Here is a 72,089-nt window from a genome sequence, read left to right on the forward strand (position 1 = left end):
ACGAAACTCATGGCTAAGGTATTCTCCACCTCAATCTGATCGAAGTATCTTAATACTCTTGTCAAGCTGGTTTTGTACTTCATTCTTGAATTCTTTGAACTTTTCAAAGGATTCAGACTTATGTGTCATCAAGTACACATAACCATATCTACTGAAGTCATCAGTAAATGTAATGAAATACCTATAATCGCCTCTAGCAGCGACATTGAAAGGGCCACATACATCACTATGTATAAGTCCTAACAAATCAGTGGCTCTTTCGCTGTGCCCACTAAAGGGAGTCTTGGTCATCTTGCCTAGTAGGCATGACTCGCACGTCTCATAAGATTCAAAATCAAATGAGTCCAGCAAACCATCCTTATGGAGTTGGGATAAGCGCTTGTCATTTATATGACCTAAGCGACAGTTCCAGAGATAGGTTTGGTTCATGTCATTTGACTTGAACCTCTTGGTATTTATGTTATAGATAGGGCTTTTAAGGTCTAGAATGTAGAGTCCGTTCATCAGAGGTGCACTACAATAGAACATATCTTTTAAATAAACAGAACAACATTTGTCCTTTATTATAAAAGAGAAACCTTTCTTGTCCAAACAAGAAATTGAAATTATGTTCTTAGTTAAAGCAGGCACATAATAACATTCATCTAATTCTAATACAAGTCCAGAGGGCAGAGATAGATGATAAGTTCCTACAGCAACAACAACAACCCGTGCTCCATTGTCTACTCGTAGGTCCACCTCGCCCTTCGTCAATGCCATGCTATTTCTCAGTGCCTGCACATTAGTACAAATGTGAGAAGCACATCCGGTATCTAATACCCATGATGAAGAAATAGATAGATTGACTTCTATAACATATATACCTGAAGTGGAAGTCTCACTTCACTTCTTCTTAAGATCTTCCAGGTACACTTTGAAGTTCCTCTTCTAGTGCCCGGTCTGACCGCAGTGGAAACATGTAGCATCCTTGGCGACCCCTCCTTTAGGCTTCAGTGCCTTGCCTTTTCCCTTGGCTTGGGACTTTTCCTTGCCTTTGGGCTTGCCCTTGCCCTTATGTTTCTGAACCATCAGAACAGAGTTGGGCTTAACCTTCTTAAGGTTGAGCTCAGCAGTTCTTAACATGCTAAGCAACTCGGGCAGTGGCTTGTCAATTTCGTTCATGTTATAATTTAGAACGAATTGACTATAGCTACCTGACAAGGACTGCAAGATCAGGTCAGTGGCCAGCTCTTGGCCAAGTGGGAACCCCAACCTCTGTAGGTTTTCTATGTACCCAATCATCTTGAGTACATATGGACCTACGGGAGCCCCATCTGACATCTTGCACTGAAATAGTGCCCTTGAGATCTCAAATCTCTCGTGTCGCGCTTGTCCTTGATATAGTTGACGAAGATGTTCAACCATATCATAAGCACCCATTAACTCATGTTGCTTCTGAAGCTCAAAGTTCATGGTCGCGAGCATTAGACATGATACATCTAATGCGTCATCTTGATGCTTCTTGTAAGCATCTTTGTCTGCTCGCGTGGCATTGGCAGGAGGAGCCTCCGGAATGGGCTGCTCCAGAACGTACAATTTACGTTCCTGGGTGAGAACTATTCTCAGATTCCTGTACCAGTCCAGGAAATTTGCTCCGTTGAGTTTGTCCTTATCAAGGACAGAACGCAGAGAGAAAGTGTTAGTGTTTGACGTCATGGTTATCTACAACAGAAAAATGCAGAAAATAAATAAACATCATATTCTAGTAATCATTTAATTAGGCCTTTAATTAAATGATGCTCCCACTGAATTCTATAATTCATGTGGGACAATATTCACATCATACTAACCCTTGAGTTAGCTTTGGCTAATACGCCCAAGATTTAGTATGATCGGTAGGTAACGATTTACCAATTACATCTCTATGCAACTCTTGTTTATAGGATCATTATCCGTAGTTATATTAAAACTTCAGTTAGCCTTGGCTAATACACCCAAGAATTAATATAAATGTGATTTATGCCCTATCTTTCCAACCGTTGGAAGAATGCCTACAATTAAACTCGATTTAACTAGTTGTACTCAATCAAATTGAGTCTCTACTCACCCATGTGTTGATAGGTGGGACCAAGATTGTCCCTTCGTACCCTACCAAGATAATATGTGTTGCTCTGCTTTGGCAGATTCAACAACACATGTGATCGAGGTAGTGATAGGTATCACGACATGGTAGACATTTTAGAGTTGACGCGATTGAGATCTAATCTAATCGTAAGGTGCATCTTGTATACGATTTAGATCTAATCTAATCGTTAAGGCGCTAATTAACTACTTTACTAGCATGCATCAAATACACACACAAGCAATTAATTATATTATTTGTGATTAGTCATGACCCTACTACGATATTCTCAAGCCAATGAGAAGATCGGATGGTCAACCTAGGGTCAACAACTTCTCAAGCTCCTCCCTTTGACCACCTTGTGTTGCTCGCGCCCTCCTCGTAACTCCGTCTCGAGTGGACCTTCCACGGATCCAATTTTGTACATTACAATTTTGAAACTCGAGTTACATTTGAGTCTAAACTAATTTACAACAAGAATAAAAGAGAGGCATGACGTGCAGGTCGCGTATCAAGTATACAGCACACACAACACAAATGACGGCGCGCAGGCCGTAATATGAATTACAACACAAATATACCAATCAAATTGAGTCCTTTTGGGCCATGACCATAATAAATTATACATAATTCTAAATTATGTAATTTTCATAATTTTATGTAATTTTAATACTATTTTTACAATTTTTATGAGTAAAAATTCCCGGCGGTCCCGATTAGCGGTTTTCGGGCACAATCGCGGAACGAATCCCCTTGCGAGGTCAGGGGCAGTTGCCCTACCCGCGATATAACCATCGCGAATGTTCCTAAGAGATCCTACAGCGCCTTAGTCCACTGTCCCAAAAGGATTTGGGGCGAAACCTTGTCGTTTCAGAAAAATCTTCTCGGTAGTCGAAGCCTACAAGTGTCTAAACACTTGTGCTTCGCTTCTACGAGAAAAATACCCATAAAAATCATAAAAAACCTAAATTTACAGAAAATTACAGAACCTACATTTTTCATAAAAATGCAAACTAAACTCGTACAAGACTTCGCACGTGGCTTTGATACCACTATTGGGAATTTCGGGCCGCAAAAACCGCTATTTTGCGTTGCAGAAACCTCGAATCTCCCATGCCACTGGATCCGTGCGAAGTTTATAAAACAAAATTTCATGTACAAGTTTACTAAAGCCTAGATCTACACTAGGAGAAGGAATTTACCCTCGATGCGATGCCCTTCGCAATCCCGCTCGCCGGATCTCGAAATCGTCAAGCGTACGATCCTCTAGAAGTATCCACACGAACACACTAGGTGGAGAAGACCAAACAAAGGTGTGCTAGAACCTTATGTGGTTCGGCCAAGGAGGAGGAGAGGGAGAGGAGAATGAGAGCAAGGAAGAAGATGGAATGAATTGGCTTGAATGAAAAAAATCAATTTTCATTCTTAAGTGGCCGGCCACATTATGGCTTGTAACTCCCATGGAATATCAAGAGTCACAACTCTTGGTAACTCCCATGAGGTGGCATTTGGTCAAGTCAAACTTGACCAAATGAAGAAGCCTTGATGATGTGGCATTGGTCAAGTCAAAGTCAAGTCAAAACTTGACTCTTCATCTTCCTACTTAAGTCAAGTCAAACTTGACCACTTCTCTCCCTTGGTTGATCTAATCTAACCATTTGATTAAAGCCAATTTAATATAATGAATCTAATTCATTTAATTAAATTGATTTAATGAGTCATAATCTAAATTAGACTTATTGAACACATGAATCAAATTGAGTCCAACTCAATTAGTTCAATTAGGATTACTCTTAATCTAATTTAATTCATCACATGAATCTAATCCTCTTGGTTCATCATATGAACCTAATCTCCATCTAATTGTCCTTTGTGTGTGACCCTATAGGTTCTTATAACGTTGGCAATGCTCCTAAACCCATTTAGAAGCATAAGTAATGAGCGGTATCTAGCAACACATCATTACTACCCAAGTTATAAGAATGTTGAGATCCAACATCACCTTGTGACTACTAATTGTGACTCCTCACAATATATGACAAGTACCCTTCTATCCTAGACATCTAGATTGATCAATATGAGGCATAGACCGTGTCATCCTCTAATCAACCTAAATCTTGAACTCCAAGTAGACTCACTCGATCAAATGAGCTCAATATCTCATATTGATTCATTTGGGCATGGCCATGCACTTAGTGGTCTCACTCTATCAAGAATATCGATGTCACTCCCGTCATATAGGAGGGATAGATCCCATCTACATCACTCACATCCCTCTGCATAATTCGTTACATACCCAATAATCGCCTTTATAGTCCATCCAGTTACGGGTGACGTTTGACGAAACCAAAGTACGTAACTCCTTATGTAGGGATCCATGGTGACTTCAGGTCCAAGGACTAGTAGTCATACTAATAGCCACATGAGAAAGTATATGACACTCATATAACGATCCATGATACTTTCTCATGGCGGGTCATTCAGTATACATTCTCCAATGCATACCCATGTGTCAACTTGATATCTCCATATCCATGACTTGTGAGATCAAGTCATCGAGTTGACCTACATGCTAGTCTCATCGGATTAACATTGTCCTTGAATGTTAATACTCGACTAGGAATGATTAAGAGTAGTGTTCCCTATATCATTTCACTATCGGTTCAACTAACCGATTGATATAGGTAAGAACCCTCTACTCAAGGACGCTATTATACTTAGTTATTTTGCACCAATACAAGTAAGTATAATAACCAAAACAAATGCCTTTATTTATATGTACAAGAATATGATACAATGAGTCCATACAACAATCATCAAATGATTGGCTCTAGGGCTCCAACTAACACTGAGAGCACTGTACAAATGTTAGAGGATATGTTGATAGTTTGTGTTATGGATTTCGGAGGTAGTTGTGAACACCATTTATGTCTAGTGGATTTTACCCACAATTTTATAAAGGAACTTTAATCCCTCACAGTTAGAGATTTATTCATGATACTAGGAAGGAGTAGTATATGGGTATGTCGTTTAGTTGTTACTCTTAGATGATGATCCTTGAGTTTAAACAGTAAATTTCGGGAACCAAATCTTCATTAGTGGGGGAAAAAATATAAGATACGACAATTAAATAAGTGTTATTTGAGAAATAACACTAAAGAATTTACTGAGATTTTTTAGAAATTTTTTGGGATATAAACCAAGTCTGTATATCATGGTTACAGAATAAACAAGATTAAAAGGAATTTAAACGACGAAATGTTTAATTTCCTAAATATGTTTAATCATATAAATAAGGAAAAGCTAGGTTTATAATCATCAAATCCCAAGTATATAACCTATGGTACAATACCTAAAGTTCCCTCGGGATGGTATAGTGGTTAGTGCATGTGGTTTTGTCAACTAGAGGTGTGGGGTTTGAATCTCGGTGAAGCCAAGGTACATACCTCCCTCATGCGATAGTCACTATTCCAAGGCTAGTAGCCACCCGTGATTTACCTCCTCCGTGTTGGTCTTGGGATGAGTTAGCAGGAGCACTAAGGGCGAGCGCAGTCGCCTTTTGCCAACTATGGTACAATAGCTAAGCTTAAAAATGATGTTTCCACCTTCTCACAGTCTCGATTCTGTAGCGCACCTAACACTTCCTCCTCTCTCGTGACGTCGACCACTCGACGTCGAACCTTGTCGATCCCCTGGACTAGCCTCTCCTCCCTGGATGACGACCTCGACCAGGAGTTGACCCATGCGACGGTAACTCGCAAGCCCCATTGAGTCGTGCCCTAACTCCTTCTCTTCTTCCGATTTACCACGAGCCACTACTGGTGTCACCTCTTCTTCCCTTTACTGACTGAGAAGTGGCCAGCCTATGCCATAACTTGATCCATCCAAACTCCACTCCCCCCTCCACGGGATGCCACAACCCCACATCATCGACACCGGTGATCACAGGCACCGACAATACCCGACGGTCGCCACTCTTCTAGCCATTAGAAGGTATAGTGTGCCACTTCATTTCCCTACCTGACTGCTAGCCACTGTGTTGATCCGATTGGCACGCTGGTTGCAGATCTAGGCCTAGAATGACCATCTTCTTGACAGAATCCTGGCCACCATAGTAGGTCGGTGATCCCTGAGTTGTCGTGTGCTGCTGTAATCAGATTCGCAACTGCTAGAGCCAAGTTACGTGTTGTTGAGATAACAGATTAATCCTAGCTATTGATTTGGGTGTTTGAATGTTGGATTACTGATTTGGAGTATTTGATTTAGTGGTCAGCAGCCTCACTTAGCTCCGACCACCAATTTTCGACAGCAACCTTCTTCGTCCGTGAGTTTACAGTGGCACAATCAGATTTAGGTGAGTTTTTGGGTTAATTCGTGTAATAACTTAAATCCAAATTGGGTGTGGAATGTTTAGGGATTAGCTAATCCAATTTAATTGATAAGTGATTAGGGTTAATTGAGGATTAAACCTAATCTAATGAGAAGAATGAGATTAGAGGGACCTAAACATTTATTCGGGGCATAAGCAAAGATCGTTTTGTCGATTAGGGCTACCCTAATTAGTTTAGAGAATTTGATTCAACTATTTAATTCATATAAAGGTAGCTAAATTGTATATGTTGATATAGAACCCTGATTGAGATGAGTATCGTGACGTGGGAGTTATCTTGCATGGATTACACACATTAGAGGCGGGCACTTCTTGACTTATTTCTTTAGTACTTTGACCTTAGTGCATGAGCTATATTCGGATAGTTGTTGTATTTACCTTGACTCTACTCATATTTTACCTGAGCTTGATACTTTCCTTGCTTGATCTTTGAGATGATTGACTCCATATCTATATAGTATCTTGTTGCCATCTATGACATTTAGTAGATACTAGATATCTTAATTATTTGCATTGATTGCTATATATACATGTACTCTATTGGGCATGCTGGATTTTTTGTGGTATAGTTGTTTACTATATCTGTAGTGATGATTATTCGCATCTTGCTCATCATAGCATTGCATGCATGCAGTGACTATGCCTCCTTGTAGTTGAGAGAGTCGTTGGCCCTTGTTGCTCACTCCGCCACTCGGGGTAGTATGCGTGGAGTGAGTGCAACTTATCCTATCGCGCTCAACTCGCTTTACTCAGGGGTAGTGGTAGCTGAAGTTGCGAGCAGCAAGGACCCCGTTGCTATGTAGCTAGATAGCTCTTATGCAAATTGTCCACTCGCACCACTCAGGAATAGTGGCTGTTGGTAGTGTGTACAGTTGTCATTGTCCCGACCTCTAGATCATATAGGAGTCGTGGTGCTGAGGGGTGGGCGGGAGTGACCATGCTGTGCATATGCATATGATATTGTGTTTGCATATGCTTGTGATTGATTATATCCATATGTCTATGATATCTATGATATGTTTACATATGGTTGAGATATGTCTGCTGCATATATTTGACATTAGCCTGCATATTAGTAGCTGGATAGACCATATATGATGTTTTAGTAGATACAAGTAGTTATGTTGTATATTCACTTTTGCACTTGTAGTTATTAAGTGCTCAATACACCGTTCAGGTATGGACACTTATTATTGCATTACTGTTATGCTTGTTGATTATTCCCTATGTGACTGTATACTTTTGAATCTTTAGATATTTATTATGTTCATGCATTATCTGTTTTATACCTGTCCTGTTTTCTGCTTTACTTGTATTTTGAATTTATGGATTTGACATTATAATAATTCGACTTGATTTTGGAGTTTAGCTCTGTGATTTCTTGTATTTGCTTTGTTGTCATTGTGTAAGCCAAGCTGGCTCGCAAGTCAGTTGTTTTGTGTTTTACGTTGTGTTATCGCATTGCCTTCCACTGTATTCCTGTTCCAGCTGTGTGGGCTGCATATACAACTGTGTGGTTGTGATTATTTCCAGCAGTGTGAGCTGTTAATATTATTCTTGTATTTCCTTGTGACATTGTATCTAGGTTCCATATATTGTCATAGGGGGGGGGGGAGAGATGTTGTCCGTTTGTCGGGCAGGGACTCCCTCGGGGCATGACACTATCCTTAGCCAGCCTAAGAGCTGGTCAGGTCCCAAGGGCTCAGTCTCCACTCTCCTGGGCACAACTCCCAGTCTACTGTGGGTCGGCTTCATAGCCGATCGGTACCCAGAGATTAGTCCCCTCACTTATCTTGGGCATAGCTCCCAGTCTATTCCCGGTTTACTTTTTACCCGATCACCCCCTATGGCTCAGTCCCCTCACTTATCCTAGGCATAGTTCCTAGTCTATTTCTGATCGATTTCTTAGCCGGTCGGCCCCCTAGGGCTCAGTCCCCTCACTTATTCTGGGCATAACTCCCAATCTACTTCTGATCAGCTTCTTAGCCGGTTGGACCCCAGGGCTCAGCCCCCTTATCCTGGGCACAGTTCCCAGTCTACTCCTGGTCAGCTTCTTAGCTGGTCAGCCCCCCTGGGCTCAGTCCCCTCACTTATCTTGGGCACAACTCCTAGTCTACTCCTAGTTGGCTTCTTAGCCTGTCGGACCCCCAGGGCTCAGTCCCCCACCTCCCCTAGGCACAACTCCCAATCTACTCCTGGTCAGCTCCAACGCCGGTTGGATTATCACTAGGAGACAATATTGTCAAGGAATTGCAACAATTTGTTCAAGAATAACGGTCATTCGTCAGGAAATATTCTCATACTTTACCATAGGCATTTCGCGGAACCTTCCTTCATCCAATGGAGGCCCACCGTACATCCTTCATCAGCTGACATACTCTAACACCCGACATTCTCAGACATCTTATAATTACGGAGGTTATGCAAGGCAGTATAAAAAGAGAGTGTTGGTGCAGTTTGCATTAACGATCAAACTCAGGTTTTGATGAATGACAAGTAAGTTAAGTTATATTTTATTGTGATCTAACCACTTGATCTTGAGTGGAACTCCATTTTTCACACATGTTTTTGAGAACCAAATACTGATATTATCTTGTGAGGCTCTTTTCATACTTAGTCTATAAGTAGTTTGAAATCACTATGTTGTTGACTAGTGTAAGGTTTGGATTCATGAATGTTTTGATCCTTGTAAATTTGATGGTCATAGGTATACTTTTATTATCTTCGAGTATTGCTAGGGAAGTTGTTAGGAAGATGTTTTTTAGTTTGTTTCTTAGTTTTATTTGCTTGCCCGAGACATAGAAGAATAAGTGTGGAGGATTTTAATAAACATCATTTAGATATGAGATTTTGGCATGTATACTTGTGTTTTGATCTATTCGTATTCATACTACATTTTGCGGGTTGGATTCATTTGTGGATTTAAATACAATTTATCTCACATTTGTGGTATTTTGTGCTAATATTTGAATGTGATCTTTGTAGTCAATCAAGAGATCATGGGCTCAAGTCAAATCGATTCAAATTGAGCGCATAGTTAGGTCTTAAAGAGGGGTCTAATTTGGAGTAATCTGAATTGTTCATCTAAGAACATAGTGATCTGCACCATCCATCAAAGATCTGAACCATCCAAGTCAAGAGAGCATATATAACTACCATTGATCTAGATCTGGAGCCTTTGATCTAGATTTGAATCGATCTGGCTATTGATCAAGATTTGAAACATTATGGACCGTCTGTTGTGAGGACGTAAATTAAGAAGCTGTAGTTAGTGCAGTTAATGCGGGAGAGGTATTTTTTTTCCTCGCGATCACACATCTTCTTCCTGAAGCTCCTTACTGCCAACCTCCTCATCACACATGAACCCACTAGTAGAGGTGAAGTGGTTCCCTTCCTCCAGCAATCATCCATCCACCAAGGTAAGGGGATTCCCTACCTAATTCCCTCATCTCCACCATTGAAGCTGACGATGCTATCTTCTTCTTCCCCACGCCCAAAGCCGCATCGCCTCCCATCTCCATTGACAGCACACCGATCATCGCCCATCACCTCATCCACCAAGGTAAGGGGTTTCCCTACCTAGCCAACCTCTTTACTTCACCCGCTACCTCTCCAAGCTTACGCCCGATCACTTCATTAGCCGACAACGCATCATCACCATTCCACCCTTAGATCTAGACATCTCACTTTCACCAAGACCTCAAGCAGGAAAGGGGATTCCCTGCCTCATTTAGGAGAGCACACCGACAACAGCATCTTCATCTTTCCCATCGTCGAACAACAACATATTTAAGCTTCTCCGATCAGCCCTTCTTCCACAGATCTGGACAACATACTTCTTCTATTCAGAGTCGCCATTTCTTAGCTTGATGAGTGTTTCGATCATTTGATTGTGTGTATGAGTTCATGTTGGTTGATTGTAATTGATTTGATATCCCATGATTAGGATTTCATAAATGATGTATGTATAACATGACATATGATATTTTTTATATGAATATGAATGCAAAATATAATATCATGACATATGATAGGGCACACAATCATGGTAACTTTAGCACAAAGAAAATACCTAGATTCTCTATCTAAATATCACTAACTTATCGCTAAGTCCAAAGATAACCTAAGTTGCCCTTATCTCCCTAAGAAATTGTCAAAATTCAAACTTGACACTCTTTGACTTCTATCTGAATTGTGCCAATTTAATCAACAATTACTCAAATTTATTGGCACACTTTTACTCTTTAAGAGTAAAAATAAACTCTTCATTTTCAAGGTTGGCAACTACCTTGAAATTTACTTAAAGTGTCAACTTTATCACTGTTGGGTTAACCATTATTCCAATTAGAATTGACACTCTCTAAACCCATTTAGGGTGTAGAGAACACACTATTAGGAACCCAAAACCTATTATTGCTCCTTGGGTGTTCTATGTAATTCTAGTTTCCTCAAGGTCAACTCTAAGGATAACTTCCCTGTAATCTTGGCTTGACTCCTAGACATAGGGTTAGTTCCATAACCATATGGAACTCTATGGTACGTGGGCACATTTTCCTTGGCTTTTGGTTTGTATCCCAAACCCCTCTTGCCATTTAATGCTTCTTGTCTCCCTAAACCTAGATTTTATTCTTTTGACCCCTTAAACAAATTTTTCATTCTTTTAAAGGACTTTTCTAATTTCTCAAGTCTTGATCTCAAAACTTGATTTTCTGTCTTCAAATTCTTAGATTTGGATTTTTTTTCTTATTGCCTTGGATATTCTTATTTTTAGACACATATTTAATTTCCTTAGATTTCTTGCCTAAATTATTATCTACCTTCCCACCCTTAGGTAAAATAATTCTAGCATGAAATGACTTGTAATTTTTATTATATTTTTCATGCTTCCTATTTTCATGATAAATAACATTAAAATGATAGAAATTATTTCTAGCATATTTTTTGCCATTATTTAAAGAAATACCATTAACTAATGGTACCTTAGTTTTGTTCTTGGAAGCTGCCCCTTGATTTGTGTAAAATATGACACTTTGATAACGGAGGAATAATTTTAAGGGAATTTTAAAAAAATTTTAGAAATTTTCTAGGAATTTTTCGGAGCTCGTATAACGAGTTTAAGGAGATTAAATATGGGACTATGGAAAAACTTGTTTGAGCTACCCCATTTAAACAAGGAAAAGTTTGATTTTTCTTTTTCTTTTTCTTTATTTCCTCCTCCTTTTCTTTCTCCTAGACGTCGTCCCCCATTTCTCTTCTTCCTCCCGGTTCTTTCTCTCTCCCCAAATCGATCGTCTTCCTTCTTCTGCTCCTCACCCAATTCCCTTTCTCTTCCCGATCTAATCGCGCCTTCTCCTCCTCTTTGTCGCGTCGTCCTCGGGTCGCCACAGCCAACAGCGGCGTTGCCAGCCGAGCCCTAGATCGAGGGAGATCAGGAACGCGCTGATGCCCCTCTTCGACACCGAGCTCCTCTTCCTCGCCAGCACAAACTCATTGATCGACCACCAGATCCGACCGAGTGTGCTTCCCATGCCCTAGGTCCCCGACTTTGCCACTTCAGCACTCGATCGCGTTGGAGCTGTCTATCCCGGCGTCGACCGAGCATCCCATCTCTTTTCCCAATTGTTGCGAGCCACAGTGCCGAGCCACTCCGCGCAACAGGTACGAGTCAACGATCCTCCTCTTATTTCCGGATCTCTGGTGTCTACCCTTTTCCCCTTGCAGATTTGTCAACCCTTTTTCCCTGGCGAATCTAGGTAGAGTATCAGTTGCGTCTCTTCTTTGCCTCGGTGCGACACCACTGCAGCCACTTGCTAAGTGAGAGTCACCGATCGCCAGGAGTTGCTGCTGTAGCAACAAGAAGCCACTGGAGAAGAAGAGGAAACCATGGGTAATGAATTCCTTAACCTGAGCTTTGTTGATCTATGATCAGTACTGATTTAGGGTATTTGGTTTAGATGACAATAGCCCTTCCTAGTGCTGCTCACCCTTTTCGGAAGCAAGTTCTTTGGCTGTGAGCTAACAGGGAGCAACCATACTAAGGTAAGGGCTAGAGGAATTTGAAATTAAGGTTACTGTTTTGATTATGCTAAATGCAAAACCTAATTAGAAGGTGAAATGGTTAGGATTGCTTAAATGATTGATCATGGGTTAGAGATTCAATTATCAATTGACATCTCTAGTTGGATTAATTCAAGGATTTTAAATATAAAGGAAAGATAAGCTTATCCAATAGAATTGAACCATAAATCGAATTAGGATTTTGTTTAACTATTTTTGTTATATAAAACTTAGCTAAATGTTACGATTTATGACATGACTTTGATTCGAAACGGCGTCTCGACGAGGGATCTATTTCGAATACGATCTACATTTGAGGTGGGTACCTTGACTTATCTTTTTAGATATTGTCATATGATATGTATAGTAGATTTTAACAAATAGTAATAGTTATGTTTTATATCTGTATAGTATGTCATTATCTATTACCTGAGCATGTTTTGTTTTGCTACCTGTTTACATTCATTTATGTACCCTTCAAATTACTTATGATCATAGAGGTAATGACATACCATACCTTTTGATATACCGGACTAGGTTTTTATACCATATCTGACCTGTGTACCTAGATCTTCTGATTTGATTCATTTACCCTATGGTACACATTATATAGAGATGGATAGGATCATGATATTTCCATGCTTAGTGTCATGCACCATCTCGCATGATTGCATGTTGTGCGATAGTCGACTCCATTATTATTGAGCACATCGCCAGTTACATGGATCTGCACATACAACCACTCATGGGTTAATGATTTTTATTCAAGCAGGGTATGTTGCAGTAGGTTGCCCTGTTGCTGCTCCGTTGGTCCACTTATGGGTAGTGTGACACAGCGAGGTAGCAGGACAGGGATCCCTCCTCTGGATTGTCTCAGGGAGATGTGAGCATTGAGCTCCCCCACTTATGATTTGGGGTAGGAGGATAGGTGTACTCCGACAGCATCCCATCTACTCGGTCGCTCAGGAGCAGTGATGACAGAGTGCACGGTTGTCATAGCCCTACCCACTCAGTCTCACCATCGTGTGTGAGATGGCTGACTGCGTCAGGGGTGACCATGTCATTTGCATCATATGCATGATTGCATTTATTGCTTGTGTTTGCTGCACTTTATATGTTGCATATTTGGTGGATGCATATGTTTGACATGCATACAGGATTTATGATACTTCTTGGTCTGACAACCTTGTTATCCCTGTACCCAGGTCCTGGTTAGTACAGATACTCCTTTTCCTTATAGTTTTGCATTTTTCATATGATATATATATCCAGGAGACTGTACGCATATTTATTATTATTTGTTATTTTCTTACTATGCATGTCAGTAGTACTCGTTGAGTAGTTGACTCACCCCGTTGATATTACTATTTTCAGGTTGAGGCCGCCACGAGATTCCAATTGCTAGTCCCCCCTTCAGATTGCGAGGATTTTCGTTTTGGATCTTTTCCTTGATTTTCATATTTATGTTATCGACTCTTATTGTATTTCAGACTAGTATGTTTTGCCACCTTGGATATCTTATGGTCTTTTATTTGTCGATGAGATTTTATTTGGATATGTTCTGCTACATGTCTGTCTGGATGGCAGAAGAGGTGAGTTGACTTTATTGCGTCATTGAGATTTAAGTTTTATGGGTGTAGTGGAGTAGGAATAAGATTTGAGTTTTATAGGTGTAGTTGAGTAGAATATTTGAGATGTCTTCTTTATCGTTGCTTTAGTTTGTTTTTTATTATTATACAGTGTGGTTGTTGTGTTTATTTTATATATATATATATATATATATATATATATATATTGGTCGTGTATTGTGCGTTGTAGTTAAGTTTCAAATTGTCACTAGTACAGGGGTGATGCTGTCGGATTTTTGTCTGGCAGGGACTCCTCGGGGCGTAACAATTTATTTGGTATCAGAGATAGGTATACGGTGTTTGATTTTCGTGGGTTGGATTTTTGATATAATCTGATACCAATTTATTTGGTATCAGAGCGGGTTTATGATACTTGCTTTCCGTGTTTGGATTTTCGAGTTAGCCCAAGTTTGCTAGTTAACTTGGGTATTTATTTTCGGATGTGTACGTGTTTCTGTTGATTTTCTCGTTCGAAATTTTGAGGTAAAAAATGGGGACTGGATAGCAACGGAACATCTTCAGATGACAAATAGGTAAAAAGGTAATTTTATAATTTTGTTACTTATTGTAATAACTAGGTTATCACTTAACAGATATGAGGAGATCTACACGTGCACCTGTGTCGAGACGTGGTGCAGGACGGCCACGTAAGAGGACGTTGGAATCCCTGGCAGCAGAGTCGCCAAAGACGTCTATGGGAGTCGAGACTGTCATTTAGGGATAGACTCTTTATGATACTGCGGGTGCGTTGGGTTCCCAGACTCCGATGGCTACTCTAGAGGTACCTACCTCGGCCGTACCCGTCGTACCCACTGTTAGGACCTTCGGACGCGGCTAGAGAGGGGGGGTGTGAATAGCCGCCCCCAAATTCATGTTTCTTCCTACAATTTTAGTTAGCGCAGCAAAAATAAAAGATAGAAACGCAACAGGAGAATATCAAACCTCAAACGCGACGATATAACGAGGTTCGGAGATGATACTCCTACTCCTCGGCGTGTCCGTAAGGTGGACGAATCCTATCAATCCGTCGGTGGATGAGACCCCGGAAAATTAGCTAATAAAAACTCCTTCTGGGTGGAGAAACTTCGCCACAATCTCTCTTGCAACAGCAAGATCGGAGTACAAAGATAAAGCAAGAAGCCAAGAACAATATGAATGTAAAAACACTAGTTTGCTTGCCTTCTCGTCGACTGGTGATGAAGCAACCACTTCACGGATGCCAACAACAGCAGCAACTGATCAGTTGGAGTCCAGCCGAGGGAAGCTCACACGAAGCTTCAGCAGTGGAGAGCTCAGCAAAGCTCAGATCGCAGGAGCAAGAAGAAGTCAGCAACCCTGTAGAGGCCCTCCACCTCTTGATTTATATGAACCTGCGAAGAAGAAGACACAAAAATCTAGCCGTTGTGACTCAACGGCTAGGCCTGGACCGATCAGGCTATGGCCTGATCGGTCCAGGAAATCCCTGATCGGTCTGTGGACTGATCAGGCCCTAGGCTGATCGGTCCCCAGACCGATCCCAACTCTCACAGAGAGTTGGTTGCCGAGCCCTGATCGGTCTGTGGACCGATCAGGCCATAGGTGGATCGGTCCACAAACCGATCCCTCCTATTCCTTCTCCCAATCTGTTTGGTTACTGATCGGTCACCAGACCGATCAGAAGACCCACAGTGAGAATCAGTGTATCACTGGATCGGTCAGCAGACCGATCCAAATACCTATAGTATCACTGGATCGGTCAGCAGACCGATCCAATTTCCAGCCTTAAACCTAAAGCTTTTCTGATCTAGAGAACGAGCTACCGAGCCCTCTCTGACCTAGTCCGGAGAACGAGCTACCGAGCCCTCTCCGACTTCCACATCCGGTCCAGAGAACGAGCTACCGAGCCCTCTCTGACCTAGTCCAGAGAACGAGCTACCGAGCCCTCTCCGACTCCCACGTCCGGTCCAGAGAACGAGCTACCGAGCCCTCTCGGACCTAGTCCGGAGAACGAGCTACCGAGCCCTCTCTGACTCCATCCAGTCCAGAGAACGAGCTACCGAGCCCTCTCCGACCTCCCATGCCAAGCTTCCATACTTGGACTTTTCCCCGTGCCAAGCTCCCTGCTTGGACTTTTCCCGTGCCAAGCTCCCTGCTTGGACTTTTCCGTGCCAAGTCTCCATACTTGGACTTTTCCCCGTTCCAAGCTCCCTGCTTGGACTTTTCCCGTGCCAAGCTCCCTGCTTGGACTTTTCCGTGCCAAGTCTCCATACTTGGACTTTTCCCGAATCAGGTCAACTCAAGTCGGGTCAACCAGGTCAACCTTGACCAAACGTTGCACCCACAATCCCCCAAGTTTTTATTCTTGTCAAACATCAAAATATATCTCGAGTCAGGTCAACTCGAGTCGGGTCACCCAGGTCAACCTTGACCTAAGGTTGCACCAACAATCTCCCCTTTTTTGATGTTTGACAAAATCCATAATCAAGTTAGGTTAACCCGATAACCTAACTTAGGTTTTCCAATAGTTCTCCAATGTTCTTCCTTGAACATTCTTTGAACATTCTCCCCAAACTCCAATGTTCTTCCTTGAACATTCTCTGGGCATTCTCTCTCTTTTTGACATACATCAAAAAGAGTGAATCAAGATCAAGAGTTTCTTCCTAATGAAAGTCCCATACCTTTCATTGAAACCCTTAATTCCCCCCTTGATACTAAAATCAACAATCAACTTAGTGATAATCACTTATCAAAAAAAACTTGACGAGCAAAAATTCCCCCTAAAAGTCAACTCCCCCTTGACCATTAGGTAAAACTCCCCCTAAAGGTCAACTCCTCCTTGACCATTGCACCAACAATGTCTTGGAGAGTTTCAACCCTTTAGAAATCTAAAGCACCAACTTCCATAGCTGAAATTTCAGACAACAGTCGAAAATCAGCATTTTGGCACGCTCTAATCGGTCACCAGACCGATCAGGACTCCACTGGATCGGTCACCAGACCGATCCACACTGTCCTGGATCGGTCCAGTGACCGATCTAGACTTCCCTGGACCGATCAGGATCTTCTCTGATCGGTCCACAACTCTCTGATAAGGATTTCTAATTTTTCTCCCGAAATTCAGAAACCCCTAAAAAATCACAAAAAATTCCAAAAATTGTAAAATTTTGAGGATATATTCCTCATAACATATATTATCATGGAAAAATAGTTTTCTATGAAAATAATTCTCATTTTTAAATCTTGATACAAAGTTCGAAAGACTTTGAAATAGCTCAAGGTTAATCCATCTTTGTATCAATTTGCTCAATGATGAATGCTATCACTAGAAAAGCTTCATCAAGGTTTTTCAAATCAATTTTGAAATGATCTTAAACCATTCAATTTAGGACCACAATCTTAGGGCTAAATGTACATGACTTGTACACAAGTTTTCCCTATGATCCTCAAATTCGAATTAGGCTCATCTAGGTACAAGAACTATGCACCTTGATCCTAACTCATAATCCTAATATCTCACACACATCTAAGGTGTATCAAATACATCCAAGTCAATTTTGATGTGAGATATGGGTTTAGGTCATCTTAAGCTAAGTTCTCATTCATTTTCTAAACAATAATTTGATCTCTATATCAAATTGTGTTTCTATCCTTAAATCAAATTAATTGATCATAAATGCAAGAGATGATGACATGACATAAAATAATATCATAAGTGGAAACATGTGCCAATGTCATGATGTCATGTCATCAAGTATGAAACTTAAATAAGGCATGACATATAACTAACCTAAGCATTATCATGACATTTCAAATGATAATAAAATAAATATGATGTCATGACATGGCATATGACAAACAATGTATGGCAAATAACATATAAAGGTATAGAAAATACCTAATTCTAGCCTTAGTTATCATTTTTGATAATTTTGATCATTTTACCATAAATTCTATATTCCTAAGTGTAATAGACCTAAAATCATATACTAAAGATTTTTAGATCACTATGTGCCAACTAGATTGACCCTAGAAAACTCCTCAAATGTGGTTGGCACATCCTAATCACCTTAGGAATAATTTTTAATTTCATTTTCAAGGCTTGATTACACCTTGAAAATTCCTAAAATGCCACCTTTTGCCATGAGTAGGTTAACTACCTATCCAATTAAGGTTGGCACACCCTAAACCATCTAGCGTGAAGGAATCACGCTCCTAGGAACCCAATACCTATTTGAGCTCATTGGGTTCACTAAATATTTACTAGGGATGACTTCCCTAGCAACCCTCCTAATGCCCCTCCTAGGCTTTAAAGCCTTGGTCATTTGGGACTCATCAAGATCAACTCTAGGGGTGACTCCCCTTGTGACCTTGGTGATAGTATTCCTAGCCCTAGGTCTTGTTCCATAATCGAATGGAACATTATGATAAGCGGACTTGACCACGCGAGACTTAGGTTTGTGACCCAAATCTCTCATGTCCTTGGGCTTTGATTTTTGACCCTTAGACCCTAGAGTTGACTTCTCCAAATTCTTAAGAGCCTTTTCTAAGTTGTCAAGTCTTGACCTCAAGACTTGATTTTCCTTCTTTAATACCTCAAGCTTTAATTTTCCATTTTTCTTTGAGGTGTTCCTAGGCATATGTCTAGTTGTTTTGGGATTCCTATCTAGGTTTTCCTTAACCTTAGATGAGTTAACTCTAGGGTTGACATTTCTAGCATTGTCCTTATCTAGGATAACATGTTTGACACCTAAGCACATGTATCGGTTTCTATGGTTATCATGCTTATCATTATTGATAATTGCAATAAAACTACTAGCATGTGTCTTATTAGAATTGCAAGAATGTGCCTTAAAGGATACCTTAGGGTTTGCCTTAGCTCCCCCCATAGATGTGCTTGGTCTCTTGTCCTTGTGAGGTTGCCTCCCCCTTGGACATTGACTCCTATAATGTCCCCTTTGCTTGCATTGGAAGCACACCACGTGCTCCTTGCCCTTGCGTATCGGGACTTCGGCTTCCTTGACTTTTGGTGCCGGTGGAGTCTTCCTAATCCTCTTTGGACATTTACTTTTGTAATGCCCATATTCCCTACACTCAAAGCACATTATATGTAATTTACTTGAAATTAAGTTGCTTGAGTTACCTAGGGTTGAGGATGGATATAAGCTCTCTCCTTCATCCCTTCCGGAGGTAGAGGCTTCTTCTTCTTGCTCCAGTCTTGAAGAAGAACTCTCCTCCTCTTCTTCCTTAGATGTTGAGTAGCCCTCAACTTCTAATTCCATACCTCCATGATGTGAGCTACTTGGCTCACTTAACTCCTCTTCATGACTTGAATTGGAGCTCTCCTCATGGAACTTAGCAAAGTTGTTCCACAACTCCTTGGCATTGGTGTATCCACCTATCTTACACAAGATATCATTAGGTAATGAAAATTCAAAGATTTTCGTTACCTCGTCGTTGATTATGGATTGGTGGATTTGTTCCTTCGTCCACTTCTTCTTCTCGAGAGGTTCTCCTTCTTTATCCACCGGAGGAATAAAACCTACTTGTACACAATTCCAATTTACTAGGTTAGTCATAAGAAAATACTTCATTCTTACCTTCCAAAACGCGAAGTCGTCGCGATCGTAGAAGGGTGGAATCGTGATGTCTTCTCCAAGTTTATCCATTCTCTAGCTCGTGCTCCCCTGGGTGTTAATCCGACGAAGAGCGACCTCGCTCTGATACCACTTGTTAGGACCTTCGGACGCGGCTAGAGAGGGGGGGTGTGAATAGCCGACCCCAAATTCACGTTTCTTCCTACAATTTTAGTTAGCGCAGCGGAAATAAAAGATAAAAACGCAACAGGAGAATATCAAACCTCAAACGCGACGATATAACGAGGTTCGGAGATGATACTCCTACTCCTCGGCGTGTCTGTAAGGTGGACGAATCCTATCAATCCGTCGGTGGATGAGACCCCGGAAAACTGGCTAATAAAAACTCCTTCTGGGTGGAGAAACCTCGCCACAATCTCTCTTGCAACAACAAGATTGGAGTACAAAGATAAAGCAAGAAGCCAAGAACAATATGAATGTAAAAACACTAGTTTGCTTGCCTTCTCGTCGACTGGTGATGAAGCAACCACTTCACGGATGCCAACAACAGCAGCAACTGATCAGTTGGAGTCTAGCCGAGGGAAGCTCACACGAAGCTTCAGCAGTGGAGAGCTCAGCAAAGCTCAGATCGCAGGAGCAAGAAGAAGTCAGCAACCCTGTAGAGGCCCTCCACCTCTTGATTTATATGAACCTGCGAATAAGAAGACACAAAAATCTAGCTGTTGTGACTCAACGGCTAGGCCTGGACCGATCAGGCTATGGCCTGATCGGTCCAGGAAATCCCTGATCGGTCCCCAGACCGATCCCAACTCTCACAGAGAGTTGGTTGCCGAGCCCTGATCGGTCTGTGGACCGATCAGGCCATAGGTGGATCGGTCCACAAACCGATCCCTCCTATTCCTTCTCCCAATCTGTTTGGTTACTGATCGGTCACCAGACCGATCAGAAGACCCACAGTGAGAATCAGTGTATCACTGGATCGGTCAGCAGACCGATCCAAATACCTATAGTATCACTGGATCGGTCAGCAGACCGATCCAATTTCCAGCCTTAAACCTAAAGCTTTTCTGATCTAGAGAACGAGCTACCGAGCCCTCTCCGACTTCCACGTTCGGTCCAGAGAACGAGCTACCGAGCCCTCTCTGACCTAGTCCAGAGAATGAGCTACCGAGCCCTCTCCGACTCCCACGTCCGGTCCAGAGAACGAGCTACCGAGTCCTCTCGGACCTAGTCCGGAGAACGAGCTACCGAGCCCTCTCTGACTCCATCCAGTCCAGAGAACGAGCTACCGAGCCCTCTCCGACCTCCCATGCCAAGCTTCCATACTTGGACTTTTCCCCGTGCCAAGCTCCTTGCTTGGACTTTTCCCATGCCAAGCTCCCTGCTTGGACTTTTCTGTACCAAGTCTCCATACTTGGACTTTTCCCCGTGCCAAGCTCCCTGCTTGGACTTTTCCTGTGCCAAGCTCCCTGCTTGGACTTTTCCGTGCCAAGTCTCCATACTTGGACTTTTCCCGAATCAGGTCAACTCAAGTCGGGTCAACCAGGTCAACCTTGACCAAAGGTTGCACCCACAATCCCCCAAGTTCCTATTCTTGTCAAACATCAAAATACAACTTCTCTATTCTTGTCAAACATCAAAATACAACTTCTCTATTCTTGTCAAACATCAAAATACAACTTCTCTATTCTTGTCAAACATCAAAATATATCTCGAGTCAGGTCAACTCGAGTCGGGTCACCCAGGTCAACCTTGACCTAAGGTTGCACCAACACCCACCCCTACCGTATTTACCGTACCACCAGCGGTACCACCAGCATACCCAACACCTATGCCTACATAGTACCTGACACCACCGCCACCAGTGCCTCCTATGTACCCGACACCAGTGCCACCAGTGCCTATTGTGTACCCCGCACCCGCACCAACAATACTGGTTGCTCCATATCTGGTACCACCACCTACTGTACCCCCAACAGCGTCCCACCTATATTAACCTGGCAGTGCCACTAGTGGTACATACCCCAGCCTTTGCAGCAGCATCGGGAGTACCTCCCCCGTCTATCCAGCGGTACCTCCTGTAGCACCAGCTCCAGTGATTCCGCTAGTTCCCGCGGCGATCCCTACCCACCTCACTAATATTGTCGCGACGCGAGCCCGGATCCTAGCCTTAGCAGAGTCGATGAAGAGTCAATTCACCCTATTCTGCAGAGAGACTAATCCGAGTGTGGCTCAGTCCTGAATTGAGATGATGGAGCGAACCTTCTTCTACATGGCTTGCTCCGAGTGGGAGAAAGCAGAGCTGGCGGCTTTCCATCAACGAGAGAAGGCCGACATCTGGTGGGATACGCAGCGCTCCATCCTAGGTGAGTAGAACATTACTTGGGCGAGATTCAGAGAGGCTTTTGAGAGTCGGTACTTTTCACGGGCATATCAGACGACTCACCGACATGATTTTCTGAGTCTTTGGCAGAACAATCGCACCGTTACAGAGTACAATGCTGAGTTTAATCGGTTAGCCATATTTTATCCAGAGTTGGTTGCTGAGGATAGGTCTCGTATGCTTCAGTTTGTCCAGGGACTGGATGGACATCTGCAAGTAAAGATTGCCGGCTTTGGGAATTCGTCTTACCTGGAGACATTGGACAGAGCTCTTATGATTGAGTTAAAACCAATTTACAAAAGTCGATTAAATATCTATTTCAAAGATTGACTTCTAGGTCATGGCGAGACATTCGGCCTTCTTGGGTATGAGAACATCCACTAATTCTAAACAAAGTCTTTCAAAGAAATTGGATATTTAAACTACTTACAGTAAATCATAGGTTTAACTACAAAAGATCATGAAAAGAAACACAAACAAAAAACACTAAAAAAACACAACAAAATCCTAAGATCGTTTTGCCTTTTATGTTGGTATTTCAGGATCTATAAAAGAACAACTAAACTAGTATGATGCGGAAAATAACAACTAGTTATACCTTCTTTTGTATGCAAAGACCTCAAGATCTTCTGTTGTATTCCTCTCCTCCTCTTGGGCGTCGTGTGGGCAACGATCTACCAAGATGAACACCACCCAAGCCTTCTTCTTCCTTTAAGAGATTCGGCCACCACCACCAAGAGAACAAAAAGAGAGCAAAGGAAAAAGAGAGAGAGAGGGTCGGCCGCCAAGGAGAACAAGCAAGAGGAAAAAAAATAGAATAGATGTACCATGAGGCATCACCTCCTCTTCTTTTATTATCCTTGCTCATGGCTAAAAAGGAAAGATTTTTATAAAAATTAAAATCTTCCTTTTAATCTCTCTCATGGTTCCCTTTCAATTCCTTATATGGTCGGCCCTTGCTTGGACACCAAGCATGTGGTGGCCGGCCACAAGCAAATAAGGAATTTTTTTTACAAATTTAAGAGCTCTCTTTTTAATTTCCTATTGTGGATGATAAAAAGAGAAATTTTTAAAAATTAAAACCAAGTTTTAAAATTTAAAACCTCTCTTTTAAATTTTCTTTTACATGGTTACAGAAAATGAAGGTTTTATAAATTTTTATAACTCTCTTTTAAAACCCATGTGGATGGTTACCAAAAAGAAAAGTTAAAAAAAAATTTATAACTCTCTTTTAAAAACCATGCGGCCTATTACAAAAAGGAAAGTTTTGAAATTTAAAATCTCTCTTTTAAAACTTATAGATGGCTACAAAGAAAGATTTTAAAAAATTTAAAACTCTTTTTAAAATCATTGTGGCCGGCCCATGCTTGGGCACCAAGCTATGGCCGGCCACCTCTTGGCTCCAAGCTAGGCTTGGCCGATCATAGCTTGGGCTCCAAGCTTGGCTTGTGGCCGACCCCTAGCTAGGCTAAGAAGCTGGGCTTTGAATGGATGGATATGAGGCTTTATTGAGGCTACAACAGGGACCTAGAGGAGAAATTGGTTTTGGCCTCCCGATGAGCTTGAGCTTCCCGTGTTCACCCCGAACACACAACTCAAGTTCATCAATAATAACTCATCCCACTAAAGAGTTATTATTGCACTGCCGCCCCAATCCCAAATTACATTATGAGCTCCTTCTTATCATGAGTGCGTTAATCTCCTTGTGTTTAAGATATCGAATGCACATTAATTAAATGAGTTACTGACAACTCACTTAATTAATATCTAGCTCCAAGAGTAGTACCACTCAATTTCATTGTCATGTCAGACTAAGTCCACATGCAGGGTTTACATGACAATCCTTATGAGCTCCTCAAGGGGACATCATCAACCTAGATCACTAGGACACAATTTCCTTTTATAATCAACAACACACCATATAAATAATATTATTTCCCAACTTATTGGGCCTATTGATTTAACGAACTAAATCTCACTCATTGATAAATCAAAGAAATAATTACTAAGTATATGTGCTTGCTATATCGGGATTAAAAGTACGCACATCCATAATAATAGAGGTTTGTTCTTTTACATAGTTAGTATAAATCAAACAATCTCAAATGGTCCTTCTCAATACACACAAAGTGTACTAGTATAATTTTATAGTCAAGATAAACTAATACCAAATTACACTACAACCATTTCAATGGTTTATCCCTTTCCATCTTAGTTGTGAGCTACTATTTATAATTTATAAGGAACCGATAACATGACCTTTTTTGTGACACCACATACCATATTATCTACAATATAAATTAAATGGACAACAACATTTAACATAAATGTAGACATTTGACCAATGTGATTCTTATTTCAAAATGTTTATACAAAAATCTAGGCTTTTAGTATACATCCCAACAATCTCCCACTTATACTAAAAGACTATGCTGCCATATATGCTACCATACATCTGATTCTCATCCCCTCAACATGCCCATCAAAAGCTCTCACTGAAAGGGCCTTAGGGAAAGGATCTGCCAGGTTATCCTTTGATGTAATTTTGGTGACAACAACTTTTCCTCGCTTTACGATGTCTCGTATCATGTGGTACTTGAGCTCTATGTGTTCACTAGCCTTATGGGCTCGTGGTTCCTTCGAGTTTGTAACTGCACCACTATTATCACAATAAATTGTGATAATTTTGGGCAAACCAGGAATCACATCTAAGTCCATTAAGAAGTTCCTGAGTCATACAATTTCTTTTGCTGCCTCAGAGGCTGCCACATACTCAGCTTCCATGGTGGAGTCCAAAATGCATTTCTGCTTAACACTCCTTCTTGCTATGGCTCCACCTCCCAAAGTAAACACATAGCCTGAGGTTGACTTCCTATTGTCCCTATCTGATTAGAAGTCAGAATCCGTGTAACCCACAGGGAGCAAATCATCTGCCTGGTAAACTAGCATATAATCTCTAGTCCTTCTCAGGTACTTTAATATCTAGGAAAATCATATGCTTTACGACAGTCCAATGTCCTTGTCCTGGGGTACTTTGATATCTGCTAACCATGTCCACGGTAAAACAGATATATGGTCTCGTACATAGCATCGCATACATAAGGCTTCCTATAGTCGATGCATAAGGAACTGCCTTCATCTCCTCTATCTCCTTGATGTCTTAGGAGACATCTCTTTAGATAAAGATACTCCATGACGAAAAGGTAGAAAACCTTTCTTGGAGTTTTGTATGTTAAAACGAGCTAGGATCGTATCGATATATGAAGCTTGGGATAAGCACAACATCCTTTTCTTGCGATCCCTTATAACTTTGATCCCAAGAATATGCCCGCATTCTCTCTAGTCCTTTATATCAAATTGCTTCGACAACCATACCCTTACGTTTGATAACACTTTGATATTGTTGCCAATGAGCAAAATGTCATCTACGTATAGTACAAGAAATACCACCACGTTTCCGTCACACTTCTTGTATACACATGACTCATCCGGACACTGAATGAATTCATAAGACTAGATTACTTCATTAAACCAGATGTTCCAAGATCTCAAAGCTTGCTTCAGTCCATAGATAGACTGATTAAGCTTACATACTAGATGCTCTTTGCCCTTCGCAATGAATCCCTCTGGTTGCTTCAAATGGATGTTTCCTTCAAGACTTCTATTAAGGAAAGCTGTCTTGACATCCATTTGCTAAATCTCGTAATCCATATGAGCGGCAATAGATAAAAGAATCCGGATAGACTTAGGCATGGCTACCGGTGAAAAAGTTTCCTCATAATCCATTTCCTCTTTCTGAGTATACCCTTTAGCAACAAGCCTTGCTTTGAAGGTTTCCACCTTCCCGTCTATTCCTCTTTTTATTTTATAGACTCATTTACATCCAATGATTTTTACACCATTTGGTGGTTCTACAAGCTCCCAGACCTGATTAGAATACATATATGTTAGGATCGATGGTCCTCGGCTAGAGAGGGGGGGGTGTGAATAGCCGCCCCAAAACGTTCGTTTCTTTCTACAAATCAAGGTTAGCGCAGCGGAAATAAACAATAGAAATGACAACGGAGAATAGCAAACCTCAAACTCGTCGATGTAACGAGGTTCGGAGATGAAACTCCTACTCCTCGGCGTGTCCGTAAGGTGGACGAAGCCTATCAATCCATCGGTGGATGAGTCCCCGGAAAACCGGCTAATAAGAACTCCTTCTGAGTGGAGAAACCTCACCACAAACTCTTGCAACAGCAAGATCAGAGTACAAGTACAAGAAGCACAGCAAGATACAAATATAAAGATGAATGTAACAACTCTTGCTTGCCTTCTCGTCGTCGACTGAAATCTGTGGATGAAGCACCAACTTCACAGAATCATAGCAGCAGTTGAAACCAGTCGAAGAAGTCGAGGAAGCTCACGCGAAGCTTCGGAAGCGAGCTTAACAAAGCTCTAGAACAGCACTTGCAGAAGCAAGAAGAAGATCAAGAAGAAGCAGAAGCTTCGGAGAAGTTGAAGAAAATTAACTGTAGCAGCCCTCGATCTCCTCTTATAACCTCTGATATCCTGAGCCAACCTGCGAACCTGCAAGCAAAAAGGCCAGAACACAGAAGCCCGAAATAACCTAGCCGTTGTCTCTCAACGGCTAGGGCCAGACCGATCAGGCATCACCCTGATCGGTCTGGGGCTGCTCTGATCGGTCGTGGGGACCGATCAGGCTCTATGCTGATCGGTCCCCAGACCGATCACAGGCTCCATCCAGATTGTCCAGGAGGCATCTGATCGGTCCCGGGACCGATCGCTTCCTGATCGTCCCCGCACCGATCAGCTTCGCTGAACACCCTAGAACTGCAACCTGACCGACGCGGCAACCGCTTCGATCGGTCTCCAGATCGATCCAGTCTTGGTTTTTGCCCAAACCAAGTCCAAACCAATATCCGGTCAACCTTGACCTCTTGGTACATCATGCTTAGCATCCGGTCACTCCCTTGACCTGCTAAGACTCCCCACCAAGTGTCCGGTCAATCCTTTTGACCCACTTGGACTTTTCTCTTCGTGTCAAGTATCCGGTCACTCCCTTGACCTACTTGACCTTCTCAATACCAGATGTCCGATCACCCTTGATCCATCTGGATTTTCCCTTACCCGACTTCACTCACCAGGACTTTCACCTAGCTTCACTCACTAGGGTTTTCACCTGGCTTCACTCACCAGGATTTCCAATCTGCCCGGCTTCACTCACCAGGACTTTCCAACTGCCTGGCTTCACTCACCAGGACTTTCCCACTGCCTGGCTTCACTCACCAGGACTTTCACCTAGCTTCACTCATAGGATTTTCACAACTGCCTGGCTTCACTCACCAGGACTTTCCCACTGCCTGGCTTCACTCACCAGGTCTTTCCCACTGCCTGGCTTCACTCACCAGGACTTATCCGTCTGCCTGGCTTCACTCACCAGGACTTTCCACATCCGGTCCAGAGAACGAGCTACCAAGCCCTCTCTAACCACAGTTCAGAGAACGAGCTACCGAGCCATCTCCGACTTCCATCCGGTCCAGAGAACGAGCTCCTGAGCCCTCTTTGACCACAGTCCGGAGAACGAGCTACCGAGCTCTCTCCGACTTCCCATGTGCCAAGCTTCCATACTTGGACTTTTGCGTGCCAAGTCTCCATACTTGGACTTTTCCCGTGCCAAGCTCCCTGCTTGGACTTTTCCCGTGCCAAGCTCCCTGCTTGGACTTCTCCGAGTCAGGTCAACTCACCTCGGGTCAACCGGGTCAACCTTGACCACGGGTTGCACCCACAATCTCCCAAGCTTGTATCCTTGTCAAACATCAAGATACAACTTTTCTGTTCACGTCAAACATTGTCAAACATAACTCGTCAAACATCAAAACACAACTCGAGTCAAGTCAACTCGAGTCTGGTCAACCAGGTCAACCTTGACCTAAGGTTGCACCAACAATCTCCCCCTTTTTGATGTTTGACAAAACCCATAATCAAACCCATAATCAAGTTAGGTTAACCCGATAACCTAACTTAGGTTTTCCAATGTTCTTCCCTGAACATTCTCTAGACATTCTCCATTCTCCTCAAACCTACACTCTCTCCCTTTTTGACACACATCAAAAAGAGTGAATCAAGGTCAAGAGTTTCTTTCTAATGAAGGTCCCATACCTTTCATTGAAACCCTTAATTTCCCCCTTGATACTAAGGTCAACAATTAACTTAGTGATAATCCCATATCACTCAAGTCTTTAGGAGTAAAAACTCCCCCTAAAAGTCAACTCCCCCTTGACTAATAGGTAAAACTCCCCCTAAAGATCAACTCCCCCTTGACCATTGCACCAACAATGTCTTGGAGAGTTTCAAACCTTTAGAACTCTAAAACACCACTTCCATAGCTGCAATTTAAGACAAACAGTCAAAATTCAGCAGGTTGGCACGCCCTGATCGGTCACCAGACCGATCAGGCTCCCTCTGGATCGGTCACAGTGACCGATCCAGGCTTCCCTAGACCGATCAGAAACCCTTCTGATCGGTCCACAAGCCTGATAAAGGTCTGATAAGTTCTGATTTCTCTCCACGAAATTCAGAAACCTCTAGAAAATTACAGAAAATTCCAAAAATTGTGAAATTTTGAGGATACAATCCTCATAACATATACTATCATGGAAAAATAGTTTTCTATGAAAATAACTTCCATTTTTCAATCTTAATACAAAGTTCAAAAGTCTTTGAAATAGCTCAAAGTTAACTTATCTTTGTATCAACTTGTTCAATGATGAATGCTATCACTAGAAAAGCTTTATCAAGGTTTTTCAAATCAATTTTGAAATGATTTTAAACCATTTAATTTAGGACCACAATCTTTGGGCTAAATGTACATGACTTGTACCTAAGCTTTCCCTATGATCCCCAATCTCGAATTAGGCTCATCTAGGTACAAGAACTATGCACCTTGATCCTAACTCATGATCCTAATATCTCACACACATCTAAGGTGTATCAAACACATCCAAGTCAATTTTGATGTGAGATAAGGGTTTAGGTTATCTTAGGCTAAGGTCTCATGCATTTTCTAAACATCAATTTGATCTCCATATCAAATTGTGTTTTTAACCTTAAATCAATTTCATTGATCCTAAATGCAAGAGAAGAGATGATGACATGGCATATAATGATATCATAAATGAAACATGTGCCAATGTCATGATGTCATGGCATAAAGTATGAAACTTAAATAAAGCATGACATTTAACTAACCTAAGCATTATCATGACATTTTAAATGATCATAAAATAAATATGATGTCATGACATGGCATATGGCAAACAATATATGGCAAATAGCACATAAAGGTATAGAAAATACCTAATTCTAGCCCTAGTTGCCATTTTTGATAATTTTGATCATTTTGCCATAAATTCTATATTCCTAAGTGTAATAGACCTAAAATCATATCCTCAAGACTTTTAGATCACTATGTGCCAACTAGATTGACTCTAGAAGATTCCTCAAATGTGGTTGGCACATTCTAATCACCTTAGGAATGATTCTTAATTTCATTTTCAAGGCTTGATTACACCTTGAAAATTCCTAAAGTGCCACCTTTTGCCATGATTAGGTTAACTACCTATTCAAGTAAGGTTGGCACACCCTAACTAATCTAGCGTGATGAAATCACGCTCCTAGGAACCCAATACCTATTGGAGCTCATTGGGTTCACTAAATATTCACTAGGGATGACTTCCCTAGCAACCCTCCTAATGACCCTCCTAGGCTTTAAAGCCTTGGTCATTTGGGACTCATCAAGATCAACTATAGGGGTGACTCCCCTTGTGACATTGGTGATGGTCTTCCTAGCCCTAGATTTTGTTCCATAATCGAATGGAACATTGTGATAAGTGGGCTTGACCACTTGGGACTTAGGTTTGTGACCCAAACCTTTCATGTCCTTGGACTTGGGTTTTTGACCCTTAGACCCTAGAGTTGACTTCTCTAAATTTTTAAGGGTCTTTTCTAAAGTGTCAAGTCTTGACCTCAAGACTTGATTCTCCTTTTCTAATACCTCAAGTTTTAACTTGTCATTGTTCTTTGAGGTACTCCTAGGCATATGTCTAGTAGTTTTGGGATTCCTATCTAGGTTTCCCTTAACCTTAGATGAGTTAATCCTAGGGTTGACATTTCTAGAGTTGTCCTTATTCAAGCTAACATGTTTAGCACCTAAGCACATATATTGATTCCTATAATTAACATGCTTATCATTATTAGCAATTGCAATAAAACTACTAGCATGTGTCTTATTAGAATTGCAATAATGAGCCTTAAAGGTTACCTTAGGGTTTGCCTTAGCTCCCCCTATCGATGTGCTTGGTTTCTTGTCCTTGTGAGATTGCCTCCCCCTCGGACATTGACTCCTATAGTGTCCCCTTTGATTGCATTGAAAGCACACCACGTGCTCTTTGCCTTTGCGTATCGGGACTCTGGCTTTCTTGACCTTTGGCGCCGGTGGAGACTTTCTAATCCTCTTTGGACACTTACTCTTGTAGTGCCCAAATTCCCTACACTCAAAGCACATTATGTGTAATTTGCTAGAAATTAAAATGCTTGAGTTACCTAGGTTTGAGGATGGATGAAAGCTCTCTTCTTCATCCCTTCCGGAGGTAGAAGCTTCTTCTCCTTGCTCCGAACTTGAAGAGGAACTCTCCTCCTCTTCTTCTTTAGATGTTGAGTAGCCCTCAACTTCTAAATCCATGCCTCCATGATGTGAGCTACTCGGCTCACTTGACTCCTCTTCATGGCTTGAATTGGAGCTCTCCTCATGGAACTTAGCCAAGTTGTTCCACAACTCCTTGGCATTGTTGTATCTATCTATCCTACACAAAATATCATTAGGTAAAGAAAATTCCAAAACTTTCGTTACCTCATCGTTGATTGTGAATTGGTGGATTTGTTCCTTGGTCCACTTCTTCTTCTCTAGGGGTTCTCCTTTCTTGTCCATCGGAGGCTTGAAACCTAATTGAACACAACTCCAATTTTCAAGGTTAGTCATAAGAAAATACTTCATTCTTACCTTCCAAAACGCGAAGTCGTCGCGATCGTAGAAGGGTGGAATCGTGATGTCCTCCCCAAGCCGATCCATCTCTAGCTTGTGCTCCCACGGGTGTGAATCCGACGAAGAGCAACCTTGCTCTGATACCACTTGTTAGGATCGATGGTCCTCGGCTAGAGAGGGGGGTGTGAATAGCCGCCCCAAAATGTTCGTTTCTTTCTACAAATCAAGGTTAGCGCAGAGGAAATAAACAATAGAAACGACAACGGAGAATAGCAAACCTCAAAGTACTCGTCGATGTAACGAGGTTCGGAGATGAAACTCCTACTCCTCGGCGTGTCCGTAAGGTGGATGAAGCCTATCAATCCGTCGGTGGATGAGTCCCCGGAAAACCGGCTAATAAGAACTCCTTCTGAGTGGAGAAACCTCACCACAAACTCTTGCAACAGCAAGATCAGAGTACAAGTACAAGAAGCACAGCAAGATACAAATATAAAGATGAATGTAACAACTCTTGCTTGCCTTCTCGTCGTCGACTGAAATCTGTAGATGAAGCACCAACTTCACAGAATCACAGCAGCAGCTGAAACCAGTCGAGGAAGCTCACGCGAAGCTTCGAAAGCGAGCTTAACAAAGCTCTAGCACAGCACTTGCAGAAGCAAGAAGAAGATCAAGAAAAAGCAGAAGCTTCGGAGAAGTTGAAGAAAATTAACTGTAGCAGCCCTCGATCTCCTCTTATAACCTCTGATATCCTGAGCCAACCTGCGAACCTGCAAGCAAAAAGGCCAGAACACAGAAGCCCGAAATAACCTAGCCGTTGTCTCTCAACGGCTAGGGCCAGACAGATCAGGCATCACCCTGATCGGTCTGGGGATGATCTGATCGGTCGTGGGGACCGATCAGGCTCTATGCTGATCGGTCCCCAGACCGATCAGAACGCTTTCACATAGAGTTGCCCAACTCTCTGTGCGTACCCTGATCGGTCCCGGGGACCGATCAGGCTTCCTGCTGATCGGTCCCCAGACCGATCAGTAAACTCACAGAGGCACACTGATCGCTTTCTGATCGGTCTCCAGACCGATCCAGGTCTTGGTTTTTGCCCAAACCAAGTCCAAACCAATATCCGGTCAACCTTGACCTCTTGGTACATCATGCTTAGTATCCGGTCACTCCGTTGACCTGCTAAGACTCCCCACCAAGTGTCCGGTCAATCCCTTTGACCCACTTGAACTTTTCTCTTCGTGTCAAGTATCCGGTCACTCCCTTGACCTACTTGACCTTCTCAACACCAGATGTCCGATCACCCTTGATCCATCTAGATTTTCCCTTGCCCGGCTTCACTCACCAGGACTTTCACCTAGCTTCACTCACTAGGGTTTTCACCTGGCTTCACTCACCAGGATTTTCAATCTGTCCGGCTTTCCAACTGCCTGGCTTCACTCACCAGGACTTTCCCACTGCCTAGCTTCACTCACCAGGACTTTCACCTAGCTTCACTCACTAGGATTTTCACAACTACCTGGCTTCACTCACCAGGACTTTCCCACTGCCTGGCTTCACTCACCAGGACTTTCCCACTGCCTGGCTTCACTCACCAGGACTTATCCTTCTGCCTGGCTTCACTCACCAGGACTTTCCACATCCGGTCTAGAGAACGAGCTACCGAGCCCTCTCTGACCACAGTTCAGAGAACGAGCTACCGAGCCCTCTCCGACTTCCATCCGGTCCAGAGAACGAGCTCCTGAGCCCTCTCTGACCACAGTCCGGAGAACGAGCTACCGAGCCCTCTCCAACTTCCCATGTGCCAAGCTTCCATACTTGGACTTCTTCGTGCCAAGTCTCCATACTTGGACTTTTCCCGTGCCAAGCTCCCTGCTTGGACTTTTCCCATGCCAAGCTCCCTGCTTGGACTTCTCCGAGTCAGGTCAACTCACCTTGGGTCAACCAGGTCAACCTTGACCACGAGTTGCACCCACAATCTCCCAAGCTTGTATCCTTGTCAAACATCAAGATACAACTTTTCTGTTCACGTCAAACATTGTCAAACATAACTCGTCAAACATCAAAACACAACTCAAGTCAAGTCAACTCGAGTCTGGTCAACCAGGTCAACCTTGACCTAAGGTTGCACCAACAATATATTCTATTTCAGAATTCATCACACTTTGCAAAGATGCTGCATCTTTATCTTGGAGTGCTTCGTCATAGGTCCAGGGATCAGGTTCATGTTCACCAGGGATCAAGTCCGAAGACTCTCCCAAAAACATGAATCAATCAGGTTACCTAACAACCCTCCCACTACGATGAGGCACGTCTTGTAATTATGCATCATTTATGAAACGTGTTGCAGTTTCTTGTGGTATCTCATCTTGTACCGATGGTATTAAAGTAGACGTGTCCTCTCTTATTTCCTCAAGAATAATTTTACTCATGGGCTTGTGGTTCATTACATAGTCCTCTTCTAAAAATCGGGCATTGGTGCTAACAATGACCTTCTGATCTTTAGGACTATAAAATAAACCACCTTTCGTTCTTTTAGGATAACCCACAAATAAGCGAACTTCTGTACGTTATTCCAACTTATCAGTGTCTCCCTTCAGCACATGTGCTGGACTACCCCAAATTCGAATGTGTCTCAGACTAGGCATACGCCCATTCCATAATTCTATGGGAGTAGAAGGTATTTACTTAGAAAGTACCATGTTCAGAATGTATATTGCCATTTCCAAAGCATATCCCCAAAACGAATTTGATAATTTTGAATAACTCATCATCGATCTAACCATTTTCATAAGAGTCCTATTCCTTCGTTCTGCCACACCATTCTGTTGGGGTGTACCAGGTACAGACAGTTGGGTTTGAATCCCGGCCTCTAATAAGTAATTCCTAAACTCTCCTGAGAGGTACTCGCCACCACGATCAGACCGTAGTGTCTTGATACTTTTACCATGACGTTTCTCCGCCTCAGCCTTGTACTCTTTGAACTTATCAAAGCACTCAGACTTGCGGCGCATCAAGTAAATGTATCCATATCTCGAATAGTTATATATAAAAGAGAAAAAATATTTGAAACCACCTCTCGCCTGGATAGTCATAGGTCCACACAAATCAGAATAAACCAATTCCAATACATCTTTGGCTCTATACCCTTTGGCCTTAAAAGGTCTCTTAGTCATTTTACCTTCTAAGCAAGATTCACAGGTTGGAAAGTTTATCACTACTAATGAACCCAAAAGTCCATCGGCTATTAACCTTTGAATCCTACTCAAGTTAATATGACCAAGCCTTAGATGTCAAAGGTATGTTTGGTTCATTTCCAAATGATGCATTCTCTTATTAGAGTTAGAAGATGTATTATTAATTTACATTTGTTGCATCGTGGGAGCTATTAGTTTTAGAGTATACAAATTGTCAACTAATGTACCAGAATAGATAATCACTCTATTTTCTCTTGACAACCACATTGCCATCAAAAGAAACAGAATATCCATCCATAAAAAGTTTAGAAACTGAAATTAAATTCTTTCTAAAACTTGGTACTAAAGACAATTTCTCAAAATCAATGTTTTATTCTTTTCAAAAGATAAATAAACATCTCCCACTACAACAGCTGCCACTTTCGTAGCATTGCCCATGTAGATGGTAATCTTCCCTTCATGTAGTCTTCGGGTTTCTGAAACCCCTGCAATGAATTGCAGACATGATCAGTGGCTCCCGTATCTACACACCAGGTACTAGTAGATAACACCACTAAACATGTTTCAACTACTAGAGAATAAGATATACCTTTATTGTTCTCCTTTTTACGAGGACAGTTCACCTTCCAATGTCCAGACTGCTTGTATATGAAGCACTTGCCCTTCGGCTTCTTCACACCTGCTTTCCATCCAGCCCCTAGAGGTTGATTCACTTTCTTTGCCGACCAGCTCGTTTCTTTTACTTCTTTCTGCCTTTCGGCTTAGAAATAGAAACATTTTCAACAACGTGAACTTGAGAACTCTGATGAAATAGCCCTTCCGCTGCTTGGAGTTCTGTCAGAAGTTTCATCAATGAATAAATCCTTTTATTCATATTGTAGTTCAAGCGGAACTGCTCAAAACTCTTAGGTAGCGATTGTAGAATGATATCGACCTGGGGTTCCCCATCGATTTCTACTCCAAGGACTTCTATCTTATTCAAATGAGCCATCATCTTGAGGATATGATCCCTCACAGGTGTCCCCTCAGTCATGGTGGTCGTCATCAAGTTCCTCATAGCTTCCTGCCTGGCAGCCCGATTCTGGTGTCCGAAGAGTTCTTTGAGATTGTGCATTATATCATAAACAGTGGACATGGCCTGATGCTGATGTTGTAATACATTTGATATAGAAGCCAAAATGTAACATCGTGCCATTTCATCTGCCCTGACCCACTTCTTATGATACTTAATGTCCTCTTCACTAGAATCGCTGTTAGGCAAGCTAGGACAAACCTCAAAAAGCACGAACTTATAGCCTTCAGCAGTCAAGATAATGTCTAGGTTTCTTTTCCAATCTATGTAATTGGGACCAGTAAGTTTATTCTCCTTCAAAATAACAACAAGAGGATTGAAGGCCATTTGAAATCCTAAGAATCACAAAATAAGTTTTGGTCAAACTTTAGAATTTAAAATAATATTGATTCCTCAAACAATATCATTTAAATTCCCAACACCTCAAAACACCATGAATTTTGTATGGCACATTAGTGTGGACGTATACAAAATTCAAACATTTGTAAGAGGAGGTTTTACCCATTAATTTTAAATTCACCGACATCTCAAAACACCGTGAATTTTGTATGCCACATTAGTGTGGACGTATACAAAATTCAAACATTTGTAAGAGGGGATTTTTAAAATTAATAGTTGGTTTGTCTTCGGTCACACAAATAATAGCAGTGACTCCGTTGGGGAGGATACTATTAAATGTGCCTAAGTGTATATCATTACTTGATACTTAGTCCATTAAATAGGATTGTGCCCCTTCAGTTTGAGAAGATCACACGCTCCTAAATAATTTCCTATAATCATCCATAAAGGAAGTTTGATCTAGTGATCCACAAACAAACTCATTCGTTATGGAGGAAGGCACTCAGAGCCGACGCGCAAGTTTGTTTGCATCACTTACAAACTAGTAATGGAGACCGTGGAATTAAATAATTTCCATGAAATTAAATAATTCCTCTCCCACTTAGTTATTTAAGATGAGGAAGTTTAACATGCAAGCACATACACACAGCACATATAAAAAGCAATAAATTTGGAAAAAATAATTTTCCAACTATTATGGCCTCTTCCATCACTGTCCTCCGTGTGTCGCCAACCCTAGCTGCCGCCATCCTTAACCGCCGTCAATAGGTCATCTCTTCACATCTATCTTGTTTTCTTTTCCGTTGTGCCTCCGGTCCTCCAAATAGCACCATGCAAAGCAAGGATACGATCCGTGACAAAAATAGAATTTTACATTTATCGATCCTATATTCCACAAAGGAATGTACATGTAATCTAGATCGAACAAAAATAAAAAAAAATTACATTTATCGATCCTATATTCCACAAAGGAATGTACATGTAATCTAAATATAACAAAATGTAAAATCCTAAATCTAAATGCAGCTCCTGTTGTATTTTATAAATACAATCATGCACACACATAAAAATGCCCACGACATGTCCAAGGGTCCAATCACACACAAACACAATAGACCATAATAGTCGGAACTAGGATGCCTGCAATCAGAGAGTTAATCTATTTACACATCCTACTATTATCATGCCTAAAATTATGTATGAACGGTGCATAATTAAACTAAAAACCAAACACACAAAGGCAAAATCTAGCTCTGATACCAATTGTTGGGTTTAGGTTCTGCTACTTGGAAGTCTGTTCTATTTCCCCTGTAAAAAAAAAAATTTGTACAAGCACAGAATTATTTCTAGCAACCCATGTGTTCTTCAAAGATTAAACTTGGATTGCAAACGAAACTTAACATTATTAATCCTAAGTTTAATCCATGTGTTCTTTATAAGTTAAAACCAATTTACAAAAGTTGATTAAATATCTATTTCAAAGATTGGCTTCCAGGCCATGACGAGGCACTCGGCCTTCTTGGGTATGAGAACATCCACCAATTCTAGACAAAGTCTTTCAAAGAAATTAGATATTTAAACTACTTGCAGTAAATCATAGGTTTAACTACAAAAGATCACGAAAAGAAACAAAAATGAAAAATAATAAAAAAAAACACAATAAAATCCTAAGATCGTTTTGCCTTTTGTGTTGGTATTTCAGGATCTATACAAAGAACAACTAAACTAGTACGATGCGGAAAATAACAATTAGTTATACTTTCCTTTGTATGCAAAGACCTCAAGATCTTTTGTTGTATTCCTCTCCTCCTCTTGGACGTCATGTGGACGATGATCTACCAAGATGAACACCACCCAAGCCTTCTTCTTCCTTCAAGAGATTCAGTCACCACCACCAAGAGAACCAAAAGAGAGCAAGGGAAAAAGAGAGAGAGGGCCGGCCACCAAGGAGAACAAGCAAGAGGAAAAAAAATAGAATAGATGTACCATGAGGCATCACCTCCTTTTCTTTTATAATCCTTGCTCATGGCTAAAAAGGGAAGATTTTTACAAAAAATTAAAATCTTCCTTTTAATCCCTCTCATGGTTCCCTTTCAATTCCTTATGTGGTCGACCCTTGCTTGGACACCAAGCATGTGATGGTCGGCCACAAGCAAATAAGGAATTTTTTTTTACAAATTTAAAAGCTCTCTTTTTAAATTCCTATTGTGGATGATAAAAAGAGAAAGTTTTAAAAATTAAAATCAAAATTTAAAACCTCTCTTTTAAATTCTCATTTACATGGTTACAAAAAGGAAAGTTTTATACATTTTTATAACTCTCTTTTAAAAACCATGTGGATGGTTACCAAAAAGGAAAGTTAAAAAAAAATTTATAACTCTCTTTTAAAAACCATGTGGCCTATTACAAAAAAAGAAAGTTTTAAAATTTAAAATCTCTCTTTTAAAACTTATAGATGGCTACAAAGAAAGATTTTAAAATTTTAAAACTCCTTTTAAAATCATTGTGGTCGGCCCATGCTTGGGCACCAAGCTATGGCCGACCACCTCTTGGCTCCAAGCTAGGCTTGGCTGGCCATAGCTAGGGCTCCAAGCTTGGCTTGTGCCCGACCCCTATCTAGGCTAAGAAGCTGGGCTTTGAATGGATGGATATGAGACTTTATTGAGGCTACAACAGGGATCTAGAGGAGAAATTAGTTTTGGCCTCTCGATGAGCTTAAGTTTTCCGTGTTCGCCCCGAACACACAACTCAAGTCCATCAATAATAATTCATTTCACTAAAGAGTTATTATTGCACTGTCGCACCAATCCCAAATTACATTATAGGCTCCTTCTTATCATGAGTGCGTTAATCTCCCTGTGTTTAAGATATCGAAAGTCTATTAATTAAATGAGTTACTAACAACTCACTTAATTAATATCTAGTTCCAAGAGTAATACCACTCAACTTCATTGTCATGTTGGACTAAGTCCACCTGCAGGCTTTACATGACAATCCTTATGAGCTCGTCAAGGGGACATCATCAACCTAGATCACTATGACACAGTTTCCTTTTATAATCAACAACACACCATATAAATAATATTATTTCCCAACTTATCGAGTCTATTGATTTAACGAACTAAATCTCACCCATTGATAAATCAAAGAAATAAATACTAATTATATGTGCTTGTTATTATATTGGGATTAAGAGTACGCACATCCATAATAACAGAGGTTTGTTCTTTTATATAGTCAGTATAAATCGAACAACCTCCAATGGTCCTTCTCAATACACACAAAGTGTACTAGGGTAATTTTATAGTCAAGATAAACTAATACCAAATTACACTACAACCGTTCCAATGGTTTGCCCCTTTCCATCTTGGTTGTGAGCTACTATTTATAATTTATAAGGAACCGATAACATGACCTTCTGTGTGACACCACACGCCATGTTATCTACAATATAAATTAAATAGACAACTATATTTAATATAAATGCAGACATTTGACCAATGTGATTCTTATTTCAAAATGTTTATACAAAAGCTAGGCTTTTAGTATACATCCCAACAGGCTTCTTGTTGCTACAGCAGTGACACCTGGCGATCGGAGACTCTCACTCAGCAAGTGGCTGCGGTGGTGTCACGTCGAGGCAAAGAAGAGCCGCAACTGATACTCTACCTAGATTCGCCAGGTAAAAAGGGTTGACAGATCTGCAAGGGGAAAAGGGTAGACACCAGAGATCCGGAAATAAGAGGAGGATCGTTGACTCGTACCTGTTGCGCAGAGTGGCTCGGCACTGTGGCTTGCAATAATCAGGAAAAGAGATGGGATGCTCGACCGACACTGGGATGGACAGGGTCAGCGCGATCGGGTACTGAAGTGGCGAAGTCGGGGACCTAGGGCACGGGAGAAGAAGAGGAAACCATGGGTAACGAATTCCTTAACCTGAGCTTTGTTGATCTATGATTAGTACTAAATTAGGGTATTTGGTTTAGATGACAATAGCCCTTCCTAGCGCTGCTCACCGTTTTCGACAGCAAGTTCTTCGGCTGTGAGCTAACAGGGAGCACCCATACTAAGGTAAGGGCTAGAGGAATTTGAAAAATTGACATCTCTAGTTGGATTAATTCATGGATTTTAAATATAAAGGAAGGATAAGATTATCCAATAGAATTGAACCATAAATCGAATTAGGATTTTGTTTAGCTATTTTTGTTATATAAAACTTAGCTAAATGGTACGATTTATGATAGGACTTTGATTCGAGATGGCATCTCGACGAGGGATCTATTTCAGATACGATCTACATTGGAGGCAGATACCTTGACTTATCTTTTTAGATATTGTCATATGATATGTATAGTAGATTTTAACAAATGGTAATAGTTCTGTTTTATATCTGTATGGTATGTCATTATCAATTACCTGAGCATGTTTTATTTTGCTACATGTTTGCATTCATTTATGTACCCTTCAGATTACTTATGATCATAGAGGTAATGACATACCATGTCTTTTGATATACCAGACTAGGTTTTTATACCATATCTAACCTGTGTACCTAGATCTTTTGATTTGATTCATTTACCCTATGGTACACATTATATAGAGATGGATAGGATCAGGATATTTCCATGCTTATGAAGGTGCAGCGGAGGCCGGCAAGAGGGGGTGAATTGCTTCTAAAAATTAAAAACTATATCCTCCTCAAAGCTTTCAACTCAAAATAACAGCAACTATAATAAAAGTAAAAATAGAAAAGAAAAGGGAGACAGAATTTAACTTGGTTACAACCAAGACGGTTGTTAATACAAGGCGGTTGAACAACTCCACTAGCAGAGCCTCCTTCACTGTAGGCGGAGAAGCCTTTTTACACTTAAAATGCTCACTTAGTTGATAGGAATGATTACAGAGTTGGTTGCTTGAATGAATGAGTATTTCCTAGCTCCAGGGGCCTTTATATAGCTCCTAGAAAGTCTATCCTGAGGGTCCAAAGCGCCTCCAATGAGGTTCAAGGCGCCTCCAACTCGGTGAGTGGATAGAATTCTATCCAGTGCTCGAATGGTCAGTTTGACCTGGTTGAAGGCGCCTTCAATAAGGGCTGAAGGAGCCTTCAAGCTGGAGGTGCCTCCAATGCCTGATGGAGGCGCCTCCAAGCCAGCAGCTTTTCCAGCTTGCTTCTTTGCTTCGACTTCCGAAGCTCCATTCTTTTGGGTGATTCCGGCCAACCGAAATAGGGCTCACCCGAACCCAATTTTCGGCCTTCTCCTCGAGTAGCCTTCCTCCCCGGCTTAACGTCCCTCGAACGTCGTGCACGTTCTTCTCGCCCATTGGTGTACTCTTCCGCAGCTCTCTAGTCCTTCGGACGCACCGAGCCCATCGGCTTCCTTCCCGTGTCGTCCTTCTCGCTAGCTGCGTCTTCTGCTCGACTTCCTGTGTGTAGGATCGAAAAGAATTTAGATATCTCCACAATGACATGATATTGTCCACTTTGGGCCTAAGCCCTCATGGTTTTGCTCTTGGGCTCTACCCAAAAGGCCTCATACCAATGGAGATATCTTTCCTCTTATAAATCCATGATCTTGTCCATGTGTTTCCAATATGGGACTATGTTTGCAACCTTGCAACCCCAACAATCCCCCCCTCAAACAAAGGACCATGGGCTTCCCACGTCCGATTCTCGACCCACCAGGTCTTCCTGCCCCTCGGTCTACCCGACCTACTAGGACTTCCTGCCCCTCGGTCTACCCGACCTACTAGGACTTCCTGCCTGGTGTCTGGTCCTCTTGATCCGAACATAGGAGCCCTCACTTTCTTTGTTCGAGGTCAATATTGTACTCACATGGTTCAATCAGACCATAGCTCTTGTGCACAGTCGGCGGTTAAACCTTCTGGCAGTCCGGGCTCTGATACCAATTGTTGGATCGAAAAGAATTTAGATATCTCCACAATGACATGATATTGTCCACTTTGGGCCTAAGCCCTCATGGTTTTGCTCTTGGGCTCTACCCAAAAGGCCTCATACCAATGGAGATATCTTTCCTCTTATAAACCCATGATCTTGTCCATGTGTTTCCAATATGGGACTATGTTTGCAACCTTGCAACCCCAACACTGTGCTCCTGCACAACCAGACACAGGGATCAAACACAAAGCAGGACCTAACCAACTTGGTTGATCACATCAAAACAACCACAGGGTCTAACAATCTCCCTCTTTTTGATATGCATCAACCCAAGTTCGAGTTAGGGAAAAAATAGACAAACAGTAATTTTAAAGAAAATTACTTAACTAACATGTTAAGCATAAATTTGCAATAAATAAAATTGTAACTATTTAATTAAGAGTTTAAACAGAATTTTTTCAAAAATATGAGTTTTGAAAACAAAATTCAAAATTCTCTCCCCCTAAGCTTGTACCTTCTCTCCCCCTTGATCACAGCAGAAACGGGATAAGAATATAATATTTAAAAAATATTTAGCAAATTTTTAAGTTAGAAAAAATTTCTGAGCAAGATGAATTTTTCTAAAAATTTCTAAGTAAAAATGAATTTTTAGAGTTTTGCAGAAAATTTTTTTTAAGTAAACTGAATTTTTAAAATTTTCAAAATAATTTCTATGTAAAAATGAATTTTTAGAGTTTTCTAGAAAAAATTTCTAAATAAACTGAATTTTTTCAAAATAATTTCTAAGGAAAAAATGAATTTTTAGAATTTTCAAAAAAATGTTGGAACAACTTTCAAAGCATTATTTAATTCTAGTTTTAACGCTTTTTCAGAAAGTTAATTAAACATTTTATTTCAATATTTCAGATTCCAGGTCGTGGAAAGGCACTAGGCCTTCTTGGTTATTGGAGCAACAACCACTTCCTTAGACAAAGCTTCATAAAGAAATTTTAACGTTTAATTTTTCTTCTGAAAGCCTTAATTTAAAAGAAAAAAATTTAATTTAGCATAGATTTTGGAACCCAATAGAGGTTCTTTCCTACTGGGTTATTTAAAAATTTAGGGGGTACATAATTTTTGGGAACTTTCCTAAGTTGTCCCTGATGTTCTCTAATATACTAATTTAATTTTTCATAAATTCTTAATTTTGATTTTGGAAATTTATTTAAACATGCATCATTATTCTTCAATTTCTCAATTTCACCTTTTAATTTTTCATTTTCTAATTTTAGATTATCATACATTTCTAGTGGACATGCTTTTGTTAGGTTCAATTCCAATTCAGCATTTTCTTTTTTTAATTTGAATAAATCTTTAGAAAGAGACTTAATAAATTGAAAGGACTGAGTCGGGGTTAGATTACGTACCTTACTTATCTGACTTGGTGATGCTCCCCTTTCACTGCAGCTTTCCTCTTCTGATATTCCTTCCCCTTCATCTATGCTCATCTCTGAGCTTGACTCTTCTTCCAACTGATGGTTAGCCATTAGCGCTAACCCCGAGAAGGCTTCGATGTCTGATTCGGAAGAAGACGAATCTGACCAAGTGACCTTTAGGTTCTTCTGTTTGGAGGAAGGTTGTCTCTTTTCTTTTACTCTTCATTTTTTCTTCAATTTTGGGCAGTCATCTTTGATGTGCCCTTCTTCATTGCAGTTGTAGCAACTAACCGTACTTCTCTTTCGCTCATGCCTCTTTGTCTGCGATCTAAATTTATTAGAATTAAAAAACTTATTGAAACACTTTACCAATAATGCCGCTTCCGATTGATCGATCGAGCCTTCAGAGTCAGAATCGTTTGTTCTTGCCTTTAAGGCAATGTTCTGACTTGTTTTCTCCACTTCATTGGGCTATGCAATCCGAGATTCATGAAGTTCAAAAGTTGAAAATAAATTTTCTAAAGTACTTACCTCGAAGTCCTTAGAGATGTAGTACGCATCTACTAAGGAGGTCCACTCTGGAGTTCTGGGGAAGGCGTTGAGCGCATATCTGATCGAGTCCCGATTCGTTACTTCTTCTCCAAGGTTGCTTAGTTGAGTTATTAGCTCCTTAATCCTTGCTTGGAGTTGCGCTACCTTCTCACCATTGTTCATCCGGATGTTCGTAAGTTGAGTCCGGAGGATATCGCGTCTTGCAAGCTTCGCTTCGGAAGTACCTTCGTGAAGCTCCAGGAATTTTTCTCAGAGGTCTTTTGCGGAGTCGTAGTTTTCGATCCGACTTACCTCATGAGGCGGCAGAAAGCTGAGCAGGTGGAACTCAGCCTTTTTGTTGGCGACGAAGTCTGCTTGTTCCTTTTTGCTCCACTGATGCTCTTCTTTGTCTTTCAGAACTTCAAAACCATATTTCATAATTAGTAAAATATCGAAGTCGGTTTTAAAAAATACCTCCATCCGGCGTTTCCACGTCACGAAGTCTCCGTCGAACTTTGGGGGATGAATGCTTGTTCCGGCCATCTTCTTGATCTTCGTGCTTTAGTCGGCGGTTAGTCCTTCTGAGGCAGTCAGACTCTGATACCAATTGAAGGTGCAGCGGAGGCCGACGAGAGAGGGGTGAATTGCTTCTGAAAATTAAAAACTATACCCTCCTCAAAGCTTTTAACTCAAAATAACAACAACTATAATAAAAGTAAAAATAGAAAAGAAAAGGGAGACAAAATTTAACTTGGTTACAACTAAGACAGTTGTTAATCCAAGGCGGTTGAACAGCTCCACTAGCAGAGTCTCCTTCACTATAGGCGGAGAAGCCTTTTTACACTTAGAACACTCACTTAGTTGCTAGGAATGATTACAGAGTTGGTTGCTTGAATGAATGAGTATTTCCTAGCTCCAGGAGCCTTTATATAGCTCCTGGAAAGTCTATCCTGAGGGTCCAAGGTGCCTCCAATGAGGTTCAAGGCGCCTCCAACTCGGTGAGTGTATATAATTCTATCCGGTGCTCGAATGGTCAATTTGACCTGGTTGAAGGCGCCTTCAACAAGGGCTGAAGGTGCCTTCAAGCTGGAGGCGCCTCCAATGCCTGATGGAGGCGCCTCCAAGATGGCAGCTTTTCCAGCTTGCTTCTTTGCTTCGACTTCCGAAGTTCCATTCTTTTGGGTGATTCCGGCCAACCGAAATAGGGTTCACTCGAACCCAATTTTCGGCCTTCTCCTCGAGCAGCCTTCCTCCCTAGCTTAACGTCCCTCGAACGCCGTGCACGTTCTTCTCTCCCACCGGTGTACTCTTCCGTAGCTCTCTCATCCTTCGGACGCACCGAGCCCGTCGGCTCCCTTCCCATGCCGTCCTTCTCGCTAGCTGCTTCTTCCGCTCGACTTCCTGCGCTCCTAAGCTCCTGCACACTCAGACACATGGATCAAACACAAAATAGGACCTAACCAACTTGGTTGATCATATCAAAACAACCATGGGGTCTAACAGCTTAGTGTCTTTCACCATCTCGCATGATTGCATGTTGTGCGATAGCTGACTCCATTATTGTTGAGCACATCGCCAGTTACATGGATCTGCACATACAACCACTCATGGGTTAATGGTTTTTATTCAGGCAGGGTGTGTTGCAGCAGGTTGCCCTGTTGTTGCTCCGTTGGTCCACTCATGGGTAGTGTGACGTAGCGTGGTAGTAGGACAGGGATCCCTCCTCTGGATTGTCTCAGGGAGATAAGAGCATTGAGCTCCCCCACTTATAATTTGGGGTAGGAGAATAGGTGTACTCCGACAGCATCTCGTCCACTCATTCGCTCAGGAGCAGTGATGGCAGAGTGCACGGTTGCCATAGCCCTACCCACTCGATCTCACCATCGTGTGTGAGATGGCTGACTGTGTCAGGGGTGACCATGTCATTTGCATCATATGCATGATTGTAGTTATTGCCTGTGTTTGCTGCACTTTATATGCTACATATTTGGTGGATGCATATGTTTAACATACATACAAGATTTATGATACTTCTCGGTCTGACGACCTTGTTATCCCTCTACCCAGGTCCTGGTTAGTACAGATACTCCTTTTCCTTACAATTTTACATTTTCCATATGATATATATATCCAGGAGACTGTACGCATATTTATTTATTATTTGTTATTTTCTTACTATGCATGTCAGTAGTACCCGTTGAGTAGTTGGCTTACCCTGTTGATATTACTATTTTCATGTTGAGGTCGTCAGGAGATTCCAGTTACTAGTCCCCCCTTCAGATTGTCAGGATTTTTGTTTTGGATCTTTTCCTTGATTTTCATATTTATGTTATCGACTCTTATTATATTTCAGACTTGTATGTTTTGACACCTTGGATATCTTATGGTCTTTTATTTGTCGATGGGATTTTATTTGGATATGTTCTACTACATGCCTGCCTGGATGGTAGAAGAGATGAGATGACTTTATTGCGTCGTTGAGATTTGAGTTTTATGGGTGTAGTGGAGTAGGAATAAGATTTAAGTTTTATGGGTGTAGTTGAGTAGAATATTTGAGATGTCTTCTTTATCGTTGCTTTAGTTTTGTTTTTACTATTATACTGTGTGGTTGTTGTGTTTATTATACTGCGTTGTTGTTGTGTGTGTGTGTGTGTATATATATATATATATATATATATATATATATATATATATATATATGTTCTGGCCGTGTTGGCCGTGTATTGTGCGTTGTAGTTAAGTTTCATATTGTCACCGGTAGAGGGGAGATGCTGCCAGATTTTTGTCTGGCAGGGACTCCTCAGGGCATGACAATTTATCAAACTCACTAAAATAATACTTCTAAATTCAGTTGTTCACCCCCACTTAAAGACAATTTGAAGACACAACGTCCACTCAAGGTTAGCGGGTACCTTGATCACCCCCACTTAAAGACACAACGTCCTTATTGTGTAACCACAAATCATACCATAGACAAATCTCAGAATCTCCCTCTCTAGATAGTGCCCTGGGTGCTCCTACCACAAGTGCACTCACGGTCGCAAGGTCGCTCTGATACCATCTGTAACGCCCCCAATCGGACCGGGCCGCTCCCGGACCGAACCGGGAACGCCACCAAAATTGCCCATCGGGTTGACGACTAGTTCCATAGACCACCGTAGGACCTTTCAGCGTGCTTTGTCATCACTCGCACGCACCCTGAGAAAACTTCCCAGGAGGTCATCCATCCTAAAATTGTTGGTGCGGGAAGCATCCGACGATCGAACATGAGTTTTGATTATGTCAAAGGGTTCAAAGCTAAGTTGTTTTATGGTCTAACAGTTTGAATGAGCTTGCAGGAAAGTCCTAAGTGTACTTAGACAAAAGTCCTAGCTGCGGTTAGGCAAGGTAAAAACCCTAGGGGGTGGTAACCCTAGGTCCTAGGGGGTGGTAACCCTAGGAGAAGAAAAATCCTAGCTACGGTTAGGTGTTACGATCCGCAAGTGTACGAAAATGTCGCAAGTAATATAAAAGATGATCGTATCCACAGGGACTGGAATAAGCACTAGAAATGTCTCAATGCGAATTAGCTAAACAACTATCCAATCGTTTCAAATGCAAAGTGAAGGTAAACAAATCTAATATTAAAGATCAACAAACAAGAGTTTAGTGTTTTGGGTTATGATAAAGGGAGATCCTAGGAGTTTCGGTTTCTTTGTAAGATTTCTTGAATGTAAATGGTTCACCAATTCTTATCCCTCAATTGCCAAACACTTGTAGAAAGTTGCCGGTTCTCTCTTGCAATAGATAACCGGCTAAGGACTGAGAAATGTATCTAAATATGATCAATTAGACGTGAACCTACGTTGTCCTTACACAGAAGCGCACCTATTACTATGCCTTCCTTGGATATCAACATAGAAGCCCACAACTTATTAATCTATTAAGATACAAGAAACTAAGCACAAAATCCATCCTACTCTCTTGAATGTTCCTATTTCCTCTTCAAGATTATCTCTCAAACGTCCTTACACGGGCTTGCACCTGTCACGTGGATCCCTCGGATGATCGAGTGAGAGTTTATCTTTACAAAGTCCACAAGAAATCCAAACAATCAATCAAGAATGAGAATTAAGCACAAATCACCATTAATCATTCAAGATCTAAATGATACAAGCAAGACAATGTCATTGAAACAAGAAAATGACAAATCCATAAGAGATTACATCAATCCATCATACAAATACTCCCTTAATCCTAGAATACAATATCTACTCCATGAATCGAGGAAGAATACCCGAAGAAATAAAGATTACAAGTAATTCTTAAATCCCCAATCCAAGAAACCAAGAAAAGGGGGAAAGAGAAAACTTATCTACGAAGAAGCCTCGTCTTCGGATCCAATCCTCGCTCCGGAGACGAAATCGTCAAGAACTCCCCTTGAATCGCCCAGAAATCCTCCCAAAAATGGGAGGATACCACCAAATCTTGCCTTCTCCCAAAGGAGGGAGAGATCCCCTTTCAATTCATGAAGGAGGGTTTAAATAGAGCAGGAAATCGGGCACCACACGGCCCATGACACGGCCGTGTGAGATTCACACGGCCATGTCCAGTTCCTTCTCCGCCAAAGCTTCATGGTCGTGTGACTCGCACGGCCAGGACCCTTCTGCTCTCTGGAAATACTACACGGCCGTGTGGTACACACGGCCAGGACCCTTCTGCTCTCTGGAAATACTACACGGCCACCACCTGCTTGGCCTCTGGAAACCTCACACGGTCGTGTAGATCTACACGGCCATGTAAGGCATCTTCTCTAATTTCTTCAAATCAAGACACGGCCGTGTGAGATTCACACGGCCATGTCCTCTTCCCTTCCTGTTAAAACAACACGGCCGTGTGTGGTACACGACCTGATGCTCTCTCCCTTCAATTCCTTCCAAGCTTGCCCGAGGACGCATAATCTTCACCAATTTCGACTCCTGTGTACAGAAAATGCACAAAAAGCAGATCTCTGAACCAAAAGAGTAAATACGCTAAAAGGAAAGCTGGAAGTATAAAAATGCATAGATCAAGCATGCTCAAAGTATGTAAAAGTGCGTAAAAACATGCATAAAAGAGTATATAATCTACGCACATCATTAGGCAAGGTGAAAACCCTAGGGGGTGGTAACCCTAGGTCATAGGGAGTCGTAACCCTATACGGAAAGTCTTGGCGGGTCGACGGCTTCGGGCAAAATCCTAGAGGGTGGTAACCCTAGGTTGAAATCCTGGTGTCGCGAAACGGGTTGAAGTCTGGGCGGGTCGTGGAGCGGACGTCCAGCATGAAGACCGAAAGCAGTCGGACGCTGAGCAAAAGTCCAGTCAGTCTGGAGGACCGTACTGGCAAAAGGTAAATCTCCTAAGAGGAGTACGTGAGGATGCATTCCCTGCAGAGGGAACAGTAGGCGTCGGGTCGACCTAGGGTTTTCGGTCGGAAATCCGAAGTCAGACCCGGACAGTCCGGAGACTGTCAACATTTCATTTATTATGCTATTATGTGCTAACCTTTGTTTTGCAGGATATGTGTTTGGGACTAATACATTGTGCAGGTACAAAAGAGCAATGTAAAACCTCGGATGAACAGTGTCCGAGGCGCCTCCATGGAGCTTGGAGGCACCTCGGGTGCAAGACAGAACTTGGCTGCGCAGAAGAGCTGGAGGCGCCTTCATGGGCATTGAAGTAGCCTTGGATCGCCGCTTGGAGGTGCCTTGGAGGGCGCTGGAGGCGCCTTCAGGTGGATAAGCGGCGACTGCAGAAGGCTTATCGCAGCGGCTATTTCGGGATCATACTTGGGGTTGAAAGCACCTTGGACAGGCAATAGAGGCGCCTTGAATGCCCTATAAAAGGGGGTCTCGACCAGCAGCTGAGAACACAACATTCCAAGCAATCCTTCTGTGGCAAGCTGCTAACGAGACGATCCCGAAGTGCTATAGCAAGTCCCCGACGACCAGGAGCTCCGAATTCGTAATTTTCTGTTGCTGGTATTGTTTAAATTATTGCTGTAATTATTCCATACTTGTAATATTTGTGCAATTATAGTTGTTGCCCACAGAAAGTGATCAACGATCGCGGACCTTGGAGTAGGAGTCGCAACAGGCCCCGAACCAAGTAAAAATCCTTGTGTTCGTGTGTTGTGCTTATTTTGTTTTTTCGCTGTGTATTTACTCATTGTTTTAAATCGATAAAATAGCCACGAGTGTTATTCACCCCCTCCCCTCTCTAGCGCGTCTCGATCCAACAAAGATTACTCCAAGCCAAGCACACTTAACTTTGGAGTTCTTAGTTTGGGCTTCCGAAAAGGAAGGTGCATCTTTGTGATATGGATAGTACCATCTAATCTTTTAAGCCATACTTAATCAAAATCTCAGAACCAGGGTATTACAATTTGAGCTTCCTCTCTTGTTTAAACCTTCCTTAGGATATTGATTTCGGTAATGCCCCTTTTGGTTGCACATGAAGCACACAATGTGCTTCTTGCCTTTGTGGATCATGGGTAAGGCCTCCTTTGGCTTCTTCTTTCCCTTGGGTGACAATTGACCTTTTTTTTAAACTAATTTTGGACACTTGCTCTTATCGTGTCCATTCTCCCTACACTCAAAACAAATAATATAATTTTTATTTTTACAAATTGAACTTGATATACCTTCTTTGCTTGTAAGGGTGACACATGATCCTTCTTCATTTGACCTGGAAGTAGAGGCTTCTTTTTTACTTCAGTGTCAATGAATTATGTTCCCTTTCAATCCTTGAAGTGGATGCCTCTTCAACTTCATCCTCGGATGTTGAGAACCTCTCAACCTCCAAATCCTGATGTACCTGAAATAAAGAGTTTCCCTATTTGCCTTTGTCATTACGGTTCATTGAGGATGGATCTTCATGAAGCTTTGTCAATTTGCTCCATAGCTCCTTGACATCTTAAAATTCCCCAATTTTTCACAATATAGTGCTTGACAATAAATTAACCAATAATTTGGTTACCTTATTGTTTGCCTCACACCTCTTGACTTTCTCCTTAGTCCATTTCTTCTTTGAACCCCTTGGAGCTTCAAAGCTCTCCATTAGAACAAACAATTGCTCTATCTCCATCATAAGAAAATTTTTTACCTTTGATTTTCAAATATCGAAACTTCCAATTTTGAATGGTGGAGGTGCTTGGATATCATATTTGAATCCATCTTGACACTCCATTTTTGAACTTGAGCTCCTTGAATGATAATTTCTTGACTTGTTGAAATTAGGGTTTCAAGCTTCAATTTCAGCTTCTTTCTCTAGCTCGTTGCTCTCTTGGCGATTAGTCCAATAAAGAGCAGCCTAGCTCTGATACCACTTATTAGGACACTATGGGAGCTAGAGGGAGGTGATTAGCTATAATCTAGGAGTGTAAATGAGTCAAGCCGTTAGGGATAACAACGGGACGGGTTCGAGCCGGGTTTGACCAATCCCAGAACCGGCCCAACTAGCCTAATTTTTCAACCCGCCCTACTCAAAATCCGACGGGTGCATAACAAGTTGGACTCACCAACCCGCTGACCTTAAAAAATATATAAATCAACAATAAGTTATTATTATTGTATATTTTATATTATATAATATAAATATAAAACATAAACATTATTATTATTATTATTATTATTATTATTATTATTATTATTATTATTATTATTATATATACAGGTCGGGTTCAGGGCGGGTTCATTGAAACTCGTAACCTGCCCCGAACCCGCTTCTAAACCCGGTCAATGGGTTTAGACCCGCCCTGTAACCCGTTTGACCGGATTTAAACTCATCCTGAATGGGGCGGGTTTAATACAACATAAGGTTTAAACCCGACCCATTGTTATCCCTACAAACTGCTCATGAGTTGCTCAGTCAAAGCTCGACTCGAGCTCGGAGTTGACCGAGCTCAAGCCGAGCCCGAGCCGACTTATTTAATATTCAAACCGATCTCGAGCCCATTTTATACTGGCTTGATGGCTCATCGAGCCTTATCAAGCCAAACTAATTCAATATTCTAATATTTAAAATAATTACTACTTTAAGAATAAATAATTAGTTGACGAGGTGTTTGTGGCTTGAATGTTTCATTGGGTTTGCTAGCGATCTAAGGTTCGAACTATAGCTTGCATGATGATTTTTGTCATTTTAATTCAATTTTTCAAGCCAAGCTCGAGCGAGCCCATGATTAGATGGCTGAGCCGAACTTGAGCTCAAATTCACAAACTAGCTCGAGTCAAGCCTATTTAATTTTCTCGAGCTTGAGCTCGAGCTGACCCCAGCTCGAGCTCGGTTCGGCTCATTTGCACCACTACTCTAGTCACTTCGTCTTGTTGAATTATTGTAGCGAAAAGTAACTTGAAGTAATGCTAACACCCTTGATTTTACTTGGTATTCACTCTCCTCACTCACAGTACACTCAGACTACTTAGTATTCAATTTTTCGAGCCGATCTCGAGCGAGTCCATGATTAAATGGGCGAATAGCACTTAAGCTCAAATTCACAAACTGGCGGTCTAAGGTTCGAACTATAGCCTGCATAACGATTTTTGTCATTTTAATTCAATTTTTCAAGCCAAGATCGAGCGAGCCCATGATTAGATGGCTGAGCCGAACTCGAGCTCAAATTCACAAAGTAGCTCGAGTTAAGCCTGTTTAATTTTCTCGAGCTTGAGCTCGAGCTTGGGTCAGCTCGAGCTCGATTCGGCTCATTTGCACCACTACTCTAATCGCTTTGTCTTGTTGAATTATTGTAGCGGAAACTTGAAGTAATGCTAATGTCCTTAATTTTATTTGGTATTCACTCTCCTCACTCACAGTACACTCAGACTACTTGGTATTCAATTTTTCGAGCCGACATCGAGTGAGCCCATGATTAAATGGCTGAACCGCACTTAAGCTCAAATTCACAATCTAGCTCGAGTTAAGCCTCTTTAATTTTCTCAAGCTTCAGCTCGAGCTCGGCTCAACTCATTTGCACCACTATTCCAATCGCTTCGTCTTGTTGAATTGTTGTAGTTGAAACTCGAAGTAATGCTAACACCCTTGATTTTACTTGGTATTCACTCTCCTCACTCACAGTATGGAGAAGCCTCGTATAAGAACAATACGAGAAGTACAACAAGAAAAAACACAAGCAAATATAAAGAAAATCGAACACGATTTACAACAATAAACTCTTGCTTAGCTTGCTTTCTTCTTGCTTAGATTTGCCTCTTGGTGATGGAAAATGTAGCAACACTTTGTCTCCAATCACCCAAGAAACTGATGGAGAATGGCGGAGAAGAAGATGTTGGTACCCCAAGGTAGTTTTGATGTGATCAACCAAGTTAAGTTATGTCCTGTTGCATTTAACCCTGTGTCCGAGTGTACAAGAACTTAGGAGCATAGGACATCGAGCAAAAGACACAGCTAGCGAGAATAATAGCATGGGAGAGAGCCGACGGGCTCAGTGCATCTAAGGGACGAGGTGCTACGGAAGAGTATGTGGGCGGACGAGAAGGAGGCGCGTGGCGTTTCCAAGGGACGAAAAGCTAGGAGCGGAAGGTTGTTCGAGAAGATAGGAAGTTGGGTTCGGGTGAGCTCTATTCGGGATGGACGAAATCACCCAAGCGAGCGGAGCCATAGCAAAAGACCCGGACCAAAGCGAGTGGAACCGAAGAAGCAGGCCGGGACTAAAAATCAGCAAAAGCTTATTTCTAGTGCTCGAGGAGCCCGGACTCCTTCTGGACACCTGGAACCCAAAGTTGAGCCAAACTTGATGTGATGAGTACCGTTGCATCAGGGATAGAATTCTATCTCATTCCAGGCACCTGGAACTCTTTCAGGCGCCCCGAGCAGGGCTATATAAGCAACCTTGCTCCTAGAAGCTAACTACAACAAGAAATTGTGAAACAACACTTGTAGACGCTTTCTATTTTTCATTGCTGTAAAAAGGCTTCTATGCCTGAATGAGAAATTAGTACATTTTACTTCCTTAGATTAACAACCTCCCCAGTTATAACCAAGTAAAATTCTCTGTGCCTCTGTCTTTTTAGTTTATCCCTTATTTATTTTATGCAAGTGTTATTTCTTTGTTAAAGCTATAAGGTAGAGGAAGGTTTTGTGTTTATTATTGTGCAGGGCTATTCACCCCCCCCCCCCCCCCCCCCCTTCTAGCTAGTCGCTAAGGGTCTTAAGAAGTGGTATCAAAGCGAGGACGCCTCAGAAGGATTAACCGCCGATTGAAGCAACGAGACGATGGTCGGACTAAGCATATACCCATCGAAGTTCGAGGGGGAGTTCGCGAGATGGAAAAAGAGAATAGAGGTATTTTTCAAAATAGATTTCGATTTATTGTTGATAATGGAATTTGGTTTTGAAGCACCCGAGGGCAAGGAAAAGTATCAATGGACGAAGAAGGAACAAGCCGACTTCGTGGCAACCGACAAAGTAGATTTTCATCTGCTAAGCGTTTTACCACCATAAGAAGTCAACCAGATCTGAGTTTATGAGTCCGCAAAGGAGCTTTGGGAGAAAATCCTAGAACTACATGAAGGAACGTCGGAGGCGAAGCTCGTGAGATGGGACCTACTTCGTAATCAGCTCACCAACCTTCGATTTAAAGAAGATGAAACCATTGCACACCTTCACTCAAGGATTAAGGAGCTCATCACCGGACTTTCGAATCTCGGAGAAAAGGTAAGCAACTGAGGTTCGCTAAGGTACACTCTTAATGCATTTCCTAGAAATATGAAATGGGTGTAATTAGTAGATGCCTACTATATCTCTAAGGATCTAAAAACTGTTACCTTAGAAGAGTTATTTTCAACTTTTGAAGTCCATGAATCGAGATGTGTAGATACGAAGAAGGAGCCAAAGCACAACATTGCCTTTAAGACAACTATAGACGAACAAGATTCAGAAACCTCTCTTGATGACAACAAAATGATGATGATGGTAAGACAATTTAAAAAACTATTTAAATCTAGAAAATCTAACCATCTGTAGGGTAGAAAGAAAAGAACAATCAAATGCTACCACTGCAATGAAGAAGGGCACGCTAAAGACAACTGTCCTAAGTTAAAGATCAAGGACAAGGACAAAGGAAAGAACAAGAAATCTATCTAAATGAACAAATACAAGACTCTAAAGGCGACGTGGGATGAAACAACTTTCGAATTGGAAATTGAAGCCATCGCTGGACTTGCATTAGTGGCAAGTCATCTAGAAGACGAAAATGAAGTAAGATCTGAAATTAGCATTGAGAGCATCGATGATGGGAGAGCGACATCGGAAAAAAGCAGCAGTTCAGGGGGAGCTACGGATGACAAGATCGACAAGGTAAGTCAGGTGCGATCCCTTCCACCTAATAAATTATTCAGATTTGTTAAATTACTATCGAAAAACTGTTGCAAATTAGAGAAAGAAAATATAGATTTGGAAATATAGTTATCTAAAGCATGTCCACTAGAATTATTTGATATTTAAAAATAGAAAATGTCAAATTGAAAATAGAAATAGAATATCTAAAAAGTCGTGCATGCTTATATAATCAAAATATTAGGAAATATAATAATTTGAACTGGTATTTTAATTATCACAAAGGACAAATTAGGAAAATTTCTCATAAATATATTCCTAATTTTTTTTTAATTAACCCAGTTGGAAGGAACATACATTGGGTTCCAAAATTATTTTTGGATTAAAACTTTAAAATTAGGGCTTTCAGAGAGTAGATTAAATGTTTGATTTCCTTATGAGCCTTTGTATAGAAAGTGGTTGTTACTCCAATAACGAAGAAGGCCTAGTACATCGCTACAACCTGGAAGTCAATTAATGAAATAAAATATTTAATTGACTAACTAATAAAGCATTTTATTGTGATTAAATAATACTTTAAATAGTTACTCAAATATTTTTTTCTGCATTGTTTTTAACTTAGAAATTAAAAAACTTATTGCTTTTTAAAAAAAACTTAATGTTTTTTTAACAAAGTTTTTTTTTGGAAGTATCAGCTTTACTTTACCAAAATTATTTTACAAATATTTTTCAAATATTTCAAAGTTTTTCAACTTTATTCAGAGTTTTCTGTTAAAAACTTAAATTTTTTTGTTACCCTTAGATTTTTTTTAAATACCCCATTTTTTTATGTGATCAAAGGGGAAGAAGGGAAGATTAAGTTTAGGGGGAGGTAGTTTAAAATTTTTACATTTTGCACTTATTTGTAAAATTTATTATTTTTACTTTATGTTGGTTTACCCTAACTTAAACTTGGGTTGCTCACATCAAAAAGGGAGAGATTGTTGGTTCCCTAAGGTAATTTTGATGTGATCAACCAAGTTAGGTTAGGTCCTGTTGTGTTTAACCCTGTGCCTGAGTGTATAGAAACTTAGGAGCACAAGACGTCGAGTAAAAGACGCAGCTAGAGAGAAGGACGGCATGGGAGAGAGTCGACAAGCTCAGTGCATTTGAGGGATGAGGTGCTGCGGAAGAGCACGCGGGCGGACGGGAAGGATGCACGCGACGTTTCCGAGGGACGAGAAGCCAGAAGTGGAAGCTTGCTCGAGAAGGCCGGAAGTTGGGTTCGAGTGAGCCCTATTCCGGATGGACAAAATCACCCAAGCAAGTGGAGCTAGAGCGGAAGACCTGGACCAAAGCGAGTGGAACTGAAGCAGGAGGCCGGGGCCAAAAATCAGTAAAAGCTTATTTCTGGTGCTCGGGGCGCCCTGACCAGTCCAGGGCGTCCGGACTTGTCCGGGGCGCCCGGACTCCTTCCAAGCGGCCGAAACCCAAAGTTGAGCTAAACTTGACGTGACGAGTACCGTTACATCAGGGATAAAATTATATCTCATTCCAAGCCCCTGGAACCCTTCCAGGCGCCCCGAGCAGGGCTATATAAGCAGCCCTGCTCCCAGAAGCTAACTACAACAAGAAATTGTGAAACAACACTTGTAGATGCTCTCTGTTTTGTTTAGCTTTATGATTTTGTGTGTTCATTGTTGTAAAAAGACTTCTATGACTGAATGAGAAATTAGTGCACTTTACTTCCTTGGATTAACATCCTCCCCGGTTGTAACCAAGTATAATTCTTTGTGCCTCTGTCTTTTCATTTTATCTCTTATTTATTTTATGCAAGTATTATTTCTTTGTTAAAGCTATAAGGTAGAGGAAGTTTTTTATGTTTATTATTGTGCAGGGTTATTCACCCCCCCCCCCTTAGCCGACCGCCAAGGGTCCTAAGAGAAGAGCTATCAAATCCTTCACGAAAATACCTTTTATTCTATTGATTAGGGTTCCCAATCGATTGACCTTACTCTCAATCGATTGCCATGTTGGATTCATCCATTCAAACCTTGCAATAGCTCTTTTCTACTTCTCCCAATCGATTACCTAATCGATTAAACGACTTTAATCGATCACCCAATTGATTCAGAAACCCACTATTCACTCACATTATCTCCCAATTCATCACTTGATCGATTAACCTCTTTGCGAACACCACAATCGATTGGGAGCCCTCCCAATCGATTCAAAATATTGTGCTTCACGAAAAATTAGCTCCCAATCGATTGACCAATCTATTGGATTGACCTTCATCGACTATCCAATCGATTAATGCACCTTTTGTACTGTGTTTCGAGAACCAATCGATTATCTGATCAATTGACCCCCCCAATAGATTATCCAATCTATTGGTAAGTAGTAATTGTAGAGATCTAAACAAGGTTCGTTTCGTATCTAAGATCACCTCGTTTCGATATTCAAGTCAAAAGTTATGACCTTCAGAAGTTTGCTATGTCAAAACTTCTTTGTTTCATGTCAACTCTCTGTTGAACTTTTGACCGCCAAGTGTCCGGTCAACATTTAACCTACTTCGACTTTCTCTTTGCCAACTTTTCATTAGACTTTCAATCACCAAGTCTAGTGCTCTTTGACCCACTTAGATTTTTCTCTTGCTTAACCTCTAGCTAGGACTTCCACCCAATTTATCCTGAATTAGAGTTTTCCCTTGCCTAACCGTAGTTAAGGTTTCCTTTGCCAATGTGTGATCCTCCTTGCCCCACTTGGACTTTCCTTTACCTAACCCTCGAGTTACGACTTTGTCTTGCCTAATCTCCAGTTAGGGATTTTCTTCGCCTAACCTCTAGTTAGGGTTTTCCTTTACCTAACCTCCAATTAGGACTTTCCTAGTCAAGTATCTGGTCCTCCAAGACATACTTGAGTTTTCTCTCACATATTTTTAAGTATCTAGTCAACCTTACTTTACTTGACCTCTTCTCACATATTGCCCAAACATATTGTCCAAACATTAAAACTCAAGCTTGAATCCACTCGAGCTTAGTCAAATTGGCCAACCTTGACCCAGGGATAATTCCACCAATAATCTCCCAACATTGTGGTCACAAGATATTATGAATGACCTGTGTAGTTACATAAGACGTGTTGGGGCAATTTCCCTAGGTCAAGTTTGAACAGGTTGACTAAGCTTGAGTTGGCTCAAGCTTGAGTCGTGATGTTTGAGTTTTGATGTTTGACAATATATGGAGATTGCTAGTGCAATCATCCAGTTGGGGAGATTTTTGGTACAGTTCCCCTCTGGTAAAAGGGTTGACCAGTTTGATGAGAAGAGAAGTCAAGTGGGTCAAGGTTGACTGGAGACTTGACTGGGAAGTCCTAACTGGAGGTTAGGCAAGTGAGAAGTCAAGTGGGTCAAGGTTGACAGAAGACTTGACTTGGAAAGTCCTAACTGGAGTTTAGGCAAAGACAAGTCCAACAGGAAGGTTAGCAAGAGAGAAAATCCAAGTGAGTCAGTGTTGACCAGATACTTGGTGGTGAAAGTCCTAACTGGAGTTTAGGCAATTGAAAAGTCCTAACTGGAGGTTAGGTAATTGGAAAAGTCCTAACTGGAGTTTAGGCAATTAGAAAGTCCTAACTAGAGTTTAGGCAATTGGAAAGTCCTGGTGAGTGAGGTCAGGCAGGAGAAAGTCCTAGTGAGGAGCCAGGCAACTGGAAAGTCCTAGCGAGTGAAGCTAGGCAGGAGAGAGTCCTGGTGAGGAGACAGACAATTGGAAAGTCCAAGTGTGATCTTGGCAAAGGAGAAAAATCCTGGTGAGTGAGACCAGGCAATTGGAAAGTCCAAGTGTGATCTTGGCAAAGGAGGAAAGTCCTGGTGAGTGTGACCAGGCAATTGGAAAGTCCAAGTGTGATCTTGGCAAAGGAGGAAAGTCCTGGTGAGTGAGACCAGGTAAGTGGAAAGTCCAAGTTTGATCTTGGCAAAGGGTGTAAGTCCAAGCATGTAATCTTGGCAGTGTAAGTCCTAGTGTGACTTGACAAGGAAGATTCGACAACAAGGACGAGGCCGAAGGAAGCTCTAGAAGGCAAGGTGTGAAGGATGGGGAGATATATGAGGGACGCAAGGCTGATGGAGGAGGCTAGAAGGCTGGTTCTAGGTTGGTCAGGTGTTGACCAAACGCTAGGCATGGAGACCCAACAGGTCACGGTTGACCGGGAGTTGGGTTTGGGGGCCTTGGACTTAAGTTTAAGTCAAGTCCGGGTTGGTCAATCGATCGGTCAATCGATTGAACCAGGGTCCAATCGATCAGTCGATCGATTGGCCGATCGATTGGGATTCGACTGTTGCGCAGGATGCAGGTGATGGACGGCTGTGATGGCTGGGATGTGACGTAACAATCGATTGGGATAAATTCCAATCAATTGGGAGCACTGTATATAGTCGTCGGAGCGTTGTCTTCGGTAGTTCTTCACGAGCTTTTTCCTGCGATCTTCACGAGAGCTTCTCCGATCTTCTCTGCCAGTTCTTGAAGGCTCTTGGGTGCACTCCCAAGGTTCAAGAGGCAACAACAAGCAACAAGTAAGCAAGAAGAAGAGTGTATTTTATTTGTATCTTTGTATTCTCTTCTTGTGTGAGTTGTATTGTAGTGTGTGAGTTTGTACGAGCCTTCTCCGCCTTCGGCTGCTACCGAGAAGGAGTATTTCATAGTGAAGGAGCGAGTCATGTGTGGATCCTTGGATTAGTCTCACCTCTTCTTGAGGTGGAAACCAAGTAAATCCTTGAGTTAGCGTGTTGAGTGTTTTGTCTTTGTATTCTGCTGTATATCATCAAGATGAAGCAAGCATGAAAGCGCGACGAGCTATTCACCCCCTCCCCCCTCTAGCGAGCACAAAGGTCCCAACAATTGGTATCAGAGCAAGGTCGCTCTTCTACGGATTAATCGCCAAGAGAGCAAAGTGCTAGAGGAAGAAGATGGAATTGGAAGGACCGCTAGGATGGGATATCAGAATTCCACCTCCATATGATAAAGAAGACTTCAATTTTTGGAGGACGTGGTTGGAGACATGGTTCAAAATGGATTGGAATCAATGGGTAGTATTGGAGGACCCATCTGAGGCTCTAACGGACAAGAAGAGTAAATGCCTCCAACCTCTACATTGGACCGAGGAACAAAAGCAGCAAGCGGAGGCGGATAAGGAGGTAACGAAAATATTGCTTAATTTATTACCTTTTAATATTATTTTCAGTGTAGGTGAATGCACGAGTGCAAATGATCTTTGGAAAAAGATCATTGCCTATCATGAGAATCCTACAAAATTCCAAGGAGTGGAGGAGTCCAAGGATAAGGGCTCATTGGTCCAAGAAGAGAAGGACCAATCGGATGTTGACACGAGTTCAACATTCGAGGAGGAAAAGGAAGAGGAGGAGAAGGAAGATGAAGAGAAAGCATCCACATCCTCAAGGGTCGAAGAGGTGGAAGCATCCACATCTTCAAGAGGAGAAGAAGAAGAAGATGATGCCACCTCCACAACACAAGATAAATCAAATGGAGGATTGAGTGTCACCCCTACAAGCAAAGGTATAGAAATTTCGATTGTAAATAATAAAAATCATATCATTTGCTTTGAGTGTAGGGAACATGGACACTATAAGAGCAAGTGTCCAAAATTGGCTAAGAAGAAGGGTCAAGTGGCAACCAAGGCTAAGGAGAAGCCTAAGGTGGTTGGTCCCGTGGAACGCAAAAGCAAGGAGCACATTATGTGCTTCTCTTGCAATCAAAGAAGACATTATAGAAGTCAATGTCTTAAAGGGAAGAATCCAACCAAGGTCAACCTTAGGTCAAGGTTGACCTAGTTGACCTGACTCGAGTTGTATTTTGATGTTTGACGAGAATAGAAAAGTTCTATTTTGATGTTTGACGAGAATAGAAAAGTTCTATTCTGATGTTTGACGAGAATAGAAAAGTTGTATTCTGATGTTTGACAGAATACAAACTTGGGAGATTGTGGGTGCAATCTTTGGTCAAGGTTGACCTGGTTGACCCGAGGTGAGTCGACCTGATTCGGGAAATCCTGGTGAGTGAAGCCAGGTGAAAGTCCTGGTGAGTGAAGCCAGGCAGTTGGAAAGTCCTGGTGAGTGAAGCCAGGCAAGGGAAATCCAGATAGGTCAAGGTTGACCAAACATCTGGTGAAAAGTTCAAGTATGGAGACTTGGCACGAGAAAAGTCCAAGTATGGAGACTTGGCACGGAAAAGTCCAAGCAGGGAGCTTGGCACGGGAAAAGTCCAAGTATGGAGACTTGGCGTGGAAAAGTCCAAGCAGGGACTTGGCACGGGAAAAGTCCAAGTATGGAGACTTGGCACGGAAAAGTCCAAGCAGGGAGCTTGGCACGGGAAAAGTCCAAGTATGGAGACTTGACACGGAAAAGTCCAAGTATGGAGACTTGGCCGGAAAAGTCCAGGTATGGAGACTTGGCACGGAGAAGTCCAAGCAGGGAGCTTGGCACGGGAGAAGTCCAAATATGGAAGCTTGGCATGGGAAGTCAGAGAGGGCTCGGTAGCTCGGTAGCTCGGTAGCTCGTAGCTCGGCAGCTCATTCTCTGGACTAGGTCAGAGAGGGCTCGGTATCTCGTTCTCTGGACCGGATGGAGTCGGAGAGGGCTCGGTAGCTCGTTCTCCGGACGAAGTCGGAGAGAGCTCGGTAGCTCGGTAGCTCGGTAGCCCGGTAGCTCGGTAGCTCGGTAGCTTTGACTAGGTCAGAGAGGGCTCGGTAGCTCGTTCTCAGGACCAGGTAGGGTTTAAGGCTGGGAGCTCTAAACCTGGATCAGTCTGGTGACCGATCCAGTGATACGCTGGTTGACTGATCGGTCTGGTGACCGATCAGTAACCAAACAGTGTGTTTCTATGAATTAACTGATCGGTCTGGTGACCGATCAGTAATCATACAGAAGCGAAGAAGATCGGGAGAAGAAAGAGGGGGATCGGTCTATGGACCGATCCACCTGAGTCCTGATCGGTCCATAGACCGATCAGAGAGTTGGGCAACTCTTTGTGAAGAGTGATGATCGGTCTGGGGACCAATCAGCATAGGTCCTGATCGGTCCCAAGACCGATCAGAGAATGTCTGGACCGATCAGGGTGGAGCCTGATCGGTCCAGCTCTAGCCGTTGAGTCACAACGGCTAGATTTCTGCTGTGTCTTCTGCCCTCTTTGCAGGTTCGCAGGTTCAGGGATATAAAGAGGTCGAGGGCTTCTACAGTGAAACAACTTCTTCTTCCTGGTTCCTTCTGCTCTTACTGAGCTTTGCTGAGCTCATAATTCTTGAGGCTTCGAGTGAGCTTCCTTCGGCTGGTTCAGCTGCTGTTGGGCATCCGTGAAGTTGTTGCTTCATCAACGGACTCCCGTCGACGAGAAGGCAAAGTGTTTTTACATTCGTATTGCTTTTTGTTTCTTGCTTTCTTTTTTGTACTCCTATCTTGCTGTTGCAAGAGATTGTGGTGAGGTTTCTCCACCCAGAAGGAGTTCATATTAGCCGGTTATCCGGGGTCTCATCCACCGACGGATTGATAGGCTTCGTCCACCTTACGGACACCCCGAGGAGTAGGAGTATCATCTCCGAACCTCGTTACATTGCTGCGTCTAAGGTTTGATCTTCTCGATCTCGTTTCTATTATTTTATTTCCGCTGCGCTAACCTAATTCGTAGGAAGAAACGCGAAATTGGGGTCGGCTATTCACACCCCCCCCCTTCTCTAGCCGCCATCCGAAGGTCCTAACAAGTGGTATCAGAGCAAGGTTGCGCTTCGTCGGATTAACACCCGGGGGAGCACAAGCTAGAGAATGGATCGACTCGGAGAAGACATCACGATTCCACCCTTCTACGATCGCGACGATTGTAAGGTAAGAATGAAGTATTTTCTTATGACTAACCTAGCAAATTGGAATTGTGTACAAGTAGGTTTTATTCCTCCGGTGGATAGAAAGGGAGAACTTCTCAAGAAAAAGAAGTGGACGAAAGAACAAATCCACCAATCCACAATCAACGACGAGGTAACGAAAATCCTTGAATTTTCATTACCTAGTGATATCTTGTGTAAGATATGTGGATACAACAATGCCAAGGAGTTGTGGAACAACTTGGCTAAGTTCCATGAGGAGAGCTCCACTTCAAGTCATGAAGAGGAGTCAAGTGAGCCAAGTAGCTCACATCATGGAGGAAAGGAATTAGAAGTTGAGGGCTACTCAACATCTAAGGAAGAGGAGGAGGAGAGTTCTTCTTCAAGATTGGAGCAAGAAGAAGAAGCCTCTACTTCCGGAAGGGATGAAGAAGAAAGCATACAACCATCCTCAACCCTAGGTAACTCAAGCAATTTACTTTCAAGTAAATTACATATAATATGCTTTGAGTGTAGGGAATTTGGGCATTACAAGAGTAAATGTCCAAAGAGGATTAGGAAGACTCCACCAGCACCAAAAGTCAAGGAAGTCGGAGTCCCGAAACGCAAGAGCAAGGAGCACGTGGTGTGCTTCCAATGCAAGTGAAGGGGACACTATAGGAGCCAATGTCCGAGGGGGAGGCAATCTCACAAGGACAAGAGACCGAGCACATCGGTAGGGGGAGCTAAGGCAAACCCTAAGGTAACTTTTAAGGCACATTCTTGCAATTTGAATAAGACACATGTTAATAGTAGTTTTATTGCAATTGTCAATAAAGATAGGCATGATAACAATAGAAATCAATACATGTGCTTAGGTGCCAAACATGTTAGCCTAGGTAAGGACAATTCTAGAAATGTTAACCCTAGAATTAACTCATCTAAGGCTAAGGAAAACCTAGGTAGAAATCCCAAAACAACTAGACATATGCCTAGGAATACCTCAAAGATAAATGACAAATTAAAACTTGAGGTATTAGAGAAGGAAAATCAAGTCTTGAGGTCAAGACTTGACACCTTAGAAAAGACTCTTAAGAATTTGGAGAAGTCAACTCTAGGGTCTAAGGGTCAAAAATCAAAGCCCAAGGACATGAGAGGTTTGGGTCACAAACATAAGTCTCAAGTGGTCAAGCCCGCTTATCATAATATTCCATTCGATTATGGAACAAGACCTAGGGCTAAGAAGACCATCACCAAGGTCACAATGGGAGTCACCCCTAGAGTTGATCTTGATGAGTCCCAAATGACCAAGGCTTTAAAGCCTAGGAGGGTCATTAGGAGGGTTGCTAGGGAAGTCATCCCTAGTGAATATTTAGTGAACCCAATGAGCTCAAATAGGTTTTGGGTTCCTAAGAGCGTGATTCCATCACGCTAGATGGTTTAGGGTGTGCCAACCTTACTTGAATAGGTAGTTAACCTAATCATGGCAAAAGGTGGCACTTTAGGAATTTTTAAGGTGTAATCAAGCCTTGAAAATGAAATGAAAAGTTATTCCTAAGGTGATTAGGATGTGCCAACCACACTTGAGGAATTTTCTAGAGTCAATCTAATTGGCACATAGTGATCTAAAAATCTTTGGTATATGATTTTAGGTCTATTACACTTAGGAATATAGAATTTTTGGCAAAATGATCAAAATTATCAAAAATGGCAACTAAAGCTAGAATTAGGTATTTTCTATACCTTTATATGTGATTTGCCATATATTGTTTGCCATATGCCAGGTCATGACATCATATCTAATTTACTATCATTTGAAATGTCATGATAATGCTTAGGTTAGTTATATGTCATGCCTTATTTAAGTTTCATACTTTATGCCATGACATCATGACATTGGCACATGTTTCCACTTATGGTATTATTTTATGTCATGTCATCATCTCTTGCATTTATGATCAATTAACTTGATTTAAGGTTAAAAATATAATTTGATATGGAAATCAAATTATTGTTTAGAAAATGCATGAGAACTTAGCTTAAGATGACCTAAACCCATATCTCACATCAAAATTGACTTGGATGTGTCTGATACACCTTAGATGTGTGTGAGATATTAGGATTATGAGTTAGGATCAAGGTGCATAGTTCTTGTACCTAGATGAGCCTAATTCGAAATGGAGGATCATAGGGAAAGCTTGTGTACAAGTCATGTACATCTAGTCCTAAGATTAGGGTCCTAAATTGAATGGTTTAAAATCATTTCAAAATTGATTTGAAAAACCTTGATGAAGCTTTTCTAGTGATAGCATTCATCATTGAGCAAGTTGATACAAAGTTGAGGTAACTTGAACTATTTCAAAGTTTTTAAACTTTGTATCAAGATTTAAAAATGGAAGTTATTTTCATATAAAACTATTTTTCCATGATATATATGTTATGAGGAATGTATCCTCAAAATTTTACAATTTTTGAAATTTTCTGTGATTTTTTATACTTTTTCTTCTCCCCCTTTGATCACAAAAAAATGGGGTTCCAAGAAAAACAATGTAAGGGTTAAAGACTTTGAAAAAATATTTCTAAGTCAAAAAGTTCTAAGTTTTTTTTAAAAAATTTAGAAAATTTTTCTAAGTAATTTAAGCTGAAATTTCTAGTTTCAGGAAAAAGTTTTTAACTTAGGAAAAAATGATTTTTGAGAATTTTTCAAAAAAAAATCTAAGTAAAAATATTTTTGAAATAAATTTAAAAAAATCTAACTTAAATCTTTGAGAATTTTTAAGCAAATTTTTCTAAAAAAAATTGACTTAGGCAACTTTTTTTTAAAAAAAATTCTAAGTAAATTTCTAAATTGAAAAAAAATGTTTTGAATAACCTTTTTAAAACACTAATTAATTCTTGTATTAATGCTTTATTAGTAAGTTAATTAAACATTTATTTCAATATTTTGGCTTCCAGGTCATGGCGAGACACTAGGCCTTCTTGGTTATTGGAGCAACAACCACTTCCTTGACAAAGCCTCATAAAGAAATTCTTTGTTTAATATTCTCACTTAAAGCGCTAATTTTAATTTTAAAATTTAGTTTAAGCATGATTTAGGAACCCAATATAGGTTCCAACCTACTGGATTAACTAAAAAGTTATTAGGGACATATTTTCTTGAAATGTTCCTAATTTGTCCCGGGTGATATTTAAAGTACCAATTTAAATTATTAAATCTTCTAAAATTGGTTTTAGATGAATATGCATAGTTTTTCAAGTTATCTATTTGAATTTTCAAATTTTGATTTTCTAATTTCAATTTTTTATTTTCCAATTTTGATTTGTCTAATTCTTCTAAGGGACAAGATTTAGCCAAAATTATTTTTAAATTTTTTATTTCCTTTTCTAATTTACAGCAGTCTTTAGTTAATAACTTAACAAACTTAAAAAGTTTATCGGGAGGAACAGAACGTACCTGACTTACCTTGTCGAGCTCGTTGTCCGTGTCTCCCCCTGAACTGCTACTTTCTTCCGACATGGCTCCCCCTTCATCGATGCTCTCGATGCTCATTTCGGAAGAGCTTGACTTGCAGCCGTCGTCTTGATAACTTGCCATTAGATCAAGTTCGGAGAATGCTTCGACTTCCGATTCTGACGACGTATCGTCCCACGTCGCCTTTAGGGCTTTTCGCTTTTGGATAGGCTTCTTACCCTTCTGCTTGTCCTTGTTCTTCAGCTTGGGGCAATTGTCCTTGACATGCCCTTCTTCGTCGCAATCGTAGCAGCGGATCGTCCTTTTCTTTTTTCCCTGTGGATGGTTAGTAGATCTAGATTTACAAAGTTTCTTGAATCTTCTTACCATCATTACCATTTCCTCGTCATCGAGAGAAGATTCCGACTCAGATTCGTCTCTCGAAGCTTTGAGGGCGATGTTGTTCTTGGGCTCCTTTGTTCCTGCACATCTTGACTCATGCACTTCAAATGTTGAAAAGAATTCTTCTAACGAAATCTTTTCTAAATCTTTAGAAATATAAAAGGTATCTACTAATGATGCCCATTTGGTATTTCTAGGAAAGGAATTTAAAGCGTACCTTAGCGAATCTCGGTTACTTACCTTTTCTCCGAGATTTGAGAGTCCGGTGATGATCTCCTTGATTCTCGAGTGCAGGTGCACAACTATCTCATCTTCCCCAAGTCGCAGGCTAGTGAGCTGATTGTGAAATAAATATCTTTTGGCGAGCTTGGCCTCGGACGTCCCTTCGTGCAGCTCAAGGAACTTCTCCCAAAGTTCCTTCGCGGAGTTGTAGTTACCGATCCGGTTCACTTCTTGTGGTGGAAGAACACTCAACAGATGGTACTCTGCTTTACCGTTTGCCACGTAGTCGGCCTGCTCCTTTTTCATCCATTGATATATTTTCTTGTCCTCTGGAGCTACAAAGCCAAGTTTCATTATTAAAACTAATTCAAAATTTGTTGTAAAAAATACCTGCATCAGTTTTTTCTAGGTGGCGAAGTCCCCTTCGTATTTCGGCGGGGTGGATGCTTGGTCCGGCCATCTCGTTGCTTCGTTCGGCGGTTAGTCCTCCTGAAGCGCCATGGCTCTGATACCAATTGTAGGACCGTTGCGGCCGGCTAGAAGGGGGGATGAATAGCCTGTAAAAATAAAACACAACCCTTCCCGACTTTTCAAACTAACACTTGCATATAAAATAGAAAAGCAATAAATCAAAACAGAAAAAGATGAGGCACCAGATGTTTACTTGGTTACAACCAGGGAGGTTGTTAATCCAAGAAAAATGATCGCATTACTATCTCCTTCAGGCGGAGAAGCTTCTTTTACAGCAATGTAGGCATAGAAAGAAAAAAGCTAATCTAAACAGTGGAAGTGCACAAGCGTTGTTACAATTTTTGAACTATTTTTTAAAAGCTTCTGGACCAAGGCTATATTTATAGCCTTGGTTGGGGCGCCCCGAAGGGTTCCGGGCACCCTGGGGGGATAAAAGTTTATCCTCCAACGTTCAGATCGCATTTGACGCGATCTGGTCAACAAACTGGGTCCGGGCGCCCGGAGCCTTTCTGGGCGCCCCGGGCTGTTCCGGGCGCCCCGGGCTGTTCCGAGCGCCCGGAATGGTTCCGGGCACCCCGGAGCCTAAAGTCAACCAGTGTTGACTTTTTCATCCGGGGACCACTGCTCCGGTTCAGTTCGCCTCGATCCAGGTCTTCAACTCCGGATCTGCTCACTTGGGTGATCTCTGCCATCCAGAAAAGGGCTCACCCGAACCCAAGTTCCGATCTTCTCGAGCGGGCTTCCGCTCCGACTTCTCGTCCCTCGGAATCACCGCATGATTCCTTCTCGTCTGTCGGCGTACTCATCCACAGTCTTCGTCCCTCGATCGCACCCCGTGCCGACCTTCTCGCTAGCTGCGTCTCTTGCTCCCCGAGCAATCTTCCGCTCCGGCTTTCGTCCCTCGGAACCACCGCACGATTCCTTCTCGTCCGTCGATGTACTCTTCCGCAACACCTCGTCCCTCGGACTGTCGTCCTTCTCGCTAGCTGTGTCTTCCGCTCGACTACCTATGTTCCTAAGTTCCTGCACAATTAGACACAAGGTTAGAAACACACAGGACCTAACTTAACTTGTTGATCACACCAAAATAACTTTAGGGTTCCAACAGATGTGACTTCCTTTCATATGGTTCCATATAGCTATGGAACCAACCCTAGGTTTAAAGGTCAAGTCAAAAATACAAGGGAAGCTATCCCTAAGAGTATGTTTGCAAAGTCTAATGTGACCAAGACTTCTAAGAACTCAAACAAAGTCACAAAGAAGGTCACAAGGGAAGCTATCCCTAGAGTTGACCTAGTGGAAGTGACCAAGGCTTCTAAGAAGCCTAGAAAGGTCCTTAGGAATGTATCTAGGGAAGTTATCCCTAGTGAGTACCTAGAGCATCCAAGGAGCACCAATAGGTGTTGGGTTCCTAGGAGCATATTCTCTACACCCTAGATGGGTTTAGAGAGTGTCAACTCTAACTGGAAGGGTAGTTAACCCAACCTTGATAAAGTTGACACTTGAAGATCATTTTCAAGGTTATTATTAACCTTTGAAAATGAAAAGGACTTATGGGTTTTGACCTTAATCGACTATCCAATCGATTAACACACCTTTTGTACTGTGTTTCGAGAAACAATCGATTACCTGATCAATTGACCCCCCAATAGATTATCCAATCTATTGGTAAGTAGTAAGTGTAGAGCTCTAAACAAGGTTCGTTTCGCATCTAAGATCACCTCATTTCGATATTCAAGTCAAAAGTTATGACTTTCAGAAGTTTGCTATGTCAAAACTGTTGGATCGTAAGCGTTCGATAGAGGGGGGGTGAATATCGATTAAAACTTTCGTCGAGTAAGCGCAGCGGAAAAGTAAAGACAAAGTAAGAAGGCAAGGCTAACACAGTTCGGTTTTACTTGGTTCGGAGCCTGTGTCGACTCCTACTCCAAGGCCCGCACTCGTCGAGTGCTTTCATTGGGCAATCACTATCAATTCGAAAGATATTACAAACAAGGTACAGGAATTAATAGAACGAAAATACCGTCAAACTGAAAAGAAGTAAACTGAAGACAGCGCTTTGTCCGAGTAGCCTCAAGGCGTCGCAGGAGCACAGTAGAACAGAGAATTCTGAGTTGTGTTTGAAGCTCCACCCCTGCCCCTTCTTTTATATGAAGCTCGGCGCGCCCCGGATCCCTTCCAGGCGCCCTGGTGAGACGTGGCAGGTCCAACTAGTGAGCTCCACGTGGCGACGCGCGATCGGGATAAAACTTGCCTCCCGGGCGCCCGGATCCCCTCCGGGCGCCTGGACCACCTTTCTCCAGAAACCAGCTTTCATGTAAGACAAGGTTAGTCCGAGGCAAATAAATAGTATATATCCTGCAAAACAGAGTGTTAGCACAGTTCATAAGTTTGACATAAAAAGTATGACTTAGATTCCGTCTTTTCGAGACCGGAATCTAGTCACGATCTCGACTTAGATATCCGAAATGGATCTAAGCCGGATCGACGCCTAATGTTCCCTTCCCGGGAACGCGTCCTCACAGTCACTCCCTTCCAATGACTTACCTTTACTCACCTGCCAGCCGTCCGGTCAGCCCTTCGACCCGTCTGGACTTCTCGCCAAGCATCCGGTTAGCCCGTCGACCCGCTTGGACTTCTCGCCAGCTATCCGGTCAGCCCGTCGACCTAGCTGGACTTCTTGCCAGACATCCGGTCAGCCCGTCGACCTGTCTGGACTTCGTCTGCACACTCGGTCAGAGTGTTAGATTACAACAAACCTAACTTAACCCGATTTGTCATTCATCAAAACCCGAGTTAGATCATTAGTGCTAACCGCACCAACAATCTCCCCCTTTTTGATGGAATGACAACCTGATTAAGTTAGTAAAAATATGCGAGAAAAAAAAAGGTTAAACATTTTATTCTAGCATGAGGTTTAAGTTAGTTTTTTAATTTTGATTTTCTAACTTAACCACCTATCCCTCCCCCTTTGGCATTCATCAAACAAGGATATAATTAAAACATTAAAAAAATACATAATACATAAAGAAATGTAGGAAATGATGTCAAGTTAACTTGGGAGAGTTTTAAATTCCACCATATAGTAATTTAACTTTTGTAACATAACTAAGTTTTTGAAAGATAACTAATTTAGCAACATAACTTAGTATGAATTTGCAAACTTTTAAAAGCTAATTTTTAAGGTATAGGTATCCAAATTTCAAAAAATTAAATTTTCAAAATAAGTTTCAACTTGGAATTCTTTACAAACATGAGTTTTCAAAATCAAAATTTTAAAATTAAGTTTGAAAATCTACTTTTCAAAACTAAACCCTTAGTTTATTTTAAGACTAAGTTTGAAAAATCTACTTTTCAAAGCTAATTAAAATTTATTTTTCAAGTCAAAGTTTGCAAAATTCAGATTTTCAAAATGAAGTGAAGTTTAATTTTCAAATCAAACTTTAAGGCTAGATCCAATTATTGAAATTTTCAAAATAAGCTTGTAAGGTTAAAACACCTTTTTAAACATAAGTTTTATAAAGATAATTTTGCAAAAGTAAGAAAAATCACGTTTATTAGATTTTACAAAGATAAGTCAGATTTGTTAAAATATTTTTAAGAAAATATTTTTCAAAAACCAATTTTAGTAAAGGAAAAATAAATGTGAGACTAATTAATCCTCCCCATAAACCTGACATTTAAAATAGCTGTCTAACCAATTAGTTACTTACTGACTATCAGAAGATGACAACTTTCACTTGATTAGTCAAGTTAAGTTCATTGTGATCAGTTAGTGGTTGACTAAGCTGAATAACTTAACTTGATTAATGTAGGTTTTGTATTTAACACCCAGACTTATATCGATGCACTGACATAAGCATCTTAAGTCCAGGCAATTGGCCTATACATCTCACCCCTTTCTAAGTTTGTCAATCACAAGCAAGGTAATTCTAGGGTGTTGGTGAGATGCTCAAATACTAGTCCTGGGGGAACATGATTTCTAAGAGGATTTTTCTAGTCTAAGGCTAAAGTTTTTTTGAAATACTAAAAGTTGGAAGGTTTTAAAACAAATGAAAACAAGTTTAACCTAGAATTTAAAAGAAATTTTGAATTTTGAAAATCCTAGTCTATTAAATTAGAGTATAACTAATCAGATCTGAAAATGAAGATCAATAGAATAATATGTACTACAAAAAGCTGTAATAGTGTCATAACAATGCTACGTAATAATCACGACTACTGAGATGATGACGGAGGTGGTCCGAAACCCATTGACCGAAGCAGTGCCAATATCTCAGTGTGACGAGCCCGGTCGTCCTCTCGTAAGTCTCGTCGCAGATCGGAGATCTCCTACCGCACATCTCGCCGTAAATCAGAGACCTCCTGTCGCACCTCTCGTCGGAGATCGGAGACCTCTCGTCGTATGTCTCGATGAAACTCGGAGGACTCCTGCTAGAGGCTCGACATGGCTCACTCTAGCCCGGATACTTGATCGGCTAGAGTGCGAGGAGCGGGACGTGGGGCTCGAGCTAGTGTTGGGGCAGGAGCGGCCTCGTCAGGGAAGAGTATGAGATAGAACTCATCGGCCTCCTCCTTCTGTGCATCTGGGTCAGGCTGGTGTTGTGCCTCCCTCTGCCAGGTCATGATGCTCTCATCATCTATATGAATACTAGCTAAGGAAAAGTTCTTAGCTCCTATAATATCAAACTCGGTCATATAGCGGATGTCACCTCTGGTGACATCAATGCCTAAAGAGGACATATATGCTATCAGAATGT

The sequence above is a fragment of the Zingiber officinale genome, chromosome 2B (assembly GCF_018446385.1).
Source record: "Zingiber officinale cultivar Zhangliang chromosome 2B, Zo_v1.1, whole genome shotgun sequence".
Classification (NCBI taxonomy): Eukaryota; Viridiplantae; Streptophyta; class Magnoliopsida; order Zingiberales; family Zingiberaceae; genus Zingiber; species Zingiber officinale.